Raw genomic sequence first — 72,089 nt, forward strand, 5'->3', positions numbered from 1 at the left:
ATTTCTTGTGGCCAGTGTGTCATGCTCTTCAGTTCACCCTCTCTCCCCACCTCCCTCCCCCGAGTATCCACAATGTTGCTCTCAAACGCTCCCATTTTCTCTAACTGCTTCTCTATCACCTATCCTACCCCTCTGTCTAAGACTGGAATGAAAAAGTTCAAGAAGGATCTCCTGGTCTCCAACCCTCTCCTGCCCATTGCTGACACCTATGTCAATTCTTCTTCCAGGCAGACTCACACCGATATCCTCTTTTTCATTCCCTCTCCATCCCTTTGGGTTCCCCTCATGGTCTCTGTACTCTCCCCTTTCTCTCCCTCTCCCATTAATGGTGGCACCCGTTGGGAGGTACTCTTGGAATCCTTCCTTGCCTCCATCGTCTTCATTAATGTCTATCAGAATGGCACTGTCTTGGCCCAGGGCTTTCAGCCCATCCTCGTCCTTCTAGATAGGCATCTCCCATCTCTCACCAAGTTCCTCCTCCCCTTTCCAGCATCTCCTCTTTCTGTCACCCCTCTGGCTCCTCTGCCATCTCCGACGGGTGTACCACACTCCTGTACCCCTCCTTGGAAGACCTTCAAAAGTGGAAACCTGCTCCACTTAGCTGCTTTCAACTCTCGCTCTGCCATCAAACACTCCTCTGACATCTGCCACCTCCTTGAGGATCTCGACCTTGATGTTGTCGCTCTCACTGTGACATGGTTCACGGACAGCCTTGTCACAAGTTTTGACCCTCTCCTACCTGAGGGTTACAAGATCCTCTCTAAACCCAGGCTTAACCGGCCTGGGGGCAGAGTGACCCTCATTGCCCCGACAGGGTCCCTGCTACTATCATACCCACTCAGTCCTATTCCTCTTTCAAATCCCTTGTCTGCAGACTTTGTGTCTCCCCTGGTCTCTCTCTGACTCTGGCCACCATCTTCAGGCCCCCTGTCAAGGTCTCCCACTTGCTCTCTGAATGGGCTGACCTCACCTCTTCTTTCGTGACCACCTCCTCCAAGAGTCTCTTCCTTGGAGACTTCAATATTCACCTCGACTCCCATTATGCGGCCTCTTTGTCCTTCCACAACTTCTGTGACTCTCTTTCCCTCTCCATTCTTCCCTCTGGTCCAACGCACTCTGCAGGACACACCTTGAATGCTCTCATCTCCTCAGACTTCCCCATCTCCAACCCTTTTGTTACTCCTCTCTTCTGGTCGGACCATGCCCTCCTTTCCTCTCACCTGGACCTCCTTGGTCCTCCGGCGAAGGCTTCACCCGCACTGACAGCTTCCTTCTCCTTCATTCGACCGGTGAAACGAGTGTCAGCTGCCACTTTTGCTGACACCTTCACTCCCCCTCCTACCTCTCCACTGACTCTCACTCTGATAAAGCCCTCGTTAACCTTCAACGCTTCATCTCCAAGACTGTGGATATCCTTGCCCCTGCCATGAAGATCCGCTTGAAGCCTGCCTCTAAGTGCAACTCCTGGTATGACTCCGATATGGCCGCTCTGAAACACAAGTGCAAAGTTCTGAGCGGAAGTGGCAGGTTTTGAGACAAACTGGCCTGACGCCTGCTCCAAAAGCAATACAGACTTGCCATCTGCTCTAAGAAATGGGCCCATATCCAAGTCTGCATCTCTGCGGCCACTAACAACATGGCTGAACTTTTCAAAATCTGCAAGGAACTCGTCAACCCTATTGCAGTCTCTACTTCTCCTATGCCCTCCCTGGCACTCTGCACTTCTCTGGCCTCTCATTTCATCTTTGAAACTCAGGACATCCTTTTGTCCCTTTTGTCAAACACCACTACTTCTCATCCTTCTCCCTCCCCCTCTTCTGGGCCTCCCTTGGTCCCCCTCTCACCTTACCTTCTATTCCCCTCTTTTTGTCCCATAACACCTGCTGAGATCTCTAGACAAGTCTGCTGTATGAAAGTCTCTTTCAAACAGGTGATCCCTTGCTCCTCCAGAACTATCAAAGACAAACTTGTCTCCCTTGCTCCAGCCTTGGCCGATTTCTGCAATAATTCCTTTGCCACTGGATCCTTCCCCTCCCTCCTCAAGCACTCCCTTGTGCACCCTCGCCCCAAAAAACCATCTGCCAATCCCTCCTTTCTGACAAACTACCTTCCTATCTCAAGTACCCCCTTCTTAGCTAAACTCTTGGTGAAGCTGGGCATCTTCCAGCTTGTCCACCACACAGAATCTGCTGGTTGCCTCCAAGAACACCAGTCTGGCTTCAGAGCTGCCAGAGGCACAGAAACTGCTCTCCGGAACACCTGTGAAGGTTTGCCCGCTAACCTCGACTCTGGCTCTCCTTCTGTTCTCCTCCTTCTTGACCTCTCCTCTGCCTTTGATACAGTCAACAATGCCACCCTGATTAATCGGCTCTAGGACTTCCTTGGCATCATGGACCTGGCTCTGGACTGGTTGACCTCATTCCTCTCTGACCGACCCTCCCAGGTTCAATTGGGCCCTTTCATCTCCACCATCTCACTCTCCACCTGTGGTGTCCTCGCGCCCTGGCTCTTCAATTTCTACCGGGCCCCTCCTAGCACATCTGATCTCCACCTTCTCTCCTAATTTTCAGTGTTACGCTGATGACACGCAGCTTTCTTTCAAGCTTTCCTCCTCTACCTCCTCTTCTTCCTCTCTCATTCCTGACTGCCTGTCTGCTATACAGGCATGGTGCACTACTAATGATCTCTGCCTTAATGCCAGTAAGACAGACATCCTTATCATTCGTATCCCTGCTCCTTCCTTCCTGCCCACACTCTGGCCCCCCTCCTTGGGCCTCCTCCCCTCATCCCTGTGTGAAGAAAAACACCTTGGCGTCATCTTCGACTCTTTCCTCTCCTTCTCTTCTCACATCATGGACCTGGCACAAAAGGCCCACTGTCGGCTTCACCTCTTGACAGGCATTCTCCCCTTCCTCACCTTCGCCCAGAAACTCAATTGGCCTCATTACGGGTTTGGCGATAATCCTGCCAGTGCTACCCGCGGGTTGCGGCAGACCCGTAAAAAGTTACTGGCGCCTGACTTCCCCATGCCACTGGTTCATTACGAGTCCGGTGGTCGGGAAGTCAGGTGCCAGTATATTTGTTAATCCCCATTCCCATAGAGTCCAATAGTACTCTATGGGAGTGGAGACACGGAAGCACAGGCACTGTTGCTAACGGTGCAGGTGCTTCCGTGAAGGGTTTGCCTACTGTGACCGATGTGCCCGGCAGGGTCAGACCTGTCTGGCACAGCGGCTCAGGCAGGCAAACACGTAGTTTGCGGTCCGGAAACAAGAGTGCCGGTGAGTTTACCAGCACCCTTGTTTCCAGACTGGCAACAATTAAATGAGCCAAAAATCAAAAAAATGTCTATAGGCGCCCCACTGTGAGAACAAGCATGGCCCATTGGCTTGTTCTATGGGACGGTACCCACTCGATAGTCCGCAGCCACACTTTAGCTCACTGTATCTTTCACAGATGGGAAATATCCATTTGCATATCAGTCTTTGTCCAACCCACATGGAAAGTCCAGCACCGTAATGCTATGGCAATTCCCTTCCGAACAAGAGTACCAACAGCAACCCCATACACGTGTTTCAGCCTTGTTGGGGCTCATCAGTGAGGTGGAGCTGTGCCTCTTTGAGCACAGTGATCAAGGGGTCCACGGTCTTGCTGCACCTCGGAACACTTGTGTACAGGCGCATTACAAATTAACAATAAATACATTTTTAAAAATATAAACAGGGGTATCCAAAATGCCTGGTAAAAAAAGGGCCCTGAATAATAATAGGGAAGCTCTTTTGGAGTATTCAGTCAAAAGACAGAGTGTAGACAAATGGATCTTTGTAAGCATGTTTTCTAATTGGTCCAATAATATAAAAAAGATTACTAAAACAAATTGGAATGTCTTTGCAACACAAGAGAAGAAATTGGATCGCCCTTTGTATGCTTTCAAAGGTAGTAGGAATTTAAAAGAACTTCTAAGTAGGAACGACATATCCTTACCTAGAGAGAAACAGAGACCACTTACGGAAATACGGGGAATGCCCAAAGCAGTGCGACACTCTCCCTCATAGAAGCTGGCAAGTGGTCTTGAGGCAATTGCCTTCTAACTAAGTGTGTTTTTGTAGGTGCGAGAGTCCAATAACTGAGACTGACGATTGGTGCCACAAGAGTGGAATAGCTCGGCGTCCTAGAGCGGAGGCACCAGATTAAGTAAGTGGACAGAACTTTCTGAATGACTAACCCTTTTAAACGGAATTACCCAATTTGTTTGTTTACTTTTGTTCATTAGGTCTTTTTGACCTAACTATAGGTGTACCTGTTTCCCTTTTGACCGAATTACCTGTACACGTGGAGCGGGGATTGCATGGTTGTCCCCCGCTCCTAATGTTCAGGTATCTGTGGCCTTGGGGTTTGCAGGGGTGTCCCTGCATCCTTAACAATGGAGGCGGGGGACAAAAATTGCTCGGGCCCTCGTCTTCAATGAACAGTCAAAACGGGGCCCCAAGCAGTTTTACTGCGGGCACTCTGCCCGCGAACAAACTGTTTGCGGGCAGATAACATACATCCTTTTAAACAGATGGGATAAATAGGTTGGCTACATGGCAATAGGGTCCATGGACATGTGAAATTAAAGACACATGGGCCCTCATTACTAGGTTGCCGATAGGCCGCTGGTGCTACCGGCAAACTCAGCTTACCGTTTCTTCCACATGATATCCCGGTAATACTGGGATATTGTAGGCGGCGGAGGAACGGTAAGTTACCATTCCTGTCATAGGACTCCACAGGAATGGGAACACTGAAGCACCGTTAGTAGTGGCGCTGGTGCTTCAGTGAAAAATCTGCTGGTGGGGGCCTGAACTTCCTGCAGGTTAGGCCTGCTGGTAGTTCACAGCCCCTGCCGGCAGAGTAGGAGTGACCCGGTCCAGAAAAGGTGTTAGTACCCGGCATTTTTTACTGGCATTTATTTTTGGACTGGGTCACTCATAATGAGAGCCATGGTCAGGAATCAAGCCAAATTGTGCTGAGATGATAAACAGCAGTTGATAAGTGACTAGTAAGTGGCATACAAGATCTTTTTGTGTAGGTGTTGGTGGCACTTGCACGTGGTTGGGGTATTAGGAAGCATAAAGTACCCAGGGATTGTAGGTTTATCCAGCTTTTGTTAAACACTCATTAAACTAAATCTGTGAATAGGCTGTGAATAATTACGTATGCAAAAGGAAGCAAGTGTAAATACTGTGTGTGTTGTGACATGTTGAAGCATGAAAATGTGTTCTGAAAATCTGCATATATGTATTAATTGCAGACTGGAACAAGAGGAAATATTGAATCCCCTTGGAAGATTGGAGGAAGTGCCCACCCGAGAGGGATAGGACATTGAAAAATATGCATTAAGACTGTTATTATTGCGAAATTAGCATTTGAGCACTTCAGGTTGATGCTCTCAGCATCTAGGCCATATTATGAAATTGACCTACAGGTATAACTGCAAGTAGGCAATGTCTAAATAGCCCCTGAAGAAGTTCATGCAATTAGACTGTGGTTTCACGTTGAACGAAACATGTTGGGCAAGCCCGAAAGATAGTGCTAACTTTAAAAACCCACAATTAGGGGTGTTTCACGCTGTGTGAAATTCGTTTGACTAAAATTATTTGTACCCTAGCATTGAATGTTTTTATTATGTTGCACTTTAGGCGAGTATGAATTAGGCGAGCATGGCGATACTGGGCACTGTGTGTTCTATATATATTTATTTTTATTGAAGGTAGTAAAAAGTGATGTGCTAGGGACATTGCCTTATGAATGAGATGCAAACTTAGGATGTTCTATATGTCAAATATGTAAACAGATTTAATCAGAATTTCACAAATTGGTATTGTGGAGTGGGGAGACGAGTGGTCTTCTGTGGTCAGTGGTGTGAGTCTCTTTGCAGTGTCTATCCACAAGAGGAGGAGCTTGCCAGCAGTGTTTCTGTGCAGACAGCATTTAAAGAACATTGTTGCGTGGAGCGCGGCGTGGAGTGGGGAGACAAATGGTCTTCTGTGGTCCTCGCTGGCACACAGAGCACAGAGGAGACCATTAAAAAAGTTGAAAGTATTAAGTAAGAGCTGGACTCTTTCTTCTACTTCCTTCCCTAAAAGCATAATGTACGCCCTATGTAGTCTTGCAAAACTCTTCAGTCAAACTATCCCCAAGCAAATGCTAGAAATGGCTCTTGAACGTCCTCTGCCAGTCTCTAAGTTGGACAGATTAATCTTGTCCCTCACTCTACAAACTTACCTCTCAATATCCTGACCCATGCCACTCAGTCCCCTTCGGACCCAAAATGGTCTAATGATTCAGTCCATTCTTCAAAAATCATAATCGAGGAAATCTCCTTGATATAACAACCTGGAGTCAAGAATGGCATGGAATTACTCCTTTCACTCAAAGAGGTTCTTTCCCCCCCTCTTTTTACACTGATGAAGAGAAAAATGATATGGATGACTCAATCACATTTTACAAGACAACCCCGTTTCCCAGATCAAAGATCAGCCAGCCTGCCGTGTCTATTGACACAAGTACAGTTTCTAACACTACAGCGCAATCTGCACTACTCTCTTTGAACCAAGTTATTTCAATTTTCTCTGCCCTCTACGAGGACATAAAACAGAAGTCAGGATGCATACACTGGCATCGACCTCAATACAGAATAAGCTGGATCTTCTAAATAATAAAGTGGGTCAGACGGTTTTCTCTCAGACCACTTCTTTGGGGGGGAAATCAAATCTAACACAAGCCATCCTGATGCTCCAAAGTGATGTACCTCAGTCGGTCGCAACTAGTGACCTCTATGCGACCAACACATCAAGAGATCACCAGTCAGGAGCCAAGCATGGAAGGCCAGCTGGAGACAAATAGGGTTACGGAGTTATAGGTATGTAAACTGGCCCCATCCCACCTAAACCAGTTGGCAAAAGGCGACACATAAACTGAACAACTGCAGTCATATGAATGTAAAAAGAAATCAAGAATTTGAAAAGTAAAGCTGACTCCAGACTATTCATACAAAGTTTTTTTTTTTAACTCTTTTTTATTAGTGGTAACAAAGAGGCCAACAGCACCATTGTACAGTACACTTCAAAGATACAACTAGAATAAATGTGGTCAATGCAGTTTCACATAAGAATATTATGGTGACAAATCATCATCAGTAGTCATATTGCACAGGTAGAGTCTGAACGGGCCCCATATGTCTTTGGGTCTGCACATTGAAGGATGGGTCAAAACAAATTGCTCCTCCGATTCATTAACATGTGTCAATTCTTGTAAAAATTGTTTCATGCTGGGCAGCAAGGCGCTTTTCCACTTTAATAAAATACATTTTCTGGCAACCGCACATGAAATGTTGAATAGTCTTCTGATTTTTTCTGAGTTCTTGCCTATGTCCCCAAAAATATATTTCTGGGGGGTTAGATCCAGAGGAACCTAAGTTATGCCTTCCAATACTTCTGCTTCTTCCCTCCAGAACCCCTTAATTACCGGACATTCCCAGTCCATGTGAAAGGAACCCGCCTGAGGGGCATTACATTTAGGGCAGGCAGCCGAAGAACCCAGTGTGAAGTTAGCAATCCTGGCCGGCGTGTAATGTAATCTGTTAAGAATTTTAAATTGGATCAACCTCAGGCCAGAATTAAACGAGATTTTGTTTTAGTTAGTGAACAATATCTGGCCCATTGCTTCGCCTCGATGGGAACTTGTAAGTCTGCCTCCCATCGTTCCTTTATCTGATTCATTGTGGGGTATGGGCCTGAACCTCAGCGTATAGCCTAGAAATTCCCAGGCCATTTTTGGCTGTTACCAGTTGTACACATGGATGTGGTGAAGGTTAATCCGGGAACAAAGGCCACTTTTTCTGAAATGCAGTTCTCATGCGGTAATATTGCAATGTTTTTAGTAGACCATCACCCAGCACCCTCAACAGCAATTCTAGGTCTGAAAAAATGCCATTGACAAACATATCGCCGAGCTTCATTTCACAGTTAGGGTTCCAAGACTCCTGTATACTCGTGTCATGTGTGGGAGGAATCCCCGGAAAGTTCCAAAGAGGTATCTTGGGGTTGTAGGAGGCCTCCAGTCCAAGCCTTTTGAATATAGCCTCCCATGCCCTGACTGTGCAGCTAACTGGATTATATTCACATGCGTCTTTGTAGCGTGGGTCAAAAATGACTGATTGTATGTTGGTGGGATGTGTAGTGTATTTTTCTATCCATGCATGGGGCGTGCTGTCCTCATCATTATACCAATATTTAGCGAACTGAGCCTGGGCCACATAGTAGTAAAGTTCGAAATCTGGGGCTGCTATACCTCCCGAGGAATATGGTTCTGTCATTTTTTCCCAGCTTATCCTCGCAGTCTTACCGTTGCAAAGAATTGTTATCGCCATGGATCTGAGTTTGGTGAAGAAGGCTCTGCCAGGCCATATAGGGATGTTGACAAATAAATAAAGAAGTTTAAGGAGGATAACCATTTTAAGAATAGCAACTCAGCCGGGCAAGGAGATCAGGAGACGCCCCCACAGTTGAAGCTTGGCAGTTAAAGTTTGCAGGGCACTTTCGTGGTTATCCGAATATAATGAAAGTTTATCACTGGAGACAAGAATTCCCAGGTATCTGATACGGTCGTCAGACCATTTAAGTCCATCTGTAACTGTGGGGCACTGGGTGGCCGGTGTGAGCGGAAATATCTCCGATTTGGCTCTGTTTATCGTATACCCAGAATACGCTGCAGAGTCCTAAACCTCAGCCATAATTGGTGTTATATTAAGTTCTGGTTCTTTAACATATAACAGAGTGTCATCTGCATAAAGCGATATTAGTTGGGTAGATCCCTTCATTTTGATCCCTCTATCCAAATGTCTGAGGCGGACGGCAGCTGCCATTGGCTCAATGGTTAATGCGAACAGCAAGGGCGAAAACGGGCATCCCTGTCTGGTTCCCCTCCCCAACAGGAACATCTGGGAAATGACTCTGTTATTCAGGACACGAGCCCCAGGGTCTGTGTACAGTAGTTTCACATATTTTATGAAGTTGGGCCCCACCCCGAAGGCTTCCAGCACTGCCAGGAGATAGACCCATGAGACAGAATCAAACTTTTTTTCAGCATCAAGGGATATGGCCACCGCGCTCTTAGCGGGATCTATCTGTGCGATTATACCAAAGAGTCGTCGGAGGTTCAGGGCAGTAGATCGGGTAGGAATAAACCCTTTCTGATCAGGATGTACTAAAGTAGGGATTGTTGGCAGAAGCCGATTCACGAGGACCTTTGCAAGTATTTTAGCATCAGTGTTGATAAGTGACAGGAGCCTATAGGACGAAACGTCCTGCGGCGGTTGCCTAGGCTTATGGAGTACGGTTATGATAGCTTCTCACATAGTTGGGGGAAGCCTGCCGCACTCCAGGGCCTCCTCCCACACCTGCAACAGTATCGGAACGAGTTCCTTGTGGAACTCTTTGTAGAATACGGAACCCAACCCGTCCGACCCCGGTGCCCTGCCCAAAACCAATGCTTTGACTGCTTCTGCGATCTCTTCCGCAGTCACCGGTCGGTCCAACGCCAGGCGTTCTTCGTCAGAGAGTTGAGGAAGGGAGAGGGCTTCAAGGTATATCTCAATTTCTGCGAGTGTTTTCTTATCCTTATTGGAGTATAACTCCTTGTAAAACTCCATAAATTCCCCGTTAATGTCTTTATCTCTGAGCAGTACCCTCCCCTGAGCTTTGCATATACTTGTGATCTGTGTAGGTTGCTTATCGTGCTTGAGTAGGTTTGCAAGCATTCTGCCTGCCCTATTCCCCTCCCCGTACCTACGCGCACGTATAGGGGCCGCCACATATCGGACCTCCCTTATGGCGAGCTTATCAAACTCTTGGAGGTGTGTGTGTATGTTGGCCAATACTACTTTGTCTTGTGTGTTGGTGTATGTTTGTTCCAGAACGTCTAGTTTGCTTTCAATAGTGGACAATTCGGTTCGCACAGCCTTCAGCATACCCGTAGATTTGGACATCACAACCCCCCTTATCCAGACCTTAAAGGATTCCCACACCATTGAGCATTTGTCCACTGATCCCACATTATTAGAAAAAAATTCTGCGATCTCAACATGAAGTTCCTCCACTGTCCCCGGGTCTCCCAACATTCCACCCGGCATCCTCCATCTCCTAGCAGGACACAGGGCCTTTCGGAACACTAGTTCCAGCAGCACTGGGCAATGGTCTGATAATGTTCGGGGAAAGATTTCACACCTCTCCACCCCAGCCATCAAAGACATGGAGACAAACCAATAATCAATCCTAGACTCTGAGTGGTGCACCGAGGAACAGAACGTATATCTCCTGCTATCAGGATGAATTTCACGCCATGCATCAGCCAGCAACAGTTGCGACAAAACATGTCTCAGATCCAGCACTGCCCTGCTAGGGGTTCTAACCACCTTCGAGGATCTATCAAGAGTCTCATCCAGAGCCAGATTGAAATCCCCCCCCATAGCACATTCGGGATATCAAGCGACAAAATCATCTGGCATACATCCATGTAAAAGGCAGGGTCATCGATATTGGGCCCGTATGTGCTGACCAGAAGTATCTATTGAGTAGCCACCTCCCCCCAGACCAAGACATATCTACCCTGAGGATCAACCTTGTGACCACCCACCCTGAACCCAAGGCCTGGATGAATGAGGGTGATCACCCGTCTGGATTGGGATGAATAATCAGTTTAAAACCTCAAGGGACCCCACCTAGGCAACATATGGGCATTACTTATCCCCACCGAAGGGGTTTCCTGTAGCATCAGGATCTGGGGGGCATGCCTGGCAAAATAGTTGGAAACCTTCTTGACCTTAACCTGGTTATTTAGACCGCGAACATTCCACGTCAGGAGTTTAACCTTAAGTCCATTACCTGGGCTCTGAACCAAAGCATTAGCCATTGTCAAACTAAACGGATTTACAGTAATCGTACAATATACTCGGTACCAGCCTCAATGCCACCACACTTTTACTTTTCAACCACCAAAACATCTCCAACTTCTTTGTGCCTGAACATGGCTACGCAGAGTGGCACCAACCCCCAACAAGCTGCCACCATAAGTCACTGCTGGAGCTGAATTCTCCAAACCCCTCGCCCCATCCCACCCCCAACTTGACGATGTGTCCAACAAAACTTATGGAATATTCCGCGGGTAGCCATGTTGCTCCACATGGTCGCCGATCAGGTCCGGCAACTGCACTAACCAAATTGCCTGGTATATCTTGATCAAACACTCATCATGACTAGAGCCTTCGAAGGAGTTGACAGTCGAGTGTTCCTTAATCTGCAGGTCTGTGTCTGTTATTTTGGGCCGGTCTACCCCCTCTGGGATGAAGAGGTATGGACGTTTCAATATATTGCGTGGCCTCGGCCAGAGACTCAAAGGCCCTCATTACGACCCAGGCGTTGGACCATGGTGCTAATAGCACCATGGTCCATTCCGGTAACTTACCGACTCCGCCATGGCGGAATGGGGAATTACCGCCCTATTCCGAGGTTGGCGGGGCGGTAATTCCCCATGCCGCCATGGCCCTTCCCCATTCCCATTTTTGCCCCATAGGGCTCAATGGGACTGGGGAACGCGCTAATTACGGCACCGTAAATTACGGTGCCGTAATTAGCTCCTAGGTCCCTTTGCGGGTTGGTTTTTTAATGCCTGCTAAAAGCAGGCGTTAAAGTGCCACCTGCAAAGGGACCTCGTAATCAGGCGTTAAGGGTTTAACGGCGCCGCCACCTTTTATGGCGCCGTTAACCCCTTAACGCCTGGGTTGTAATGAGGGCCATAGAAATGGGCCCTCCCTGCATGCTGGATCCTCATCCTCGCCGGGAACATCAGAGCGTATGGGGTCTGGCGTTCTCTTAGGAGCCTCTTGACTGGCTCATAGGATTTTCTGCTTGCCTGTACCCCCGAGGAGAAATCAGGGTAGATGTGGATGCGACTTTCCTCATATTGAAGGGTGCCCATCTCTCTTGCCTTACGTAGGATAGTGTCCCAGTCCCTGTAATTGAGGAGTCGTGCGGTTATGGTGCGTGGTGGTGCACCCGGTTTAGGTGCTCGAGCCAAAGTGCACTGAGCGCGTTCCACCAGAAAATGTTCAGAGAATGCCTCCGGTCCGAACAAGGTTTTAAGCAGTGCCTTGAGCTGTTTCTCCATTTGGCTTTTGCCAAAAGATCCCGCCACGCCCACCACACAGATACTATTTCTCCTAGAACAAGACTCTAAGTCCTCACATTTGCTCTGTAGTTTCACCATGTTTTCTTTGATTTGAACAATGTCACGGCTGTGATGCGAGATAGTGTCTTCATTAGTGCTTATCCTGCTTTCGGTCTCCGTGATGCGCAAACTTTCTTTCTCCATTCTCGCTTTTAAGGAGCCGATAGTGGACACTATGTCGTCCAGTTTCGTGTTAACTGCGCGGAAACCATTCAGCACTATTGCGGTTAAGTTGTCTAAATTCTCACTAGGCTCAGAAGTGGGGGTCTCGTTAGCATCTTTCTGGGCGGCAGCCGGCGCAGCCAGACTCTGAAACACCTGTGTACGAGCGCGATATAAATAAAATATAATTTCATTTCATTTAATTTACCCAACACCGCTCCGGCTACTCTCGTCTCCGGATCTCCTTGCGGTCCAGTATCACAGGCCCGCCGTGAACCTCGTCACCAGTTTTAATGCGGGCTCCACGGGTTTGTTTTTTTTTTTCAGGATTTCAGCGGCCGCGGGTCCCCACACATTGGGGCCGGACTGGAATGCAGGTCAGGTCATCCGATCGAACCACCCATGTTGCGGATAGCCCCGCGAATTACCAGCAAGGCGTCGGGCCTGGGCTGCAGTTTAGGCTCCTCCCATCAGGGGCCTCAGCACCACAGCCACGCCGCAGCACTCGCGTGAATCGTCCTGGAGCTCGTAGCAGGATACGTTTGGCCGCGTGCATCGGCTGATCTGCCAGGGGTTGTATCTTCGGCGCTCTTAAGTCCCGACCCACAGGAGTTCGGCCGGCTGACCACGGATAGCTGGACTGCCTTCCCAGAACAGATAGACCACACAGGCAGTGTTATAACGGATGTTATGGCGCAGGATATCTCAGTGGAGCGGGAGCTCTGGAATCAGGTGGCCATTTCTGTCGTGCGCAACAGCGCCCCCCATACAAAGCTTTTTTGGGAAATCTTACTATTCCAGAAATGTTGGCCAGAAAGGAAACGTCTCTCCCAAAGGGCATTGAGGAGGTGGCTCTTCCCAAACATACTATGATTGTGGACAATTTCACTGAGAAGTATTAAGTGTCTCCTGCCGTCCTTATAGACTCTGTCATCGGTGGCACATTAATAAGTGTTCCGGATAAGCATCCACAAGTTGTGGCCTTGAAACCACAACTAGTAATGGACTCAGCGGTTCCATCTCAAATTAAGTTCACGGAATCAGCAGATCCCCCTCAAGACAAGTCAATGCAAACAATACGCCTACCTCATTTCAAGATACAGAATGCTTGCTTACAGCATGACTCATTTACAGCTTCTACTGAGAAATTCCTGGCCTCCACTTCCAATAAAGTGGAGGACCCAGTACAGAAGTTAACAACAACTGGCACCCAGTATGATTATGCAGTGATGGATGCGGGCCTGCAACTCCTAACTGCAGGTCCAATTCTGGTAGATGCCTTGTGTCGAGCTTTGGAGCAAGCTGGGACAGTCACTTTTTCAGACTGGGCAGAACAAACCCACGTTTTGAGTAAGTCGGGTTTTGATGGAAGAATTGAAAGCAGGTCTATAATATCCCAATGGGAAGATCTACAATATAATGCCTCCACATCAGTCTTGAGGGAGATATGCAAAGGTAACATTGCACCGGCCTACTCAGATTACAGCGGCCTGAAATTGGTTAAGACTATCCACCAATCAACTGGTTTGGTTGTGGGGCTGCCAGAGAGATCCTTACCCAGACCTTACATTACCTCTAATGTAAGAAATTATGTTGGCTCACCAGTAAACCTGGCTGACAGTGCTAGCAATACTTACCCACATAATGAGGTCTCTCAGATCAGGCTGACAGCCACCAATTTGCACAAGGAACTAACATTGAAAACCCTCTCTTCTGCTCTGGATACCAACACATTTGACTATCTCTATGATAAACTCTGCCCGGTGGGAAACAGACCCTTGGAAGACTCTAATATTGCTGAGCATTCCAGAACAAGGTCTGTATTAAGAGGGGCTAAGGGCTCATATAACGGTCATACTACACACACTGAGAAAGTCAAATAAGTTCAAGTTTATATTTACCACAGAGAGACTCAAGTGCTGCTAATCAATTTCATCAGAAATCACGCCCTTTTGAAAAGCCAGCCCCCAATCGTCCTCAGTGTGATGTGGATTATAAGCCTCGCTCTACTTTAAGGGGGGCAAAGGGGCCATATATGAATTGTACCATCAAAACGGTTACAGAAGAAAGTACATTTAGAAATTAAAACTAAGAGTTGAAAAGTCATAATGACCAGCGGTCCTCCCCTACTTATCCAGACTATGACATGTAGATTGAATGTCTTTACTCGAAAGTAGGGAGAATGCCACTACTGAATAGGTGAGGGGTGTGAAGAGAGAGTCACTGGAATGGCCCTCATGTTCCATATTCACATGACTGCCAGAAGGACGAGAAATGACAGATGCCAGTCACTGTTTTGCCAACCCCATGGTGGACTGGTGCATTCCACGTATGTGAGCAGATATTCTATTAGACAACCATTCAAACCCTATCTTGCGGACAGAGGTGCCCCATCACTGGACCAGATTGACTAATGAGACTAATGATAAATATCCAGCCATGATTACATCATTAGTGGCACCACAACATTGTAACATGGGCCAGGAAGTAAACTCGCATTCCTGCGCAAAGTTACACATACACACACGACAAACATGCATACACAATTCTGTAGATAGAGGAGAGATACATGTACATACTGTCAGAAGCCTTTTCATTTTCACTAGCCAAATGTAGAAATGCAAGAAAGCAAAATGTCACACAGAGCAAGATTGTAATCGCTTCAATGCAACTCACTATATGGAACTTCAGAGACGTATAAGGAACGTGGAAGAGCCGAGTACTACTTACCCCTCAGGAGAATAATGAAATATATATGTAGGAAAACCATAGAATGACTGTAGTGAATTCACATGAAGCCACAGGCCTCAGAATAAGGAACAAAGAGATGCGGACTCTGCAGCACGAAGCACAGGGCCAGTGCTCGCAGACAAGGGCGGGTGGAATGCTCCTGCCTCCCAGGGCAGGGAGCCACCTGCAAAATAACAGAATAAATCCTCACTAATTGCAGTCTGAGTAGCTCAGTTTTGCGGTCCTCACCCACATGATTCAGCCAAGCCGAACAATAGCCATTTACTCATGGTGGGAAAAGAAGCGGTTCCCAGCGAATACAGATAGAATTGTTACATGTACTCTCCCAGGCTAGGTGCCTATACCAGTGCCAACAAATGGGACACACAGTTTTTCTCATAACCTTGCAAAGGTACACTGAGCGCTGTGAACAGAGCATGGTCCCAGGCCTGAGGAGACCCGCTCCAGGGAATCAGGGCACACAAATCCTGAGGTGGTGTGTAATGGGACGAGAACCAATCCTGTGACCCTGCAACAATGTAATAAATCAATTTTGGGGAAGTCTCAGGGATACCCACCTGACACGGAAGGACCAGTTAGACCACTCATATAGGTGATAGCACCCAAGCTACACAATAGAAAGTACTCTTAGCTTTTGTGGAAGGGGTAGGAACTGTGATGTCATCTGGGGATAAAAGCTCATGAGACGGGCTCAAGAGCTGTGATGGCTAGAGATTTTGTTGTTTCCTGTATGATCCCTGTCTGCTTTGGAAAATAAAAGACAGTACTGCTTTGTCCCATGGCTGGGTCCTCTGTCATTCCCAGCAGAGGGTTTGGTAGGCCCCAGGTAGTTTGCTAAACTGTAATTGGTGGTGCAAACCCCTGTTACTCTGGGCTACTTTACAAGTGCTTCAAATATTCTCAGAGATTCCTGTCTTAAATGGAATTTCGTCAAAGGATATTAACAGGGATTTGTTTCTGGACCATGGGAGAATGGATAGGGCGATTGTTTCTTTTAAGTCTAGAGCCCTGTTTGAAATGGTTATGAAGGAAGCTAATACCCTAGGTCAAACTGGTTTTGGTGCAACACTGTATGAAGTCTCTGAACCATTGCCTACTAAACTGGCCGTGAATCATTCCAAATTCCCAAGTACCGTTAGGAGAGACCAGACAGTATGGGTTGGATCACAAATCGCTAGTAAAATATATTGTGGTATAAACCAGGTGACTAATGAGTCTTCAGTCTTTGATTGGTCTTGGCTGGCATCTACACTTAACAAGCCACATGACGCAAGAGTGGCGACAACTAGGCTATAGTGAATGTCTCACTGAAATCTTTGTCTTGGAACTCTAGAGGGCACACTCAGCTGTTTAACAGCTTGGAATTGGTGTCAACACTGAGAATCTGTGATACTGTCGGTCTACAAGAAACAAGTATAATTAATCAGCCCGCCTTTGATTGGTTTAGTGTCTGTTCTCAATCTGCCAAAAAACACAAGTTGGGTAGACCGACGGGTGGTTTGATTGTCCTCCTAAAAAATTATTATAATTCTTTTGATATAGTGTCCACAGACCTCATGGAAGGTATTTTAACTGTCGAGTTCTCCTTTGGGAATGTTCCCACTGCTCAAAAATTCCTACTCTGTAATATATACTGCCAATCTGGAGTAGTGGATTTAGAGTTTTTTTTAATGCCCTGACTGAACATGTTCCAATGTGGAGGGGGATTCATACAACTGGTAGTATTCTGATAAGGGTGACTTAAACTCTGACGGTTTAAGTGTGTGGAAGTTCTTGTCACACTCAAATTTGGGTAATGCTCACCACTCCAAAAGAAATAGTAACAGGCGACTAACTATCGCCAATGGAGTAAAATGGGTAACATCTATGGGGAATATTGGTCTTACTAAGTTAAATGGAGCCATTGCCTGAGATTTGGAGATGGGGGGTATAACATGGCACAATTTGTTCTCCTCTACACTAGATTATGCATTTGTCGATAGGATACTATTTACGAAATGTGAATCACATTAACATTCTTAAGCACACTTGAAGTGACGACTTTATGCTTGGGAGTACATTTAAAATTGAACACCAGCGATCTTCAGAGAAATATCCTGTAACTGTTTGCTTGAATTCTGCTGCTAATAGAATTATTTGGATTGATCGAAATACACAACCGTAAATAGCGAGTTTGTTCCTCCTCAACATTCGAATGGAAGGTAGACACGGTTACCGATGATAACTTTGACATGTTCTTTGGTGAGGTTGTTAAACAAACCATTAAAGATAACAGTGGTATGGTATCATAGAATGGGGGAATAGATAAGAAACATCACAAGTACAATCATGCCTTGGCCCTGCAGAAAAGGGAGATGAGGTCCTCCACAAGGCACATAAAAATAGTGACAGCGTCTATAAGGGCAAACTTGTCAACATTGGTAAACTTAAACAGCAAATTAAAAACTGGATAAAAAAAATCATAAAGCTACTCTTTTACAGGTAGATGCTGAAGAAATGATGAACCGTTTAGTATCAAGCAAAGTGAAATCTTTCTGGTAACTGATTAGTGCACTGAGCAGAGAACATGCAGAAAAAAGAATTAATGCAGTCTCAGAAGCACAATGGGTTTCCCACATTTCAGACTTGTATTTGGTAGATCCTGTTTCAGGTATGAAGTGCATGAGTCCACTGGATGATCAGACTCCTCGGTGGGATGGTGCATTGAACTTTGAAACTGAAAATATATATCAGGCTATTATGCAGGTAAGTAACTCACGTGCACCTGGAACTAACGGTCTGTCAAGCAGCTTATTTAAAGGGAATCCCAAAAATATGGTTGGTCATTATGAAGTTTGTATTTGATACAATTCTCTAAACAACAGAACTTCCAGTCACATGGCGTACATCATATATTATTTGCATCTTTAAAAAAAGGGGTCAGATCTGATCCGAAAAAATAACTAAAGTTTTATGCCTGTCAAATAAAAAACCATCTAGGTCATCAGTTTATAAAGGGCAGCTAGATAGTAATTTACTTGAAATTGTCAACGAATATAGATATCTGGGTGTCAGCATTAACAACGATTTGAATGATGACTCATATGTCAACGAGCTAAAGAGAAAAACATCCACTTGTGCTTCGCAAGCGATTCGCATACAAGCAAAATATGGGAAGTTTTCCTACCAACCTGCAATCACCTTTTATATGCAGAAAGTGTCTGCGATAATCTTGTATGGGAGTGAAACCAAACCAATAAGGAATCTACTATTTAGGACCAAACTCGAGGGAATTTATTGGAAAAAAGTCCTAAATTTGCCCAAGATTCTACCAATGTGTCTTTTAAGACATGATCTAGGTTTTCCGTCCTTACACATTATGGCCAATTGGAAACTACTTGCCTTATATCGTGAGTATATATTCACACCTGATCTTAATACTGACCTACTAATATCAAAACTTGCAAAGTACATGTTTGAATCTTCTCATGCATACCCTCGATCATGGCGCAATCATGTAAGCTCCCTGATGGTTACAGCAAGCATCTCTCAAATTCTCTTGAAACAAAATCCCATACGAGCAAAATTAAAGCTATGTTGGTCTGATTGGAGTAGTACCATGGCTGGTTGTAAACCATATAAAAACGTTCGGAGTAATCTCTTTCAAGTAAACAAATTTAAGATGACTGAAATGTATTTACAAAAATTTCCACACCAAAGCTTAAGAAATACATTCCTACGATTTTGCCTAAACTTTTGTCTTACTAGAGATATACGTGCCTCTAGAAAGCAGTTAACCAGACAAGAGCATTTCTGTAGATTCTGTGCTAATAAATCAATTCAGGAGACTCTACAACATGTTATGTGTGAGTTCCCCTCTTTGCTAAATCAATGAATTCTTCTATTCCAGACACATTTTCAAAGTCAGACAATTCTCACTTCAGAGGAACTCTGGAAGAGACTATTCCATGCAAAATCTGTTCGTTTGCAAATTTCAATTGTGAAATATATATTTTTACTTGATCTCGATTCTCAGTTATCTCAACAAAAAGTAAACCAGGCTTTACAGTGTATACAAACTCTGAAATGTTATGCATGACTCATAACAGGCACTCTAAATCTTGTGCCACTTGGATGAGTATATGCCTAAAGGCTATGATTAATTGTATAACCTGATTTACAAGAATCAAGAGTTTTGACTCATAGTGTAATGAATTGGTATATTGGTAGACTACTTGATTATAAGATTGCAATATTCGCCCGTTTTAAAACTTATGTTGTAATTATGAAACAGTTTCTGATTTTGAACTTTTGAAATTGATTTATCTTCTCATTTGATTTACCTTTTTTCCTTATTTATTTTTTATCCTTTTTAAGCTTGATATGAATTGAATGATATATTTTGTAGTACTTCTACCTTACTTTCATTTTTCTCTTTATCTGTTTTTCTTTTTCTTTTAAACATTGTATAATGAAATCTCTAAATAAGAAATCTATTGAAAAGTTGTATATCAACTATATCAATAAAAAAAGATTTTTTTTTCCCATTACCATACTTCATGCTGATAGTAAGATCTTTGAATCCCTGGCAATAAAACAGCTTGAAGCATGGGCATTGGGCACAGATAGACTTTGCAAAAATAAAACAGGATTCCGTAGATCACATGGAACCTCTTTGAATGCATTTATTATTGGGTATTTTCAGACTTGTCAGTTCAGGATCCTACGAATGCATACACTTAGCAGCAATTGACTTATCATCAGAATTCAACTTGGTCAGTTGTAACAAACTTTGGCAAAAGTTACACTCTTGGGGAATCCCAGGTGTATTGTTAAATGTTCTCATATGGCTGCATTCCGATAGTAATGTTCAAATTTTTTGAGCCGAGAAGGGGTACTCTCTTGGAAAATTCAAGCTGCACCCGGTTTAAGGCAGGGGTGCATTTTTGCCCCCTGCCTTTTTAATTTGTAGGTTTCGGATATAGGTGAGTGTCTGGAAGCAGCATCTTTTGTGTGTCTGAAACTTGGTGGGCTGGTAATTAGTTGGCTGACTTAACCGGATGATTTTATTTTAGCTGGCTGCACAGGAGTTGGTTTACAGAGGCTATTGGACGCGTTTGCTAGATATTCTGATAGAAACAACCTATAAATACATTTCTGCAAATCTAAGATCCTTACATTCACAAATGGGAATAATAAGATAGTTAAGAAGTGGGTATTGAAGGATAAACCCCTGGAGAGAATGAATTCCCTAATTTATTTGGGGTTCCCGGTTACGAGCCAAGAGAATAAACTTCTTAAAAAGAACACCCTCAGTCAAAAGGCAGAAAACCTCCTTATACGAATGATTTACAGTAAAACAAGGTATTGTACATGTTCCTGCCTCCCTTTTATTAGGTATTATATTGGGAAGGTGGTTCCGAAAACTTCTATATGGAGAGGAACTACAGGGAGAATGGTTTCTCGACTATTTGGACCAATGGGAGGGTTACATATGGCGAAGAGTATTGGGAATCCAAAATGCAATCTCGATGGTAGCTATTAGGTCGGAGCTAGGAATTGGATCTTTGAGATTTAAGGGCATTTGGCGGGTACTTACATTTTTTCAAAGATTTCTAAGTCCACCAGAAAATACTTTTTGTCAGTATATAGGAGAGAGGATGAAGAAAGATACTTGCGAAATTTGAGGAACGCTGTGATGTGATCGTAAATGCATGTGGGCTCACTCAATCTACTCTAATTGAAAACACAGATTATGTCAAAAGAACTTTGAATAATAATGATTGGTGTAATACCACACATTTATTACATAGGCTACCCAGTCTAAAACATCTTGCCAAGGTACATAAGTGCTTAGGCATGGTAGCTGGTCCTTTAAAGATTTTCTCCTGTCCCAGAGTGAGAAAGTATTGCCATCGATTCAGATGGAACTTGCATTATACAAAAGCCACTGTGTATAGATGGAGGAAAATATTAGATGCTTGCTCTTTTTGTCGTTTCAGTAAAGACAAAGATAATCTAAAAACAACAGAACACCTTGTGGTCCATTGCCCGAGTTTTAGTAGTATGAGATCCATTCATTTAAAAAAAATCATTTGCACAATAAACAGACTTGGGGTGTGACGTGTTTTGGGCCTTGTGCTTGCAGGGGCACCCTTCTTTTATTGCAATTGCAGTTGTTTGCTTTCTTAATTCCTTAGATCTGGCGGGCACAGGTCTTGTTGTATAATGTATTTTTTTCTTCTTTCTTAATGATCATGAATTTTATTATCTAGGAAATTGAAGTTCGAATTTGCAGTGAGTTTTTGTGATATGTTTTAAAACATGTTTCATGAATTTTCTTTACGGTTTTATTGATGCTTGTGTTGTCTGAATGTTTGTTTTAGTTTATTTTCCTTTTTTTAAGGTTGACAAATGTTTTCTTAAACCACTAAACAATAAAACAAAAAAAACAAAAATCGGTATTGCAATGAATACAGACTAATTTGTGTACTGTATTTGCATGGTCCTTTGGGTTTATTGGTGTGTTTAGTTTTTTGAAATTCAGGATCACCCCAGAGGTCCTTAATTTGTCCTTAAGTCTCTGTTTAACCTTTGAGTTCATTACAGTGTAACAGACAGCACCAGAGCTGCACTTGTCACATTTGTTAAGAAGTCAGCACCCATCCTACGTTTCAGGGAAATAGATTTCTTGTTGTTCCAAGTACATTGGTAAGCGTTATAAAAACAAACATTAACCTGTTGTTTTGACATATGTTGTTGATTTGCATTTCCATACATCATTTAAGCAATTAATCAGGCATTTTCTTGCTGATTACTGTATATACCGGGAGTGGGCATTTCCTCATACATGGGCTACAAAGCTACTTGCTTTGTTGCTTTACAACGTGGAGCAGTTGAGTTAATAGGTACATGGTGCATGAAACTATGCATCAACTACACACCGGATGCACTCTGCCATTTATAAAGGCAGCAGACAACACACAACATGCACAGGGTCATCCTACATAAACAACATATTGGCGGATCAAACATTTCACCTACTTTGGAACTGGGCCTAATTGCCTACCTAGTGTGCGACGAGGGTTTGTGTATACGGGGGTTGGCTCATGCTCGGACATACCCGGATGAAACGCCTCATCATGCTTACACGCCATTCTCTGGTCACCTACCCCACTTACCGAGGGCAAACTAATCTCAACCTTAACACTAACGTACTTGCAGTGCATTTGAACTGAATAACAGTTGGACGAAGGAGCTGCAGTAGTTCCCTTTTCCATGCATGGGGTTAGCTGGCCATGTTCATGTTCCTGATTCTGCAAAAGCTTAATGAAGGAGATCAACCAGTCCACCTTTTCTTTTAGAGATGAGCTTAACCCTTTGATCATTTTCAATTGAGGTCTGTTGCAGAACTCTGTTGAGGTCGCAGACTACTGCTGAACACTTTTACAGGCGTCCTCTTTCATGTGCTTGAGTGCCTTCAGGATTACTGCAAGGTCATTGCTGCTTTCAGTGACGGCTGTTGTGAGACACTAGTGAATGGCTCATCACCTCCCTACCTGTGTGTGCATGGGTGCCTGCCTTCTTTCTTTGAATCGGTGGTCTGGCGTGGTGTCTCACTCGCTTGTTTAAACCCCCCGTCAGACTACACAGAGCTTGTGGTAGCCAGAAGCCGTTTATGCCGAGTTCCTTGCAGTGCTGCACTCGCTGCAGTAGGGCTTGGTTTTTCAGATGCCACCATCACCTCCCTATACACATTGAACACCTGATTGCCAACTTTTAGGGACGGGCTTCATGAATGATTGTGTGAACTGTCACCAGTGCCTGCTTCATTGATGATGCCATCATGGCTTAGCATGTCCTCATATTTCTTCTGGGTATTCCCCCACTGTGTGTGTTTTTCCTGGCCACTGGAACCATTTTCACGCACTTCTTTGCTCTCTTATCTTTGTTCAATGTTCTTTCCTTCCTTAGGTGCCCTTTTCTGCAAGAGACCGCAAAAGATATGAAATGTGTATACTCTATAGATGAGTATGCACCAGAACCCCATGCCCCTCCCCCAAAGCCACACATCTGTCACAATGTTGCCACTTGAACATTTGCAGGAGCCCTCAATGGATTAGCCGGGGCTTACAACTCATTGGGCCTCATTACGAGGTTGGAGGTAGCCATGGCGCCATTAGCACCATGGCTTCCTCCGAAATCGTACCGACTCCGTTCTGGTGGATGGAGCAATTACGGAGCATAGGGTGTATCTGGGTCCTACTGGATTAATATCCTGATTTGAAGCAACTGCTCTAGCTGTGGCCCGAGCATATTCAGAGGTCACAGTTGCCCATTTGATAGCTGCAGTGTCAACCAAGCCCCTGCTGTCAACCAAGCCCCAGCACGCAGGGGCTGCAGTTAAGATATGCTTTCCTGTACCAAAACTAACACGATCATAAGTAGCCCACGATGGTGGCAGATTAAACTCTAAAATAAAGCTATGCCTGAGTTAAGGCATAGTGCATAACACTACTTATAATCATTGCACCCACATTCAATTTGATATCGCACATTTGTCAGATTCTGTGAGCCAGCTCCAGCTATGGAAGGTGAGGTATATTCTGGCCAGACAGACTGAGCCTGTCAAATGACAGAACAGCAACCTGAATGGCCATGCCTCTTCTTTGATTTCTTTGTGAGGGTTTGTGACACCCTCCACCACAGAGATCCGCCTATCCTAGAAACATATTCTTTTTAAGAACATTGTGATTTACTTGCCTTACGCCCCTGATTCATTACTCAGAGTGCTGCATTTTACTATCTTTGATTATTCTCTGTTCTTTTCTCAGGGGTGGGTTTTGTGTTGTGTTTTTCTTTTTAGTTATTTTGCAGATGATGTGTTTAATTAAAGTATATCTATATTTTTAGGACCTTGACTGGTCATGAACTTTATTTTGGACAGTTATGCTTTGCTGTTTGGGTTGCTACTGAATCACATTCACACGCCTCTTAAGAGGACAACCATCTCTCGGCCCACGTTGCCACGAAAGGTGACGGGGGTACATCTCTGAACTGTGCCTATTTTATCTTTATGATTGTGTTGTCTCTTGGTTTATAGAAGTGTGGGGGTGGCGGGGGCATTTTTGTCAGAATCCCCTTGGCCGTCACTCAGTTCAGACAAAATCCCTTCCTCCTCACCTGTGTCTTCTGAGCTGCTATGGGGGATTCTTGCCTTTCTTCTTGTGTGTATTCCTTCTTTTTTTGAAGAGATATAGTCTTCCCCGAGTCGAAGCCACTATGCCGTCTAGATGTAGAAGACCGGCAAGGGATCCCTTCCCGGGCAAGCCAGGGCAGAGGAAAAAGCCAGACGGCGGAAAAAACCTCTGTAGTACAATGGTCCTTGAATTAGCAGTACATAGTCCAATCACCGGGTCTTGGTATAGAAGGTTGGATGTAAAGTAGAAGGTTTCACAAGCACAGCCGCAACAGAAAGAAGAACTCTGAAGGTTGATGAAATTGGAGCTGCAGGGAAACCCCACTGAGACGTGACAATAGGAAACAAGTCAGCCGCACAAATGCCTGGAGAGCGAAGATGGCAACAGCAGCAGGGCAGAGCAAAGTAACTGCAGCAGAGAGATTGAATGGGCCTCGTAAGACCGATAAAGCAGTGTCAAGAGGAGAAAACTTAGGCAGGCTCCAGAGGAGAACAGCCAGCGCAGGACAGAGGGGCGCAAAGAGAAAGAAAGGCGATGCAGGGAGGGGGGCAGAAGCTGAAAAGCAGGAAAGGCGGAGATCAAACAGGAACGGCGAGCGCCGAAAAGAAGGCAGTGCGCAAATGCTGCCAAAAGAGAGAAACAGAGTTACGGAGCAGTTACGAACAGGAAAGGATATAATGGCGTGAGACGCCAGAAACATGGAGAACAAATTGAGGACAGAAGCATAAAGCAAGCACAGAGCGAAGTGGAGAACACAATTGTTAACCCAAGAAGCCAAAGCGCAGGCAGGGTTGCAACGCAAAGAGCCGGCTCAAGCAAAGCTGCTAAGTAGGATGGGAAGGCGGCCATGACACTAGACCGCTGAAGCAAAGTGGGCCAGAACATGATGGCACATTCAATGGCGGCGTTAGTGCAACGGAGTCTACAAGCGCCAGGTGGGCAGGTGCGTGGCAATTTTAGACCCCACTCATCCTTGTACTTCTGCAGGGTGCAAACCAATTTATCACACAAGCTTCTGCAATTCCTTCTTCTACAGTTTGGCTCCTGAATTCTCCAGCAAGCGATCCCTGCCCCTTTCCTTTGTCACAACTCTGAATGATCCATTGTACAATATTGTTAACAGTGTGCTGGTTGCTGTTTCAAGAGGCAGTCCCTATTCGGTTCCTGTTGGACATGCACAGTGGCTGTCTTGTGAGCATTGGTTTCCTTGTTCGTGCCTTGGAGTTCAGACAAAGAGGTCTACTTCCACTGCTCCTTTCCATGAGTATTTAGAGTTACGCACTATAATAGCAACTTGCTCAGATGTCTAGAGCTTCCCCTGGAATTTTGGGAATTACTGCCCCCAGTCTGTGTACACCATTGGTATGAACCAAACATTCTCCTAGTTGTATTTTGTGCCTATTTCTGTTGACTTCCCCCATTGCTGGTCAATACTTACAGCCTATCCTATTTTGTGTGCAGGACTCTCCTAGATGCTCAGTAAATACATGCCATGCCACAGTAAGAAATTCCCTAGACTGGCTGAACAAGAATGGCAGTCTAGCCACATAATAACACTTCACATGCTTGATCTATCATAGATGCCCAGTACAAAAAATGTCATGCCATAGTAAGAAATGGCTAGACTGGCTGCACCAAAATGCCAGTTTAGCACCAGAATAACATTGATAATACTTGCTTTATCATAGATGTCCAGTACAAAGTGTCATGCCACGGTAACAAATGGCTAGACTGGCTGCCACATAATGTCAGTGTAGCCACGTAATAACACTTATCCTGATTTCTTTTTTGTAGACGCCTAGTATACCTCTCCCCCGTCCAAATCAGCAGCCTGTACCAGCACAAACCAAATACAAGCACACATACATTCACTTGCTCACTCAAACACACATTCACACACATGCCCATACAGCATACACTTTCCCATTCACACATGCACCCGTACAGCATACACTTGCTCATTCACATGCACACACAACCACCTAAACATCATACACTCGCTCATTCACATATGCATACAAAAATACATAACAACATACTGTGGTGAACCAGAAGAAGGACTCAGACAAATGGAGTTTATTTTTAAGACGTTTTATTCAAAATAAAAAGGTAAAAATACCCAACTAGCCCTATCGCTATGAGGGAGGTTCCCTACCTAACAAAACAAAAGTTAAGTTGAGCTTTAAAATCCAAAATAAAGTTCTTCAGTCCAAATCCTGTCCATTAACTGGCACTACCACTATGGAAAAAAACATTTAACTAAAAGGGAATTTGGAGGCTTGGTTCAATAGCCTCAACAGGGCGTCGGCTTGACCCCATTTGTACTTGAAGTGCTTGGGTTTCAAAAGTTACTTTTTCAGAGTACAGGATATTCTTCCCAGTCTTTGTAAGAAGCTAGGGTTTTTTTTCTCTCGGTATCAAAGAAACTCTCTCTTGTAAACATTTCCATTCTTCTGAGATTTATTGAAAACAACCAAAATAGAATTCTGTACTTTCTGTTACCTGCTCAGTCTAAGTTCAAATTGTGCGGATGTCTTTCCTAATCCCTCCTTTCATAGCATGTTTGCACCCACATGTTTCTTGGGCTCCCACAACCTTGATAGCTTCCCCAGCTGTTATTCACACCATTCTTATTTTTCTTGATCCCCATTTTATAGGGAATTTGCACATTCAGGTTTCTCAAGCTCCCATAACCTTGATAGCTTTCATAGCTCTTGTTCAAAATGTTTGTATTTTCCTCGGTCCCCTCTTCATAGGGTATTTGCACATTCAGGTTTCTCAGGCTCCTGTAACATCGATAGCTTTCACATCTGTTTTTCACAATGTTTGTACCTTTTATCGGTAGGCTCTCAGTCATGTTTTTCAGGCTTCCGTAACCTCGCCAGCTTTCCCTGTGGCTACCCGTCTCTGTAGCTATGGTCTGACATATGGGGACCTCGGTGTCTCGGGTCCCTCCCCCCAAGGATCTGGTCTCGGTGTCCGTTACTGGCCTCCCGGCCCACCACAACTCGTACCACCAAATGAGATGTGGGTATCCCTGACTCGGTTCCTTTTACAACCTCAGTCAGGTGTAATGCCAACCTCCAGATGCACAGCTAGAACTTTGCTCACACTCCTTGTTGCCACAGGCTCTGTGGCCTGGCGTGACTCCACCCCTCCAGGACATCCACGATGCAGAGGCTTGCCTTCTCCATAGGAGTTTCCTCTCTTATACAAATCACATGAACAAACAGAACGTTGCCCTTCTTCGCTGACTGTGGCGTTCAGGCAGTGTTCAGCATTGCCTGTTGCCAATACATACAAAAAAGGATCTTTATGACTATAGTAGTTTTAGAAGATAGTAAAGTCTTTTTCACACCCATATATGTGGACACGATGGTTTGGACTGGTAATTCCGCTGGGGAATGGGAGTCCTTGTCCCCCAAGAGGGGAGTCACTGCCCAGCCCCCTAGGGAGGACTTTGCATAGTGAGCTCACCTGCCTAGCCTCAAAGTGGGTGGCTCCACGCTGGGGAGATGGGAGGAATTGTACATCACAATACACATTCATACATACAACAATCTGCTCTTACCTTCAGCGTTGGTGCGGGTTCTGCTGCTCGTCGTGATGCAGCCTCCCATCACATGATGCCTCCCCTCCCTTGATGCAGCCTCCCATGACAAAGGCCCTCTGGCTCCTGCGCACAAGAACAGGAAGCACAGTACACTTCCTGGTCCCTGCAAATACGCGATGAAGCTGGAGCACTCCGTCAGCAATTGGCCAGGCCATCTGAGTGTGCGATGAGACACAGGAGTACGCGCCACAGCCTTCATGTCTAATGGACCATGCAAGGCTGGGGGAAGCAAAAACACACCCGTCCTTGCTTGGGTGATTGGACATGTGACCTGGAAAACAGAAGTGTCAAATATATTGTAGGTTTGCCTTTGACAGTTTAAGTCAGTAGCAGCCCCTCAGTTGCAGCAAGTAGCTGAGGGAGCACTGAGTGTTTTCACTGGGCTGACTTGGCTCTTGCACAATTGGCGACGGTTCTAGCGGGTTGCTGCCCCATCGCCCACTATGGATTAGCCACCCATATGTACATGTACCTTCACTTTCATTCGTTTCTCTTCCCATCAACAGTTTGTTCCCTGTTTATTCTTCCCACTCGGTTTCTTTGCCTTAACTTCACTCCTATTTTCATTGGTGTGTTTTATTTTCATTCTATTCCACACTTTCAATTGTTTTCATTTACTTCCTCTGTCCCACCAGACATTTCCTATCACTTCTGTACCTACCTCACTTCCATTGTACATTTCCAGTACTCCCCTCTCTCCAACATACACATTTACAACTATTTCCCTTTCTGAATGCCGTATCCCCCTCCTGTGACTTCATGTCGAGGATTATGGTCCTCATACTCAACCACTAACATATCACAACAGGAGGAGTAGGGAATTTTCTCTGCCAGGTATGTTTTTCATTGTTGTATTGGTGTGGGTAAGGGGTGAAGGTAACCTGATATGTATTGTTTGTTTTATCTAGTTCTCCCATGCCTCCCCACTCCTGCATTGCTGGTCCATGTGGACAGGACAGGGGGTCAGAAATTACTGCATTGGGGGCTTTACACAACATACACTTTTAGATGGGTGACTTTCAACTACAGGGGGTATTTGCACCGTAGAGATCTGGGAGATGTCATAAATAATTCAAGCGTTGCTCCAGTTGTCTATCGCTTGTAACTCGGAACACCTTTGTGGAATATATCCCCATCGTTGAGAGCTACCCTTCTCTAGAATAGACTATATCCATTCTTTTCACAGTATGCATTTTGTGCATTCTCCCTCTGTGTATATAACTGCACTCATCCTTGATTTTCTTAACGCTCTTTGCCCTTCTCTCTGTCAGTTTCCTCCTTCTGTTCCCTTCCACCACCTCTTCACGCTGACTTTCATTTCTTGTTTGTTGCCATTTCTTTATTTCTTGATCTATCTGACCTTTTAACAGCAATAATATACGTGTATATTTACGGCACATCTTTCTCTGGTATACAGTCTTTCTCAAGCAGCTGTAATTTTACATGCACCCACCATTCACCATGAAGCGACTATAATCCAACTTTTAAGTCTCTTCTGATAACAGGACAGATGACTGATGACTGATTTCCAGAAACGTGTCCAAACAGCACCCAAAAGACTTGGACTTCTCACAGTTCCCTCCCAACAGAGAGTTTCTGGTTTTCTTAAGCAAAATGCAAGTTTAGATAGGATAAGGGTAACCAGAAGATAACTGATTTGAGGAGAGACGAATGTGTTCTTTGCAGAGCAGACTTGAAGTTATATTTTCTTTGAGCGGTAGGTGGCAGTAGATATCAATGTTTGAGCTAACCAGCGCTATTGGAGGGAAAGAAAGCGGCAGCTTGTCCAGATCTGCAGGCATAGCACGGAGAAGTGTGCGGCTGGCAAAAATGACAGACAGAAGCGGGCCACGGCAGAGGCGCAAAGGACCGATTGTCACAGACAGGACGGGGAGCGGATGGTTTCGGTAATCATATCATCAGTAGTGCTCTGTTCCTGCCACTGAGTCTTAATAAACAAACAGAGGATTGTGGAACCAACTCCTATCAGGTTGAACTTTTTTTACGAGAACACACGCTTCCTATTATGCATCGACTCCTCTAGTAGTTACGCGTAAAGAAGAAAACCACTTTTTGTAGATAAATAAAATAATGAGTGTGATGATGAATTGCCATTGTGATGTCTGTCTGCTGTGCAGCATGCAGACCCGACATCCATGTGTAGGCCTTGATGGGCCAGCGATGGCGCGCAGCGCGCTAGGTTCACGTGCAAGGAAGACACGACCACTCTGTTGGGTGCATAAACCCGGACTGGCGTTCTAACGTCAGTTCTGGTGATTCCTTTATTTCTCCTGTGTCACGTGACCCCGAACTAACTGGGCACGTGACACCACATTCCTCCCCAACTTGGAGGTGTTTACACAACTGTTCAACACAAACAATCATAACTGGGTATTACATATTCAGATGTTTCTGAGTTCATCTTGGCGGGGTTTTCTGTAGGTAGACTCCGTCCACTACGTATCCTTGGGGACGGGATGATGGTCTGGGCTTTTATCTCAAAAGGTACCGGGTGCTACTTCTCTCTGGTGTGGCCACTCTTGGGCTCACGAGTTCAGTCAGGTCTTCTTGCGGGTGTGGTGTCTCGGAGGTTGTTGGTGAGGCACATGCCCTGGGTGATGTTTGGTCCTGGGGCGTGTGAGGTGTTATCACCTCGCTTCTTGGGCACACTGGGTGCTCTTCCCATAGTTCAGCTGGTACTCTCCTGAAGTGTGACACGTTTCTTGTCACGGTTTCACTTCCTCGGGTGGCGGTGACCATGCTGTGGTTTGTCGCGCTGACCGTCCATGGTTGAAGCTCAAAGTTGAGGGACATTTTCTTGGGTGTTGCTCGGTTTTTGACGATCACAGTATCACCCGGTGTTAGCTCTCGGTGGCAGGCTCGCCTGGCAATGCTTTCTTGTTCGTTCCGCCTCAGTCGCGTGGCGTCTATGGCTGGGATATCAGGTTCGGGAGCAACCCACTGAGGGTGTATGGGGAGCTTTGCCTGTATGGGTACTCCGAGCATGAGGGCAGCAGGGCTGATGCCTGTGGATGAGTGTGGGGTTTGCCTGTGTGTTCTTAGGAATCGATATACGGCCTTCAGCCATGGATGTCCTTTTTCTTTGGCGATGAGAATAACTTTATTGAGCGACCCCATGAATCTTTCTGCGTCGCCATTCGCTTGGGGCCACCGTGGGGTGATTCGCTGGTGTTTAACGTTTATTTCTTTGACGAAGTCACGCAATTCTTGGCTGGCAAACGATGGACCGTTATCGCTCTTCACTTTTCTTGGGATTCCATGTGTCGTGAAAATCTTTTCCAGTGTGAGGATCGTGGTCTCTGCGTTAGTGGACACTACGTGTTCTACTTCAGGATACCTGCTGAACTCTTCGATCACCACAAGTAGGTATCCTTCGCCAGCAATTGTACAGTGATCCATGCTAACTGCGTCCCACCGCTTGCTGTTTCTCGGAGCGCTGCTGATAGGCTCTGGGTTCTCAGGTCTCCTGGAAGCTTGGCAAGCAGCACAGGATTCCACTAGCTCCACTACCCTTTGTTGTATGTTGGGCATCCGCATTCTGGACTTTAGGTATGCCGTTGTCTTGATTATGCCCTGATGTCTGCTGTGCGCTAGCCGGAGGGCTCTCTCCTCCAGTGACGCAGGTAACACGATGCGGTGGCCTTTGCGGAGCACTCCTGCAGGGGCGACGGAGAGTTCGTGTCGTATCCCGAATAGTGCTCGGACCTTGGTCTGAGCTGATGTGGTGCGTCGAGCCATGGACGTGAGGTAGGTCTTCCAGTTTCCTGACTGGACGGCAGCAGTGGTGTGTTGTAGGATAGTGTCGACCTCTGTCTCACATGCTACCTCTTGTAGGGTCAGGGCTCGTGGTCAGGCGCAGGCGACCACGTGGCATACGTGTTCATCGGTTTCCTTTGAGTGGCGTTGCTCTCCCTCAGTGGCAGGTCTCGGGTGACGGGACAAGTAGTCCGCTGGGTTATCTGTCCCTGGACGATAGTCGACTTCTATGTTATAGGGCTGCAGCTGCAGCATCCATTTCTCAATGCGTGCTGGTGGGTGAGGAGCGGAACCTCGGAATATCGGGATCAGGGGCTTGTGATCCGAAAAGACCTTTGCTTTCTTGCCTAGCAGGTATACTTTGAAATGGCGGCATCCCCACAGGATAGCGAGGGCTTCTTTCACTATGTGGGCATAGTTCTGTTCTGGTTTGGTGAGTGCCCGACTGGCGAATGCAATGGGGAACACGTTTCCTTCATTGTCTGTTTCGGTTAGTACCAATCCCAGGCCAACCGGGCTGGCATCCACGAGAAGTTCAGTATGTCTTTCTACGTTGAAGAACGCCATGTTTGTGGATGCTGACAATGTGTCCTTAATTTGTTGTAATGCCTGTTGGTGGGTCGGTGTCCATTCCCACTTCTGGTCCTTCTTGGTCAGTTCTCGGAGTGGGCTTGCGATGTTGGCGAGGTCTGGAATAAACCGCGCACAGTATGTCGCCATCCCCATAAAACTTCTCACCTCTGTGGCAGATTGAGGTGCCTTTGTGTTCTTTATGTCATTTACCTTGCAAGGGTCAGGGGACACGCCTTTGGCACTGAAAATGTATCCAAAGAAACATAGTTCTTCCTTTGCGAACTCACATTTCTCTGCATTTAGCTTTAGGCCTGCTGCTTCCAGTCTGCCCAGGACTGCTGCCAGGCGTTTGTGGTGCTCTCTCTCATTCGACGAGTACACAAGAATATCATCGCTGATGTTTGTGGTGCCTTCTAGGCCAGTGATGACCCTGCGGATTTCGTGTTGGAATACCTGTGCAGCTGATGATATTCCGAAGTTGAGCCGTTTATACCTCATTAGACCAAGGTGAGAGGAGAATGTGGTGATATATCTTGAGTCTCTGGCTAATCTGAGCTGGTGGTAGCCGGATCTTAGGTCAAGTTTGATGAATATTGTTGCTCCTGTGAGATCTACAATGAGCTCATCTATCGTTGGGGTTATGTGGCGTTCCCTTCCAATCGCTGCATTGGGAAGTCTCATGTCTATACAGATACTTACAGCGTTGGGTTGCTTAGGTTTTTGGGCTACCACCATGGGCGATACCCACGGGGTTGGTCCTGATGTTCTTTCAATTATACCTGCTTCTTCGAGCTTGGCCAGTTCTTTCTCCACTGCTCCTCTCAGGTGAAATGGTATCCGTCGGTGCCGTATGGCTTTCGGCTCTATAGTAGGATCTATATGAAGCTTGATGGTTCGGCCTTTGAGACACCCTATGCCTTGGAATAGTTTCTTGTGTTGTTGTAGTAAACCATCGAGTTCGTTGTGTTGGAGGTCAAATGCAAAGTGGATTAGTTTTAGTTTTTCCGCTGTCCTGCAGCTGAACAGTGTCTCACAGCCGGCATCTACAACATAGATGCGCGCCCTGCAATTAGTGTTTTTGTGGGCGAAATCTGACTTGAAAGACCCTTGCACGCGTAGGGGTTTCTTACATCCATATGCATATAGTCGGACCTTCTTCTTGTGAAGCGTGGACTTCGGGCGAAGCTTGCTGAATGCCGTCACTGGCATTACGTTCACCGTTGCACCAGTGTCAATGACTACTTTCAGTGGTTCACCATTGGAGATAACTGTGCACGATGGTTCTCTTCCTTTGTCGTGACCGGTGCGGTTCAACGGCTGATATGAGGTGTACTCGGTGTATCCGTTTGTTTCTTTTCTTCCCTCTCTCTTTTCGCTCAGGGGACACACTGTCATCGCTATCACTCGTGTCTGGGGATCTTTGAGAATGGTCAACGGACCTGGCTTTTCCTTTCCGGTCAGGTTGGTATGTAGACTCTCTCGGTGCAAACTTCTTCTGGCGCTCTTGTGCCGGTCGTGATGCAGTTTCCTTTTCGTTTCGATTTGGCGGGTTCAGGCAGACTGCAGCATAATGATTGAGACAGTTGCATTTCCTGCACGTGGATCCCCATGCTGGGCAGGATTCCCCCTTGTGCCATGGGCCACCACACCATTTGCAAGCTTTGCTTCGCTCTTGTGGCATGTGTGTTTTCTGGCCATATTTCATGCGAGTGTTGTGGTGTTTGGATATGGCTGCAACGTCTTCTGTTGGCTTAGGGTTGTCAAGCGGGAGTCTTTGGATCGCTGCTTCAATCACTGCTACCTGGTTTTCTGTCTGCTTACGAAGGCGCGCCATTTCTAGTATGCGGGACAGGCGCATGTTCCTCTCCGAGAGTATAGCTCTTCTCAGCTTTTCTGAGGATATGCCGTTGATTATTTGGAAGCGGATTGCGAACTCTTCATCCGGGAACTCACAGCCTACTGCCATTTCACGAAGGCGAGCATGAAATTTGTCCACAGTTTCTTTCTCACGCTGCCTGGCCATGCAGAAGTGAAAGCGTTCGTAGTCTGGGTAAAGATCTGGTTTGAACATGTTTGTGAGTACAGCCTTGGCGGCGTCGTAGTTGTTGTGGTCTCCGCGGTCTGGGGTAGCGTTGAACAGGCGCAGGGCGGCAGCCCCTATGTTGAGCAAAAGAAAAGTACGCTTTTTTTTGCTATAGTGATGTCCCTGGCGTCAAGGTGCATTTCAAATTGTTGAAGCCAGATTTCCCATCTGATGGCTGCCCCCGTGGTGAATGGGTCAAATGGCGGCATGAGCGTGGTTAGTGCTGGGTCAGGGTGGTCTGTGGTGAGGCTCTTTCTGACGGATGAGCTCGTGCTGGCCCTCACGGGGCTAGTTTCAGAGCTTGACATGTTGCTGGGAAATTTCTGATGGGATGGCACCTCCAGTGCGGGAGGTTGTAGGGGTGCACTCACCGGTGCTTGCTGCTCCTAGTGTCGACACGGGTTATCCTGGGACCTTGCACGGTGTGTGAGGACAGGTTGCCAGGGCTGCCACAGTTTTTTCAGACAACACGAAAAGTTCAGGCATGCAACTGTCTTTTCCCTTTATTCTATACGCGGCCCTTTAGAATGTTGGAGAACGTTGTCCGATGTTGTTGCAGCTGATGGATGTACCGGTGACGGAGCGCGTATGATGCTCGGCATGCGTTGATGCATCGGCCGACACTCAGCTTCACAGGACGGGGCACCGTTGATGCGCATGTTACACGCGGCTTGTGTTTTGATGGCTGCTGCGTGCTGATGGTGCGCGTATGACACGCGGCCTCCTTATGACGATGATGGTGCGCGTATGACACGCGGCTTTGCTCCTTTGATGGAAGGAGTGTTGGCGTTGCGTGTGGTCCACGCGTCCCGCGACGCAGGTCCGGCCGATACGCGGCCTTGCAAAGTGTTCCGTTCGGCAGCCGCGGGCAGTACGGGCCAGCAGGTGCGCGTTAGACCGCGCGGCTCCGCAGATTCACCGGTCTCCGATGAGAGGAGGCGCGGCCTCATGTGGCTCTCTCCATAGCCTCGTCGCCAGTGTGGTGTCTGTCTGCTGTGCAGCATGCAGACCCGACATCCATGTGTAGGCCTTGATGGGCCAGCGATGGCGCGCAGCGCGCTATGTTCGCGGGCAACAAAGACGCGACCACTCTGTTGGGTGCATAAGCCCGGACTGGCGTTCTAACGTCAGTTCCCGTGATTCCTTTATTTCTCCTGTGTCACGTGACCCCAAACTAACTGGGCACGTGACACCACAGCCATCTGGCAAGGGTTTGAAAGCCCGGGCTATTTGATTATTATCAAATAATAAAATGATGCGAGTAATTCCATCTCTAAAAGAGAGTGCTTCAGGAGTACTGTTTCGCTGTGTGACTATGTGAAGCATGAGAATACAAGTACTTCCTTTCTGTGACTCGTAGCCCAGAGAGTCGCCTATTCGGTTGAGTGTGTACCTTTACCCACCCCTCTGACCCCGGAAGAAGTTAAAAGCACCCGGTGCGCGCCTTTGCACATGCGCATTCAGTGATTGCTTCAGGAGTGCTGTTTCGCTGTGTGACTCTACGTGAAGTCTGAGAATACAACTACTTAATTTCTGTGACTCATGTAAACTGTGGGACTACATGGAAACTCTTGTGCTCTTAAGCGTTAAAGCCTTAGGATTAAGACTGATATTACTTCTTCACTTTTTCATATTTTAGACCCCAGAGAGTCCTATTGGGTTGAGTGTGTACGCTTTACCCGCCCCTCTGACCCAGAAGAAGTTAAAAGCACCCGGTGCACGCATTCAATGAGTGCTGTTTTGCTGTTCCGGTGGTGGCAAATGCAGCCGCGCTCGATCAGACAGATCGTGGTTGCCTGAGATTGATCTTGAAATTATAAAAGTACGCTTTATACTGCGATTAAGATCAAAAACATCAGAAAAGGTACTGAAGGTTAATGTGGATATGGAGAATCCGAATGGGGTAAGAATGAGGTATATGGAATCAAACAAACCAAACCCAACTTCCTCAGGTCAAATGCAGGACACGTCTGTTGTGGGACCAATGGTTGGGGGAAAAAAAGCCTTTGGGAACCATGGGCCTCATTACAAGTATGGTGGTAAGGCAACAACGGCGCATGTATCGCTACCGGCACCGTTGCTACCGTACCGCCATACTAGGAGTTCTGCTCGTGGGTGCCCTTGCAGCCACCAGGTCTGACCTGGTGGTCGTACCAGCGCCCGCGAGCAGAACATGATGGTAGCACTGGTACTGTTATTAACGGTACCGGTGCTACCACCCTCGCCATTCAACATTTAGCCCAGTGGGGTTCAATGGGAATGGGGATGTACTGGACCCGGCACCAGCGAAAGGGCAATTCCCGGGTCCGGCTGGGCCGGAAAAGTCCGGTAATGCCCATTTGCCGGTGCCGGACCCGGATGCGAGTTTGGAGATAGCCTTGCCGGTTCCTCGTAATGAGGCCCAATGTCTCAAAGCTTAAAATATGGGAATTTGAAGCTACCGATCTTAGTCCATTTATAAATAGATCGAGAGTTTTGGAAGTGTTGCATAGTATCCCACAGCTTTCAGTAATTTCTTCTAGGGATATGCTACTTGTTGAGCTACCGGACTCAGCAGCTGATTCAAATTGGTCTATTATACACTTTTCCTCTCCGCTGTTTGTGGAATACGTGTTGCACGCAGCAGTGCTTAAACTTACTAGTTTCTGAATTATTCCCTTACAAACAATTATTGCCGATTTGGAAGCTGATTCTGATTAGAAATTTTAAAATCTATATAATTTAGAAATAGTCAAAATTGATTTGGGAAAAGAGATTATGCAATGGGAATTTAAACTCAAAGCCTTTAAATTAGCGATGGATGTTAAATCAGGAAAGCAATTGTCTTCTTCACCTTGAATGAAGAAGAATGGCACATTGATGCTAAAGAAGGATGCCATTAAGATGTTGTCATGGAATACGCGTGGTTACAGTCCCTTTCTATATTATAAGGGTCTACGTCATCTGCTTGACTGTGATATATTTTGCCGCAAGGAGACATGGCTTTCTCAACCTTGCTATGTGGATGGTTTTGTGCTTGCACAGAAAATGGCAGCATAAAATATGAATCTAATTGTCGCCCGATGGGTGGCTTAATAACAGGTGTAAGAACGTATTTGGATCTTGTTGAATACTTACATCAATGGCAAAATAAAAATGCACTAGCTATTAAAATGGCATAATGTATCAAAGATATAAGATAAACATTGTTGTTGATAAATGTGTATGACCCACTTGGAGGTCAAGCGACAAAGGAGAGCCAAACATATATAAATGTACTATTAACACATTGGGTATGTCAGAATGATGGAAAACCTTTCATAGTTGTGGGTGATTTTAATGAACCCTGCTCCGAGTCCTTTTCACCTAATGGAAAATTCTGGAATTCAAGAGATACGAATATTAAATCTTGGGCATGGTTTTTCCACAGTTGGAATATGCGATTCATTGACTTTGAAAAAGAAATGGAAGATACCAATAAAAAAGAAAGAAGTCTCTACATGGTTTAGAGGCGAGGCCAAGTAGAGAATTGATACATCTTTGTATCTTATTCATTGGCTGAATCTATGGGAGCATATTGTACAGTTTTTTCTAATAATAGTGACCACACCTTATTGAAGGTAAATTTAAAGATACAACAGAGTATCAAGCACAAGCCTTTGCTTGGTGATGTATCAAGTAATGCACAGGACAATAGGTTAAATTGTTCGGCAGGAAACATTAAAGTGTTTAGTCTCTGTGTTTATGAATACTGGGAAATTTGTGTCTGAATTTTTGAAAGCTGTAATTTTAATCTGAGGGAGGGAATCAGATCTATTGTTTATGGTATTCAAGTGGCAATGGAGTTTAAACACAAGGAGCTTAAGGAAAATAACCCATCCTGTCACAAAGGTTTATAACACACATTTTGACATCAATATAGCAGTCAAGAGAAAACAACACTAGGCAGTGGTTAGGAAGATAAAAAAAGAAAATTGAGGAACTTTATGTGAACGGAAGAGAGCGATTGTGAGCCAGACGACAATATTTAAGGACTGGTCTAGATCTTATAAGCAATCCCAATTTAATGCTAACTGGGACATCATCTCTAAGGCATTATTATCAAAAGACAGTAAGAAATGTTGGTATCTGGTGAATGGGAAAGGTTCTAAGAAAGCCAAGGAAATTAATCCGATATCTGAGAAAGAGTGGATTGAGGCTTTAAAAGTGACTGTCAAAATTCAAAGGCTGTGGGCGGAATAGACATAGAGGCTACTGAATCGGACAATGATGGCAAATGGTTCACGTATGATGGTGAGGATATCTCACAAAACATAATGGGCTTAAAATTGGGAGGGCCTGGGCCAGATGGGGTACCCAATATGATCATTAAAGAACAAGCGGAAATGTGCTCTACCATTCTATAATGGCTCTTTAAATATGTTTCAACACAGGGTAAGATCCTGAATTCTTGGAAAAGGGCAATTTTGCTTCCGATTTTGAAAAAGGGCACACGTTCTGAACCAAGAAATTATAGAATGGTAGCATTGTCAGACAGGACAATGTCAATCTCTAAAATGTTCTCCATTTGTCTTCTCAAAAAATTAAACGTTTGGGTGAAAGAGGCTGCAATTTTGTCTCCTTAACAAATGCGATTTAGAAGAGGAATGGTTACATTGTTTAGTATATTTGTTTTACTATGTCTGATACGTAATTGCCTAGAGAAAGCCGGAAGCACATTGTATATATGTTTTATCAATTACACAAAAGCTTTCAGTAGTGTTTCTAGGAATCTGCTGTGGGAGAAAATGTTGACATTTTGATGTAATAGGTCTATATTATATTTGATCTCGCAATTCTATCATGACACGAGTGTCACTGTACAATTGGACCATAAGGGCACTTTAACTCTGGAAATTAGGACAAACTGTGGAGTTTAAAAATGGTGTGTCATGGCCCTTTTGTTATACAATCTTTGTGTGACAGATATGCCCCAGTGCCTTGAGAATTGTAAAAATGTCCCTCCTAATATTAATCACAACCCTTTGGGCTGGTTAGCCAATGCAGATGACACAGTTATTTTAGACACCACTGCTGCGGGTCTGCAGAGAAGAAGATATGCACTTGTGAAATATTCCAAGGATAATCGCCTCATAATTAACGCTGAAAACACTACGATCTTAATTGTGGGTCAAAAAAAGAGAAAAGTCAAGAAATACGCTTGGAGATTGGACGATACACTGATCGATGTAGTTGAGAAGTATGCATATCCGGGTGTCCCAATCCATGTGAAATTGCAGGTTGAAACACTGCGAGATCATGTTGTTTCGAAAACTTTGTTACATGGTCCTTTGTGGCTCATAAAGGTAGTTTCTCCAACCCAGCTATGGTTAAACCCTATACATCAAGAATGGTTCCAGTCATTCTCTACGGACTACATCCGTATCTTGAAAAAGAGGTAACATGGCTATACCAGCCGGAAGGGGAAAATCTGGAGGTCTTTTTTTTAGGGCTGTCTCATTGAAGCTTTCCGCTGTGAATTGGGCTTGTTTTCTCTAATGACCAGATGGAAAATTAATAAAGTGAATTTGTACTTGAAATTATTAAATATGGACAAAGAAGATAAAACAATACTTACCTGCTTTTCATCCATGGCAACATTTATTAAATTTGAAAATGAAGTACTTGCATTTTTTAAGGTGATTTACTTTAAAATAGAGATCCTGATTGAATTGGGAGTTGCTATTAGAGAGTTTGGCCATAAAACATTTAACTGGGATAAATGTAAAACTATTGACCATCTAGCTACAAAAATTAAATGTAAAGAATATGTTAGAAATATTTGGTTTTCAATAAGAGTAAAGCTGTACGAGATTTTATGCTCAGGTTTAGGATGAATCAACTCCCTACCTTTGAGGTGACTGGAGTCTGGAATGAGCGACCACGGGAGGTCAGGTTATACAGACTCTGTGGTAAAAAGGTGGAGTTGAGTAATCACATTTTAACTGAACCTACCAAGATGTTCTTAGCATACATGTCATGATTCCTGCCCCTCATGTCCCCAGCACTCCAAGATGTCAGGCTGGAGCCAGGCCACGATCACCTACATGGCCCTCAAGGGCCTCTCCATCCCTCCAAAGACCCACTTGGAGTCAGACTTGGCGATTGTGGCACCAGACTCACTCACTCCCATAGGATACCATTGGGGATTGGACTTTTAATGCATAGATGGGGACAAGATGGATGCCCCCACATATTTCAGTTCCCAGAACTGCAAGTGCAGTCTAGTCTTTTGGGTGTGGTTCAGCCCAGAGGCACCTGGGATACCCAGAGACTATTTAAGCCACACCCAGGCTGAGAAACATGCTTTGCGTTTTCTGCTCCTGCAGCGTGACACTCACTGTGTTCGGATCGGTCTCCAGTAGGCCTGAATCTTTCTTCTGCGCTCAGCTCCTGCAAGAACAAGAACACCGTTAGGAACAGCCTTACCTTGCAGCGCTTCTGCCCATCAGTCATCGCTCCTTCTGTTCTGCGGGCATCTTCGGCGGTGTCCTTCCCATCCCAGCACGCCGCTTCCTAAGGAAAAGGGAAAAGAATAGAAAAAAGGCATTAGTAAACATTCTGCAAATCTTCGCTTATTTTTAAATACTGTACGAGCTTCAAACGCTTACCTGAATCCAAGCCACTCTGGGGGAACTCTGTCTCCAGAACTTCTCATCCATCTGCAAGAGGGAAAAGACACTCCAGGTTAGCGTGGAAACATCTAGAGGCGCCGCATACCGTGCTTACCCACCGCATTTGTTCATCATAAACGGCATCCACGCTGAAAATGTCACAGCACCTAAAAGACACAGAAAAAGAACTCAGTTCAAAGCAAATATGAAAGGGGTGCATCGCGCATCACGCTCTCACTCACCTTCAGTGCTGCTCATCTCAGCAGCACGCCGCCATCCCCGGACACCGGCCATCATCTAAGGAAGGAAATGAACGAAGTTAGAGAACTATTCAAAAGACTCATTATACTTACCTGTCGGACTCTTACCAGTGAAGTAACTTGGCAGCAACGAGCCCGCATCAATCAACGTGCCCCTGCGCTGAAAGCAGGATGGAGAGCACACTTACCAAGAAAACAAGGTGAGCTGTGGATCAAAGGGAAGGGTTGGACCCCGGGGAAGAAGGGGTTCAAGTACACAGAGAAAATAGGGAGTTTAACTCTACCAATCCTGTGTTTCAGGCCCAGTCGCCAGTCGAATAGCCTCCAGGGAAGGGTTTGAGGTCATAAGAGGTCAGAACAGGGTGAGTGATGTCCCTGTGGATACCAGGTGAGCGTTACAGAACGCAAAGCCTCCCATCAAAATCCACCTGGGCGTCATGGAAATGTCATAAATCGACCAGTTAGCCCACATGTTGGGGCAGCTACGTTCCGAAGTACATGCAGCCAGGCAGGAGACCAACACCCTGAGGAGAGAGCTGATAGTAGCCAAAGAAAGCACTGATGATTTAAACCGGCAACTTCTCCAGTCACAAGCAGGGCATGCACCATTGCCGGGAAGCGCGCCCTCGATGCCAGCACCATCAGCCAATCCCGTTCAGATAACCCTTCCTGGGGCAATTCCCTTGGCCCTGCCCGAACGATTTACGGGAGATCCCAAGAGGTTTGCAACGTTCATGAACCAGTGCCGCCTGCACTTCCTTTGTAGACCAGGGGCCTTTCCGAATGACCAATCACGGGTCGCTTTTGTGCTATCCTACCTGAGTGGTAGCGCCGCGGACTTTTCTGTACCCTTTGTGGTCCAAGACGATCCTTTGCTGCATGACTTCAGGGCTTTTCAGCAGGAGATGGAAAAGCTGTTCGCCCGTTGTACTCATGGGCAGGCATTAGACAACGAACTTCTGTCCCTACGCCAAGGGAATCAAGACCTGTTAACCTACGTAGCCACGTTCAATAGACCCATAGTTGAAGCAGAATGGCCAGTGGAGAAGAGAACCACGTTATTTCATCAGGGGTTGCGGGGGGAGCTCAAGGATGTTCTCGCACAAGTAGTGAACCCCCGAAAGAATGCTCAGAATTCATTGACCTTGTTGTTCAACTGGATCATAGGACCAAAGAGCAGATTGAACCAGACCGGACCCTCGCCCTATGTATGTGCGTTCAAAGGACAATACTGTCCGATCAACGGAAGGTTCAGGAGAACCAATGCAAATCGGGGGGGTCAGATCCCCCTTGACTAAAGCGGAAAGGGATAAAAGAAGACAGCAGCAATTATGTCTGTACTGTGGAAGGTCAGGTCATTTCCTTAAAGAGTGGCCTGTGAAGCCACCGAGGAGGACGGTGGGGGCCACGGACAAGGAAGATACCATCAAGGAATAGGAAAACTCCCCAGCCCGGCAAGTGTAGGGGTCCACTTGTCGAGCGTAGAAAGTGAACTACAGAACTCCCATTTTGCACTATCTGTGGTCTTGATCAATTGAAAAATGAATCGATGTCAGCTATAAAGTTCTACTCAAATGCACCAACCTTGAAAGTTACATTTATTGCGGTGAGTATTCGAAAGAAAAAGAATCTTCAATACATTGCTTCTATTGTGTGGTGCTCTTTATTTTGATTTCCACATGTTACCATCACATGTATATTCAGTCCAAGTGTTTATTCCACACTTTACAATTCAATAAGCAAAAGTAGTTCTCAAATAATAATATTTTTTCTTTCACTTGATTAATTTAATTCCCACTCACTCTCGACACGTGTTTCCCCGTTCCTCATTACAATGGTTCATCAGGAGAGCAAATCCTAGTCTGTTTTACACCTATTTTGTTCCTTCATAAACACTTTTTAGTAGTGTGTTCACTTATCCAAGTTGGTTAAATTTGCAGTCAATTTAAATCCAATAGCTGTGCATTTTTAAATGATAATTTATGATGTCAGCTCTCTGTTGGTAGTTCTTAATAAGTTCTTTGTTTTTGTTTGCGGTCATCTTCAAAATCGTCCTTCCTGGTCCTGGTAATTGGCAGAGTGCTGCAGGATGCTTTCGCCTGTGCTCTTGATCAATCACCAACAACCATCTCGGATGCACGCAGTAAGAGCATACATAGACAGTGGAGCCGTTGGGAATTACATCGACCAGGATCTTGCGGCAAAGATGGGGCTTCCGTTACGTCCTAAATCAACCACCGACACTGTTACCACAGTCGACGGCACGGAAATAGCTTCTGGTCCAGTATCCCAATGCACCGCAGCTTTAACCCTTCTGTGCCAGGATGGACACCAAGAATCTATCGTTTTCAACCTCATTAAGGCACCTCAGTTCCGGTTGATTTTGGGAATGCCATGGTTGGTAGCTCACAATCCTCGAATCGATTGGCGAGCAAAAGAATTGGCCTTTCCCGAGACTTGCGCCCACACATGTTATCGCCAAGAGAAACAACCAATAGACATCAGAACCTCCACGCTTGCGACTGTGGCAATTGGCACCCTACCAAGTGAATACCAGGACTTTCGGATGTCTTTCAGAAAGAACAGGCTAATACCCTGCCACCGCATAGACAATACGATTACGAAATCGACCTGATACCCGGCGCGTAAATCCCTTGTGGACGAATTTACACACTCACGGAAACAGAAAACCAGCACCTGAAGGCCTATCTTGACCAATACCTGGCCAACGGGTTCATTCGTCCCTCGAAGTCTCCAGCAGCCAGTCCTCTATTCTTCGTACCGAAAAAGGAGGGGGACTTGAGAACGTGCATCGACTATCGCGCACTGAACCAGAATACCGTAAAAAATTGCGAACCCCTTGCCACTGATCCCTGAATTGCTTGATCAAGTCAAAGATGCCCAAACCTACACAAAACTAGACCTGAGGGGGGCATATCACCTTGTTCACGTAAAACAGGGGGACGAATGGAAAACCGCTTTTCGCACCAAATACGGCTTGTACGAATATCAAGTAATGCTCTTTGGCCTTTGCAATGCGCCTGCTGCATTTCAATACTTCATGAATGATGTCCTTCGGGAATTGATTGATGTCTGTGCTCTAGTGTACATCGACAATATCCTAATATATATTCCGGATCAAAGCAGGACCATGTTAAACACGTCCGATCCGTATTGGAGAAACTCTATCAACAACAGCTCTACGCCAAGCTCGAAAAGTGCTCATTCCACGTCTCCGAGGTGGAATTCCTGGGCTTTATTCTCAGCCCGAATGGAATCCGAATGGATGTACACAAGGTAGATGCTATCCTGAATTGGCCATCCCCAAATTCATTCAAGGGGGTTCAAAGTATGCTGGGTTTTGCAAACTTCTACCGCCGGTTCATCCCAGGATTTTAACAAATCGTGCATCCCATCACGTCATTACTAAGGAAAAGCAACAACAAGTTCCAGTGGACAGCAGAAGCCGAGGAGGCTTTCCAGGAACTCAAAGCAAGATTCACATCTGCCCCAATCTTACGTCACCCTCGCCCTGATCTCCCATACCTGGTGGAAACGGACGCCTCAAGCATGGCTATGGGAGCCGTCCTCTCACAAAAGGATCCCGAAACGGGCCAGTTATACCCTGTTGCCTTCTGGTCACGTAAATTCACACCCCCTGAACTCAATTAGGCTATCACAGACAAAGAACCCCTGGCCATTAAGTCAGCCTTTAAGGCATGGCGGCACTACCTCTTGGGCGCCAGACACACAATCACCGTAATAACTGACCACCGGAACCTCCAGTACCTAAAAACGGCAAAGGCCCAATCCTCATGACAACTATGTTGGGCTCTTTTTTTTGATGAATATGACTATGTGATTACATTTCGACCAGGGGTGAAAAATGGGAAGGCCGATGCCCTTTCCCGTAGCGAGGTGGAAGAGCAAGGGTATCAGTCCCCTGACCCAATAGCAATCATCCCGAGTGACAAGCTCCTAGGAATCACAGCAACCATAACTCAGAAAGAATTACATGAAGAAATCCAAAACCTGATGTGTCCGGAGCAATTACAAGCGTGGAGTGCACAAGGAGAACATTACATGATAAAAGATCAGTTGTCCTACTTCAGGAATAGTTTATTCTTACCAAACCAAGAACTACGAGAACAAGTCATGTCCGGTTATCATGATTCCTTAATCGAGGGCCGCCCCGGAATCGCTAAAACCCTAGCCAAGGTAAAACGAAATTATTGGTGGCCCACGTGGCGTAAAGACATTATCCAATTCATCCTATCTTGTGGAGTGTATGCTCAAAACAAGTCATCCAAGCAGAAACCGGCTGGGCTATTACAACCATTGGAAATCCCACCAGCACCCTGGCACACTTTGTCGCTCGATTTTATTACTGACTTACCACCCAGTCAAGGGTTTAAAACTATTCTTGTGGTCGTGGACCTATTTTCTAAAATGGCACATTTCATTCCTCTTAAGGGGCTCCCAAATGCTTCCACTCTGGCAAAGGTATTTCTTGAAGGCATCGTATGGCTCCATGGGTTTGCTTCAGTTTTGGTCTGAGAGCAAGGTACTCAATTCGTATCTAACTTCTGGAGAAAATGCTGCTCTATGGCCCAGATCGACATCCGGCTATCCATCAGTCACCATCCCCAAACGGATGGTCAAACTGAGAGGACAAATCAGACGCTTGAGCAGTATCTACGTTGCATGTTACACCAAGCTGAAGGAAGCTGGTTTGACCTATTTTGGATAGCTGAATATGCTTATAATAATTCCCTACACACCAGCACTGGGCAGACACCCTTATACCATGTATGGCAGGCACCCACGTACTTCTGAGTTGGATTGGACGTTCCTACAACCCTGGAAATGCCAGCATTCAAAACCTTGCGCACGACCATTTCTCAAACCTTTAAAAGGGCAGCTGAACACCTACTTCAAGCTAAGAATCGTCAAAAGAAGTTTGCTGATCAACACCGAGCAAAGGCCCCCAACTACCAAGTGGGAGACAAAGTCTGGCTGGTGTCTAAACACGTGTCCATTAAAGGAGCCCGAACTTTCCATCCAAGATACCTGGGTCCATTCACCGTCACCTCCGTGATAAATCCTGTGGCGGTCAGACTAGCTTTGTCATCAAATATGCAAATTCATCCTGTGTTCCACATGTCTCTCCTTAAACCTGTTCAACCTGCGCCTTGAAACACTTGTGTATAGGCGCGTTACAAATGCCATATCATATCCTATCATAACCTGGGACCCGGGTAGCAACGCCATCGCAGCCAGTAGTAGTCGCCGGGGAGCCAGAATTCAAAGTCAAGAACATCCTAGATTCAAAGTACGTCAGATCCAAATTATACTACTTAGTGACTGGAAAGGGTATGGCCCACAAGACAGGACATGGGAGCCTTGTGAGTACATCCATGCACCTCGCTTGCTTAGACGATTTCACCAAAACCATCCAACCAAACCAGGACCAGACAGAAGAGCCACCTTGAGAGGGGCCTTGGGGGGGGAGTGCTGTCATGATTCCTACCCTCATGTCCCCAGCCCTCCAAGATGTCAGGCTGGAGCAAGGCCACGATCACCTACATGGCCCTCAAGGACCTCTCCATCCCCCCAAAGACCCACTTGGAGTCAGACTTGGCGCTTGTGGCACCAGACTCACTCACTCCCATAGGATAACATTGGGGATTGGACTTGTAGTACATTGATGGGGACAGGATGGATGCCCCGACATATTTCGGTTCCCAGAACTGCATGTGTGGTCTAGTCGTTTGGGTGTGGTTCAGCCCAGAGGCACCTGGGATACCCAGAGACTATTTAAGCCACACCCAGGCTGAGAAACATGCTTTGCGTTTTCTGCACCTGCAGCGTGACACTCGGATCAGTCTCCAGTAGGCCTGCATCTTTCTTCTGCGCTCAGCTCCTGCAAGAACAAGAACACCATTAGGAACAGCCTTACCTTGTGGCGCTTCTGCCCATAAGTCATCACTCCTTCTGTTCTGCGGGCATCTTCGGCGGTGTCATTCCCATCCCGGCACGCTGCTTCCTAAGGAAAAGGGAAAAGAACAGAAAAAAGGCATTAGTAAGCATTCTGCAAATCTTCGCTTATTTTTAAATACTGTACGAGCTTCAAACGCTTACCTGAATCCCAGCCATTCTGGGGGAACTCTGTCTCCGGAACTTCTCATCCATCTGAAAGAGGGAAAAGACACTCCAGTTTAGCATGGAAACATCTAGAGGCGCCGCATACCGCGCTTACCCACCGCATTTGTTCTTCATATCCGGCATCCACGCTGAAAACGTTGCGGCACCTAAAAGACACAGAAAAAGAACTCAGTTCAATGCAAATACGAAAGGGGTGCATCATGCATCGCGCTCTCACTCACCTTCAGCGCTACTCATCTCAGCAGCACGCCACCATCCCCGGACGCCAGCCATCTTCTAAGGAAGGAAAGGAACGAAGTTAGAGAACTGTTCAAAAGACTCATTATACTTACCTGTCGGACTCTTGTCAGTGAAGTAACTAGGCAGCAACGAGCCCGCATCAATCAACGCGCCCCTGCGCTGAAGGCAGGACGGAGAGCACACTATCCAAGAAAACAAGGTGAGCTGTGGATCAAAGGGAAGGGTTGGACCCTGGGGAAGAAGGCCTTCAAGCACACAGAGACATTAGGGAGTTAAACTCTACCAATCCCGTGTTTCAGGCCCAGTCTCCAGTCGAATAGCCTCCAGGGAAGGGTTTGAGGTTTAAGAGGTCAGATAAGGCTGAGTGACGTCCCCGTGGATACCAGGTGAGCGTTACAATACAAGAGGGAATACGCGTGCCTGATGAATAACCAAGAAAGTTTGGTAACATATCAATTCTGGAGTGTATTATTCTCAGGGGATTCCTCAAAGGTCTTTACGTCAGATTTTTATTTATGGAAAGTGTTTTTGAAATGCATTAGTGAAAATGAATGCAATTGTCGTGTAGATAGGTATTTGCACAATGAACATGGTAGATGTTTTATTGATGTTAAAATACGAGAAATGTTATCTATTTTGTTTTTAGGGATGTTGACTTTTAGGAAATGATGAAAGCTATGATCTAATCTATGGTTGTATATTAATGTTAATATTTTTTACTTAAGTTGAAATTTGTTGTTTTATAGGTCTTGATGTTTTTTTAAGTGTTTAAGCTTTGTATAAACTAAAATACACAATAAAACAAAAGAAAGGGAAATCTGCTAATCAGAGTGCCCTTTCATAAGCTCCATTCAGTGGTGCATTTAGGCTTTCTGCTGCCGTAGGCCCAAATAAGTGCATGCCCCCCAAAACTTTACTCCTCCTTTGCCAGACTGTGCACCTTCACCAGATTCTGCCCCTTCAACAAGCTCTGTCCGCGCTGTCCAAAATATGAACCTTCACTCCCATTTTGTCCCCCATTTTGGATTCATAACATTATAAGGTCGGTTTTAAGGTTGCAGGGTTTAAAAAGTTATTGCTTCCTCTCTACTAATTAAAGCCTTTCATCTTCTATTGTATGTTAGTTGAAAGAGTGTTTATTAGATCTCTGCTGCCTGGGATTTGGAGAAGGCAGTGTGTCCTACAGTTGAGTACACTAAATTTAATTGTTACAGCTAAATGTCTACTTTCGGTTAGGTCCGAAAACAATCTTTTCGAGGAAGTGATATGAATGAACATAAGCTGTCTGCCAACTGGACACAAGTGAGAGAAGGTTGGAATGAGGAATTTTGGTTTCAATGCCAATATCTGGTTTCTCTAACTGTGAAAACAGAAACAAAATATCGAGACTGAGTACCCCAAAAGGAAATACACCAAACACAGGTTACAAAGGAACATACAAAGTACTTTATTCTCTATCGAATTCAGTTATAGAACAGTGCAAAGTCAGATAGCTATCGGCCCTCAGTACAACACAACGAACTCCAGCGTGGTTCAGTGTGTTCAGTGAGAGACTGTACATTAGAATGCATTCGTTTTTTATACCTTTTGTGAGCGCTATGGCCATTCCCTCTTCGGGTTAATATTCTACTTTATACATCACCAATTCTAGGGTTTGTTGCTGCGTCTCAAATAACCGCATTTAACTGGTTTGTTCTTTATTACATGTAACAATAAGTGTATGCATTAACTGTGTATTCTAAGTTTCGTATTGCAGGTCTTCTTAAACATTAGTACAATATAGTAAAACAGATGTTCTTTGTTCAATACAAAATACATTATCATAATATATACTCGTGGATTGGTTTCATTGCGCGAGTAATCCTTTTACACATGGGTCAACGTAGGACGAGCTCTCAGTTCATGACCTCAACAAGTAGCCTGTAGGCAGATTACACATTAGCGATGTACAGAGGTCAAGACGGCCATATTGTATTTTGCAATGACATCGTCCTCCATTTTAGCTCACAGGGGGACTTTTCCACATAAATCCTAAAATGGCGGTTTGACCTAAAATGGCGGCCTACATGGATTAAAGGTCAGGACCTTGTAACACAGATCCCGCAAGTGACTTTCGAGCATCTTGGGGTAGGCCAATAATAATATATTTATTACAGTAGGAGGCACAATATACTTTTTATTCCGATAAACCCTCCTTTTGGCCTATGCCAAATGCTAAAAACTATTTTGGTTCTCCTTGCGAATAACTCCATGCATCAGTATCCATGTACCCTGAATCACTATCTGAAATATCTATTGCCATTAGGTCTTTTACCAATATATCTTTTAACACATATTCTTTGGAAGTTTTATCTGAGGCATACGCCTCATGTCCTATCTAATCTATCGCTTGTGCACAACATCCCCCTAGCATCGAACACATACCAGGCATACACTGAATACAGCAACAAAGGAACAACAGAACTCCTAAAATAATAAGACCGAAAGTACCTTCCAACCCCAAGATCGCAAGAAGTCCCAGAATCAAGCGCTTAGGTCCCAGTTTCCCTCGGGAACATGCACTTCAGAACCAAGGACGTGCAGATTTTGTATTGCCTTGAAGATAGTTGGGGAGGAATCTGGTACGAAAACACAGCAAGCGGACCCCACTAATTTGCATACTCCACCGCGCTCAGCTAGAATGACATCTAATGCCATTCGATTCTGGAGTGCTACTAATCTTATTGCTTTCTGCTCTAATGTCATATTGTAGAGTAAATCTGTGGTCCGGTTGATGGTTCTCTCCAGGACTCTCGCTAGTTTTCTAATATCTTCTGAATTCGCTGTCTGCCCCCAAAATGGCACAACTGATTTTGCTATATCTCCCAATACTTGTGCCGGGGTATCACCATTCTCATCCCGTCATGGACGAGGCTTCGAAACTTCTTTAGTACTCGCTATGAACACCCCAGGTAACAGGATCCCTAAATAACAGGTTTCTTGCCAATCCTTGGGCAACCATGGAAACGCTATATTACTGCAAACAAAATAGACAGGTTTGCCTACATACAAAGGTCTGTTTTCCCCAGTCAAATTTGCAACGTTGGCACAACCTTTAAAATCTCCCATTGACCGAGTGCCATTGCTCTGTATGCAGAAAGAAACTAAATCGGGGCTATGGTTAACAGTGTAAGAAGGAGGCATGGCATCCTTATTGCCTATCGGAGCCATTTTAAAGGAAATCACAGATTGAAAGGCACGAGGCAGTCTATCAGAAGGCCTAATAGAAGCAACATTCGGTCTACTCCTATTCAAAAAAATAGAGCATCCCAGGGGAGTCAAAACACATTTCTCAAAACTATTCAAATTGGTGCCATCAAAGTTCCCTGAGACGCTATCATTCCATCGGCCAAAGAACAGTGCTCTAAGAGAAGCATAGCAAGTAGTTGTCAACGGTAAAGGATGAATATACCACCATAGCCCCTTGTCCCCGTGTTGCAGTAAATGTGAACAGACCAAGCAATTGGACCTATTAAAAATGGCATGTGTAGCGTTCATAATAAGTAACAAAGTATTATTATGATACTTTTGTCTGTGCTCGGAATCTCTAGGGGACAAAGTATGCGAATGCACAAAAGGTGTATGAACAGTGGGTACATTTACAGTCGGTATCGAAAACTCTAAAGGATAAGCTTCTTCTAAATACCAAAGGCCTACAACAGTGCCTATTATAAAACCAAATATTATTACAAAAACACAGCAGTACGTTTTCGGGGCCCAGGCATTTTGTCCATTGTCCCGGTTGGTCACCCCCTTATTTACAAGTCCAATACGAGCGGCGGCGGTAGCAGGCATTGCAGTCTTCAGATGGAAACCCCAATGTTTGTTGCTGGCGACCCCCCGGTCGCGCGATTTCTGTGTCCTTCCAAAACCATAGCCAACAGAATCCCCTTTCTCAAATTGGGGCAAAAGTAAGCCCTCAATGATTCTTTTCCTTCCTTGAATGCACAGTCGCCCCGTGCCGTATGTCTATTTCCTTGGACGCAAGTGATATCTGGCTGTTCCTGGCACTGATTGATCCGGAAGCAATGTGTCGTCACTTCCCGTTGGAAGCAACGTATCCAGGACAAACGAAGGGGCTGCGTTTGTAACAGCAGCTCCCGGGTGCAAAATCGGTGGAGTGTGTGGAAACAAAATGGCAGCTTCCCCAAGCCTCTTGGGCTTAGAGATATTCTCAGACACACTCTCTGTGCTGTTTACTGCTTTGGGATCATTGGTTGCAGTATCAGTAAGGGGTTCTGCTTCTTCTGTAACGTTTGGCACAGGTTGAGGAAGTTTCTTGATGTGGGACGCGTGGATCCAATTCTTTCGGCCAGCTACCCGCACCGCTGTTTGGGTGACCAACAAGACCTGGAACGGCCCACGCCAGCGGGACGCGAGGCAAGAGTTGCGCTCAAATGACTTAGTGAGCACCTAGCTCCCAGGTCGTATGCCATGGCCCGGGCCTTCGTACCGCACAGGTAAGGCCTCTCGTACCTGGTGGTAAATCAAATACAGGTTTTTAGTCAATTGGCTACAATAATCTGAAAGTAATACATTTTTGATATCTCTCAACTTTCGACATTTTGGCAAATTCCAGATATTGGCAGGTCTCCCCATTACCACCTCAAATGGAGAAAGCCCAGTCTTAGTTTGAGGGGTTGTACGCATCGCTAATAACACAATCGGTAAGGTGTCCGGTAATTTTAGTTTGGTGCCTGCACACGTCTTAGCGAGTTTGTTCTTGATGATGCCGTTGCGTCTTTCTACTAGTCCGGCGCTGTGAGGATGTCTGGCTGAATGGAACTGTTTGTCAATTTGGAGCGCTCTACTTATCTGTCGGATTACAGCGGTGACAAAGTGTGGACCATTGTCCAACCAGATAACTCTCGGGAAACCGAACCGGTGAAAGTACTCTTTTATCATAGTTTTCGCAGTGGTCATAGCTGTGGCATCTTTAACAGGGAAAGCCTCAACCCACTTACTAAAGGCACAAATGACTACCAATACATATTTTAAATTATTGCATCGCTCCATTTAAATGAAATCAAAGTGAATTACTTCAAATGGGACAGAGGATGGCCCAAAACTTCCCCTCGGGTTTGCTGTCCCCTTTCCCATATTATGTTGTAGGCAAATCATACCATTGTGGACATAGTGCTGAGCAATTTTTGAAATTTTGTCGTTTACCCACACTCTTTCTAACATTTTCGTCATCTGTTGAGCACACACATGCATAGGACCGTGTGCCATTACAACCATCATTATCACATACGCATCGGGGAGTAACCATTTCCCATCTACCGTGTGTACCCAACACCCATCGTCATCAAGTTCTCCCAAGCCCTCAGCCCACCTCTTGGCTTCTTCTACTGTGGCATCGGCTTGGATATCCCGTACAGACCCCATGTAACGCTCACCTGAATCCCTCGGAGGCGCAGGTCCGGGGTTGGAGATTTCAGTGTCTTCTAGGGTCACGCGCAGGCCTCTGGTAACACCCTGGATAGACCCTCTTCTCACCGTAATTTTGACCTGGAGGGTGAGGTGTCTGCAAGTAGGAGAACAAGGGGTTAATGAATGTCTGGTTGGCCAATCTGACCTTCCCCTTTCCTGGACTCCCCACGTTACTCGTAGGCTGAATGTGCTCACCTTATATAGGTGAAAGCGGAACTCTCCATCCTGCGTCTGTGCAGGGGTGCTGATGCCAGTTGCTTCACTGGTTAATTGCCCAGCCTCTTGATTGCAGAGGATGAAGTCAGGGAGCAAGGCCGTCGTTAGCTGCACGAACGGTGATTGCTTGAATATGGAGTTTTATTTATATGACCCCTTAAATGTCTCTCGCCATTGCAGGTCCGGTATGTAATTAAGGTAAGCGAGAAGAATGCCGGAGTTCGTGAAGGCACGTAAGTAAAAGAATGTTATGCGAACTTAAATGCACTTCTTAATGTCTCTTTTCCCTTTTTTCAGGTAGCCATAGCTGACGGCGTGGAGATGGACGCCGAGGTACGTGCCGGAGAATGGGCAAGCCGATGACAGCTAGGAGGCACGTGAGTAGTGATGGCGTACCGTGCCCCTAATGATGTCCTTCTTGTTTTAGCAGGTGCGGACAAACAGCGCCTGACGAAGATCGAGGCGTACGTGGCACAGGTAAGCAGAATAATCACGGAGGTTCACTAACCAATGTCCTTTGTTTCCGCAGGATTGCCGGAGTATGAAGAGTGCAGCACGCGGCCTCGGGATGCTCCGATGGACGAGGTAAGTGCTGCGCTGGTTTTGTATTGTCCTAACCTGGTGTCCTTGTTCTCTTTCAGACGCTGCTGAAGACTGAAGACTGATCTGCCGGGAGGTAAGACTGAAGATTTCTTGTTCACAGATGCAGAAGCTGAAGATTCTCTGGAGCTGACACGGTGAGCGTCCTGCTGCTAGTGCAGAATAACGCGAAGCACGTTGCACTGATCGGGTGTGGTTTAAATAGGCCACTGGAGTGCTTAGGTGTCTCCTTCCACAGCCTCGCCCAGACAAGAAAGAAGTTCCAGCTTCCAGCACAGTTTCAGTATCCAGTCCCAGGGAGTGGTGCTGACCACACCCAGAAGGTAAAGTAGTTCCAGCCAGGAATGGATGAGGATATCATCCTGCAGGTAAGTGAGCAGCATGGTCTGCAGCAGGTAGGTCCACCCAAGCACCATTCCTCTCAATATGAGCCCGGCGCTTCCTGTGCCGGGACTGGGTTCCCTTATGAGCCTGGCGCCACTGGCGCCAGGACAAGGTCCAAAAGGCCCCTGTGGGGACCGGCTGGTGCCTGGAATGGAAGTTGTGACCCTGCTTCCAAGGATGTTGGGCTGGGTCTGACTCCTTGGAGGCAGCGGTCATGACACCCCACTCCCTCATCCATCACATTAGCATTTTCAGTCTCCCTAGAAACATATATCTCCGTAAAGAGATCAGTAGCAGTTTGTCTAGCTATTTGATCAGCGAAAGCATTCCCTTTTCCAATGTTATCTACAATCTTGCGATGTGCTGCACATTTTACAACTGCTAACTGGGTAGGGAGCGCAAGTGCTGAGAGTAGTTGTACTATTAGGGTGCCATGTTGGATCTTGGTACCATGTGAGGTTAGGAATCCTCTCTCCGACCAAAGTCTCCCTAAGATGTGAACCACCCCAAAGGCATACTGACTATCAGTATACATATTTACTGCAAGCCCTTCGGAAAGTTCACAAGCTCGGGTTAATGCTATAATCTCTGCGGCCTGCGCAGAATTATGCGTAATTCTCTTAGTTTCCACAACCGTGCTCAAGGTAGTGATTGCATAAGAGGCTGTGGATGTACCATCCGGAAGTTTAAAGCAAGAGCCGTCACAAAACAGCTCTACTTGTGGATTATCCAAAGGGGTATCTTTCAAATCAATCCTGCCCTTTGTTTCTTGCTTGGTCGTATACAAACAATCATGTGAATCTTCATCGCCGCAAGTAATACCTTGCGGGAAAGGTAGGAGTTCAGCCGGATTAAGAACACAACACCTCTTAATTTGAATGTGAGGGGCAAACAAGATCAATTCGTATCTCGTGAACCGTGCGGAAGTGAGGTGTTTTGCGTTTGAGTTCGGTTCAACAGAACATCTACAAAGTGAGGCACCATCAGGGTCAAATCATGGCCTAGGACCATTCCCTCACTCTGCTTTACAGACGCAGCAGCGACAGCGCGTAAACATCTTGGCAAAGCGCATGCACAGTATCAAGGGCGGAGTAATAGTAACCGCACTGCCTATTCTTCCCTCCATGCTCCTGCGTTAATACAGCCAAAGCACATCCATGACGTTCATGCACAAACAATACTAAGGCCTTTTCATAGTTTGGTGTGCCCAAAACTGGTGCAGAGCATAATGCAGTCCTAAGCAAGTCAAACGATTGCTGGTGTTCCGAAGTCCATGGCAACGGCGAAGAAATGCCCTTCTTCGTCAAGGCCAACATCGGTTTTATCACTAGTGAAAAATTTGGGATCCACAACCTACAGTAAGAAGCCATACCTATCAAGGCCCTAACTTCCTTCTGCGTATTTGAGACAGACATACCAGAAATGTGTTTTATTCTTTCAGGTGTCAATCTTCTTCCCTCCTTTGACAGGAGATAACCTAAATAGGCGACCTCCTGACAACTATATTGAAATTTCTTAAGCAAAGCTTTGTGACCATGCTTAGCTAGATGAATAAGTAGCCAGAAGCAAATCGTCAACGTACTGAAGCAAAGTACAAGTAGAGGGTAATTCAAGGGCATCAAGTTGTTCTTTCAAAGCCCTACCATAAATACTAGAACTCTCTGTGTACCCTTGAGGTGCACGAGTAAATGTAAACGAGCGTCCCCCTAAGGTGAAGGCGAACAAATATCTACTATCCTTGTATATAGGCATACTAAAGAACGCATTCTTTAGGTCCACAACACTAAAGTAAGTAGCTGTAGCTGGAATCATGGTTAAGATTGTTGTCACATCAGGCACAATTGGAAATTGCGGTGCCACAACTTTATTAATGGCGTGTAAATCAATTATAAAACGAAACGGAATTACTTTATTGCCTTTCTTGTACACAGGTAAAATCGGACTATTACACAAACTTCCTGAAATTTCTTCAATCACACCACGGTGCACAAAATCGGAAACAATACATTGAAAAGCTCGCTCGCCCTCAACCGAAATCTTATACTGGGGAATGCGTGGCAGCTCAATTCCATGTTTCAAAACTATCTTAACAGGCTTAATCTGCAAAACACCGACATCATTGTCGTCAACAGCCCATAAGGTCTCTGGTACATCAATGAATTCTGGAGGCAAAGGTCTAGTCAGAAATTGCAGGGCGGAAGATTGCTGTGGTGAAATTGTCAAGCATTCTCCATCAGAAGAACAATAAACCACTGCATTTAATTCTTTTAACAAGTTCAATCCCAGCAAGTTTTCCCCGCAATCCGAGGTCAATAGAAAAGGACACTGATCCGTAAAGGGACACAAAGAGATAGCTACTGGTATAGAGACCGGACAAATAACTGGAGTACCGGAAAACCCTACAGAAACATTGGTTTGCCCTGACAGTGGAACGTTTGGAACCCGCGAACGATCAATGGGACACTTCTGCACTCCAGTGTCTATCAAAAACTGATGTTTCCTACTTCCCACTATCATTTCAACGTAGGGACCTTTCTGATTGATGGGAATAGGTGTAGGTTCCAAACCCTGCTTCGGGCAATCCTAACGAAACAGAATATTGTCAAAAGGAAGCTCTTCAGACAAATATGCAGCGGAAGGATGATCGAATATGTTCCTAGTATCCACACTCGGAGTCTGATTGTCCTGCGAAAAAGGTTGTTGAGGGTCCTGTGTGACCTGACCTCTACCAGGGCCCCCTATGCCCGGGCGACCTCTAGATCGCCTACCCATGTTATTATTCAACCTCTGTTGAAGGACGGGGCATTGTGCTTGCCAATGACCCTCTCGTCGACAATAAGCACATTGATTAATGTTCACAGGACCCAAGGGCACATTCCCCTGTGGGTCATACTGACCTCTAACCTGAGAGTTACCTCCTCTGGGGCCTCTAACAATTTGCTGCAATAGCACCTTTGTTTTTAAATCACCCTTCTGTTTTTCAATCCTATCTTTTTCATTGTTGACACGATTCTCATAGTACTGGGCCATATGCAGTACTTCTGATTGCGATTTCGCCTGCCAAGCGCTCTCAGAGGACATAATCTGTGACTGGATGTCAGGCAATATCCACATATGAATTTGTCCACAAATAACCTTTTCCCAGACTCTGTGCCTAAGTCTTGTCCACTGAAATCTGAAAATACCTGTTCGAACCGATTAAAGAACTCGGTAGCACCCTCAGACTTTCCTTGGATACAGGCCATAAGCTTGTCCCAAATAATTATTTTTTCGGGAATTATGGTTTTTAATTTAGCAATGATTCTATCAAGCAAGGTTAATATCACCTGTTATGGCCTTTCGCCAGCTGGCCTTTCCCCATCGAGTCTAGTTAAATTTGCCCATGTATCTCCCAACCCGGGTCCATCGTCACTAGTTCTGACTTGTTTCCATAAATCTATGGGCAGGAGTACTGGAAACATCAAATCAATATCACCTAAGGTGAACACTGAGGATTGCAAAACAGATTCCATATCTTTATAGAACCCTGTCGGATTTTTCCTAATATCAGGAATAGACTGTCTAATGGTGTTCACTTCCTGTCGTGAAAACGGGACGTGAAGAAACTGTGATACATAATGTGCGGGAATGTCCACAGCGACTATACCTCGTGCAGCATCGGCCACAACCTCAACCTTCGGGACAAATGTTGGAGGAACCTCTCTCATAGGCAACTGAGATGTAGGCAACTCCGAACGCTTACTAAGCAACAGAGCCAAGTTGAGCGCTAAAGCAGTCGAAGAAGTGTCAAACCAAAAAGCTTTCTTATAAATATTTGATAACTCTGTGGGACAACTAATCTTCCTCTTTACACATTCATCTTGCAGGTACTCTATCATTACCGGTATCACTTTTCTCTGCATTTCCAATGTATATTGACTATATGTGTCATATACCTCAAATGGAGTTATCGATATGTCTGAAATCCATCTAATCACATCTTTCTTACAAATTCTCGTTTCTTCTGATATCGGTTTACGACACGGAAGGTACCATTTCTGTACATACATACTTTCCTCTTCATCATCCTCATTTCGTATCCTTTCTAACTCCTTTCTATACTCAAATAACCTCTCGACATGCTCATTTACCTTCTCCACAGTATCTCTGGAAAGTGCTAAAGTTTTAGATCCCTCAACTCTTGCGGAACATCCACATTATTTAATCTTCCCCACATTATACATAACTGAATGCCCAAACCTTCAATAAAAAACATTTTTCTCAGGAAAATTATCCATATTAAAAAGTGTGGAAAAAACACTAGCCTGATCATCCTTCTCCATACAATGTTTAGCCCATGCAATTAACTCACGTTTCTTCTCCGGTGGTACAGTACTGCGAGTGACAACCTTCGAGCCTGCACCATGATCGATTACAAGTGGCCCAAGAACACTTGGAAGAGAGAGGATAGGCAAATTCGATGGAGGAGCTATAACTGGTGTGACAGGAAAAGGCAGAGGAGCAGGTGGAGGAACAACAGTTGGAGGAATAGGAACAACAGGTTGAGCAGGAAGAGTAGGAATAACAGCAGGAAAAGGTACAGCAGCGGGAAGAGGAACATACGGAGGTGGCGGAGAGGCACCAGGCCTTCGTTCATTTCATATTTTCTCAAAAAACTCATCAGAATCATGAAGATCTTTGGAAGGATAGATTTTCTGAATACCAAGTGAAATAGCCCTTTCCATATTTTTAGTCGACTCAGCCTGTTTATCCTGATCATATAATAACGCTTTTTCGGCAACCGTCTTATGACGGCGCGCATGTTTCTCTCTACTCTTAAGCTGTTGTAACGCTTCCTTTTTCCTATTCTGTAAAACATCAAATGCTGCAGGTCTAGCCTTTTTCTTTAACAATACTGACTCCAAATATTCAATGCGAGGGATCTCGAAACTACCATTGATTGGCCACTGAAGTTCGGAGGCATGTCTGGTTTGTCTGTGCCAAATATCATTAAATACTATACTTCCAATGCCATGCTTATAGTACATAGTACATGCCGGCGATCCCTCCTGTGGTGCAGGACGGCTAAATTCCAAAGATTGTCTATCACTGCGGAATAATGCCCTAAAGCAGGTAGACAATTTCCCAGGCATATCTCAAATTATTGGTGTTACCTGGTCAATAATTGTGTCTGCAGATACAATGCGCCAAAATTCAAATTGCCAAGGTTAAATTAAGAATCGGGTCATGACTCACCTGGCCAAACCTAAGGAGGACCGATCGGTACTTCTAAGAATCTTACCTAACTAATCTTACCTTGTGTATGGTGATTTCGACAAATCTGCCCGCCTTGATAAGTAGACCCTCGTCAAGATGCTGTCTCAGACCACAGGCTAGTCGTCCAGGGATTGGATCGTGCAGCGCTGCTGAGGTGTCGCGTCTCATCCAGGGGCCCCTTACTTTTTTACACCGTCCGATCCCGGTCCGATAGCAAGTGTCAACCCTCAACAATCCGGCATCAATCTTGAGGGTCCCTATTCGGGCGCCAGCTGTGAAAACAGAAACAAAATATTGAGGCTGAGTACCCCAAAAGGAAATACACCACACCCAGGTTACAAAGGAACATACAAAGTACTTTATTCTCTATCGAATTCAGTTACAGAACAGTGCAAAGTCAGATAGCTATCGGCCCTATGTACAACACAACGAACTCCAGCGTGGTTCAGTGTGTTCAGTGAGAGACTGTACATTAGAATGCATTTGTTTTTTATACCTTTTGTGAGCGCTATGGCCAACCCCTCTTCGGGTTACTATTCTACTTTATACATCACCAATTCTAGGGTTCATTTGTTCTTTATTACATGTAACAATAAGTGTATGCATTAACTGTGTATTCTAAGTTTCATATTGCAGGTCTTCTTAAACATTAATACAATATAGTAAAACAGATGTTCTTTGTTCAATACAAAATACATTATCATAATATATACTCGTCGATTGGTTTCATTGCGCGAGTAATCCTTTTACACATGGGTCAACGTCGGACGAGGTCTCAGTTCATGACCTCAACAAGTAGCCTGTAGGCAGATTACACATTAGCGATGTACAGAGGTCAAGACGGCCATATTGTATTTTTAAATGACGTCGTCCTCCATTTTAGCTCACAGGGTGACTTTTCCACATAAATCCTTAAATGGCAGTTTGACCTAAAATGGCGGCCTACATGGATTAAAGGTCAGGATCTTGTAACATAGATCTTGCAAGTGACTTTCGAGCAGCTTGGCCTAGGCCAATATTAATATACATCCGGTCTCTTAAAGTTTACATATGAAATATAGACAAGTGGTACAGGCACATCTTATAAAAATGTTAAATAAAAATAACTCAACCCTCTTCTCATGGTTAGAGATCTGGTTTTAGCAGGGGGCAAAATGGAAATATGGTAAGTTACCTGCTGCAGCCAATTACGGCAAATCCCTTGGGCTGGAACACCATTAGTGAAATTTGTAAACATTGCCTAGGCATAAACACCTCAGTAGAGTAAAGAAAGTTAGAGAAGGTGCTTGCAATCTTTGACTGTGCATTCTCATAGTGGAGTAATGGATAAGGACGACCCTGAACATTCAAGTGTGGGAAGCAACAGAATTCCTCATAGCTGCAAAACGCAGGCACCTTTTGTGACACATGAAGTGGTACATACTGTTTACATAATTGCTGTTTGTGCAATTATTCAATATAACCAAAACCACCAGGATTAAAATTGAGCGATGATCAGGAGTTCCAGTACCATATTACCTTTGTGGGTGTGGTTTAGGCTATGCATTTAAGGTAATTTAAAATGTTTGTGTTTAAGGTTATTTAAAATGTTTGTTAACTCCGTAGAGTTGGTTGGACTGTACAATACATAGCAACATTTTGAGATGTGTGGGTATAGTTATGGATGTCATGCTGTCGTTTGATGTCTGTTTCACAAAAAAAGTCCTACCTTGCATTTAACATATAATTAATGGAAAGATTACTTATAAGCATCACAGTTATGTATTGTGTGACATACTTTGCCATTAGTTCTCATGGGAGTACTTAGCATGCAGCAGAATGTCATCAAATACACATGATCAACCCACCAGGGATGCCATTTGCCTGATTAGCACTGAGCAGCTTCTGTAAAGATGGCTGGCTGAATGGATCTTTATGGGACATCTTTACAGCTGTGAAACAGTGTGTACCTTTTGCACACAGTTTTTGTTCTCACTCTTCTATGGTTTTGGGTATCCTTTCACAGGTTTCCTGATGCACTTGCACATTCAGATTTACTCCACATTTTAACTTCTCTATGATCTATTTCATGCTTGCACCTTTTCGGTGACCACAGGTTTCTGAAATGTGGTGCAGCGGAGGGAATTTAATGGTTGATTCTGAACATTATTTTAATACCAACTGTATGAACTCTGTGCTTGACTTAAGCATAGGCATGCGTTTAATATTGTAAAATGATGCATCATTTTTAACCTTTACTTTTCTGAAGGGAAAACCCTAATTTTTGCAGCGGTTTAGAAAATGCATGTCGTGTATTTTAATATAAAAGTCATTACACACAGTGTATGTGTGTATTGATAGAAAGATCCCCAAAGATAATGTGAAGTGGTGAAGTGGAATCAATAAAACCAACAAGGTTTTGGCTGTTTTGCATGTTAAAGAGTATTTTGGGTGGATAAGAATGACCAAAGAGCTTTATGTCTGTCATATGTCGGTGAGAGTTGTATGACTGAATCAATAAATCCCTAAAGCATGCTGGGTTTGGTACGCATTTCATAAAAAAAAAAAGTCACACTAACAATAAAGCTTTTGTAAATCATCTCCCTCCTCCCTAATCTCTGGTGTGTTTATCATGTGTTCCAGGCAGGTTTCCCGGGTGAGGCCCAATCTGGGGGCATCCCTGCTAAGTGTGTTCACCTGGATTGTTCCCTATCTCGTAGTAGTATACATAAGCTCCCTGGACAAATGGCATACACTGTGCAGACCTACCCCAGTGCATTTCCCCGCAAGGCCTTGATTCATGGCATTACTACAGTTGGTTTGTGTGCCTGTGTTTTCCCCCTTAGGAGATGCCCTTTCCCCTCTTGCTTACTCCCGTAGATGATAGGTGTGCCCCCCTATCTGGTGCTGAAGTAGCAACTTTACTACAGGAAGGAGACTTCCACCATCTTGAATCTCTCTGCCTCTCTTTCTCTTTCCTGTCCCCTCCACTTTCTCTGGCAAAGCTCTTTGGATGTTACATCAGAAGGAAAAAGACTGCTCATTTCAAGAACAGGGATTCGGCCCCTATAGCAGGCAAGCTTTAGTCCAATCACCTGGAGACTTTTGCCTATAAATAAGGGGTCACCCACCACTTCTTTGAATCATCATAAAACATCCTTGGATCATCACTTGAGAAGATTGTGCTGTACTCTGCTGAGAGAGCAGTCCTTTCCAGAGTCCTCCAGTTTGAGGTGACGCAGGTGTTCCAAGACAGAGATTTCTGTCCACTAACCATCTACAGCAACCATTTGGGAGCATCTGCTTCTGGAACAGGACCTGCCTGTCTGCCAGCCTCAGTGGTACCCAGGTGCTCACCTTGTTGCAGGACCCCTGCAGTGGTGTGCCATCCAGCCCTGAGTTTGGGAGCCAGAGAAAAGGACTCATATTGTCCCTGAGCCCCTGGTTTGGTATTCACAGCAACCTTAGAATTGACATGCTGCTGGAGCAAGACCACCTCTCTGTCAGCCACAGTTGTACCCAGGACCTCAGTGGGTTTAAAGACTGCTGCAGTTGTGTGCCAGGCTTCTCTGTGTTTGGGAACACGATAAAATGGCCCATGTTCACCCGATGGCACCTGACACATTGTTCGCAGGTGTTCGTGCACATCTGGCCTTTGATGTATTTACTTTGGCCCCTATTTTTCAGGGAATTGTCCTGTATGAACCTGGACAAACTTCATTAAATGTGACCAGCGGGTTCCTGAAATCTTTTTGTTGGGTTCACCCTATTCTTCTAGTGTAGAATAGGTTCTTGTTGCGTACCAATGAAATGAGACCTAGCTATAGAATAGCTTTCGTTTTGCCTTGGTTTTATAATTATGGAGAAATAGCCCTGAGCTTCTACCCTCCTATTTAACAAGCCTGCCCACAATCTGGGACAGGAAGCAGGCTGTTTTAATCTGAATATTTTGTTTTATTTAAAATAATAAAACAAAGGAATTAAAAGCCGTCCCCTAACTCAGGATGCTGGGGAAGTCACCCACAATACTTCAAATGAATACAGGCAACTTGTTAACAGAAATGAAAACACAACCTGCCCACTTTTCTCTCACTGTTGCTTTAATTCCAAATATAACATCCAATGTATTTTTCATAATCATACTAACATCCAATCCAGAAAAACACACATGAATGGCAATTCTAGCCAATTGACTCAATTTGCGTCACAATATTGCCACATAAATTGACATTGTTTGATGTAACCTTTATTAGTCGATCAATCTACAATATCAAATTATTCATATGTGAAACCAACCTCTCCCTGAAATCAAATCAAAAGATGAAGCAGGTGTCAGGATACATTTTGAAACAAAACAATTTTCTTAGTTTCTCAGAAACCATGGACAACTGTTGGCACTAGAGAAATATGTTGCTCTAATGTACTTCATACAAACCCCCCCTGTAACCAACCCAAACCCCAACTCCCCCACCCCACACCCTCCTGGCCTCTGGATTCCCAATGACACCTGTGTCACTGTTGGGCCAGACCACTGTATGGAACCCCACACCTGGGTCTTCTAACACCACATTGCCACCTCTGAGCCCCCTTCAGTAAGCCCCCCTCCATTATGACTAACGCAGCTTCCGGAACCCAAGAACATAGCAGAATCAATACAGGGAGAAGAACCAGACTATCGTGTGAGGCTTGAGAGCCCTCACGGCACTTTCAAAGCTGGTGAAACACATGCTCTTCTCCTAACGTTTGGATTGTTCGCTAATTTCCTCTCAAGGACTTCCAAAATACACCCGGCCCCTCAGGATTGTGGGGGGATGCTGGGTTGAGCTTCTTAAATTTTCAGAGCCCCTTGACAGAGTACAGCCCCAAAAAGCTTTTTGGGGCTGTACTCTGTGACCCCACCAGACCTCCGCGGGCGGCCTCCGGGCAGGCCTCTCCAAGCACCTCCTGCGTTACTCTGTTGATGTCGTCTTCTGTGAATAGGTTGTATTTGTATCCCTCAAACTCAAAGGGGAGAGAGAAGGGGAACCCCATCTGTATTGCACTCCCTTCATTTTGAGCCATTTAGTTAGAGGGGTGCACTGTCTTCTACGGGATAAGTGGAAGGCTGACAGGTCCTGGAATATGGTGATTTGTGAGGCTCCCCAGGACACCAGACCCTTCTTTCTCGCCCTGTCCAGAATCTTTGCTTTCTCAGAGTAGTAATGGAATTTAGCCAGCACTGACCATGGGCCGCGTGTTCCCCCTCCTGCTCTGTGTGCTCTGTGTGCTCTATCGATGGTGGGTTCGCTGGTGTTATCGTCATTGAAGACTTTTCTAATGATGTCGTTTATGGCTTTGATTATGTCACCTTGAATTCTAGGATAGCTAGTGTTACATCAAAAAGTAAAGAGCTCTTTAAGCTATTAAAAGAACAAGAACATCCCAAGGGCCCCTACCAAGACTCTATCCTAAAGGACGAGATCTGGTGTACTAACATTCAGGATGCCCTATGTAGCAAATTAAAAAAGATAAGCATTTCCATTGAAGAAACAAAACTGCTCCTGCACATAAAGAATACTGAAGTTTCTCTCTCTTCGTCACCCATTAATGATAATACGCTCCAGACCTTTAACTTTTCACCCATCTCAGAGGTAGAACTGCCAAAAACAATTGCACATCTTAAAACCACCAGTTGCAAGGGTGACCGCTGTTCAGCAGTGTTTATAAAGGAATGTTCCCCTTTACTTATAACGGCCATCACAAAATTTGTGAATTCCTCCTTTGAGCAGAACTGTGTACCTAATAATATCAAAGATGCATGGATCACTCTGCTGTTAAAAAAGCCAAATCTTTGCCCATTGACTTCTTAAGCCATATGCCCCGAGCGGCGGGGGCATTACCGGCTCAGGTAAGGCCCCGGGGCATTACCAGAGTCAGTATGCCCCCGCCGCAAGGGGCATATAGCTATTAGTACCACGGCCGCAAAAACTGCGAACTGCGTGACCGGGGCACTAAAAGCTTTTTTTTGTCCCGAAACGCTGCAGCGTTTGGGGAGAAAAAAAAAAAGACGTCAAAGAAAATGGGCGCCATGGAAAGGGAAAACGGAGTCTGTTTTCCCTTTCCATGGCGGCTATCAGGAGCGGACGCACTGGAAACAGAAGCGTTTCCAGCACGTCTGCTCCCGAAAAAAAGGTAAGTGCGGTTGAGAGGGCGGAAGGGAGGGGAAAGGAAAAAGTTTTTTAAAAAAATAACATACCTGGGTCCCCGGCGGGGGACGATAGAGGCCTCCAGCCGTGTGCCCCGCTCCGAGTCTCCACACGGCAGGAGGCTGACATCGTCCCCCACCGGGGACACAGGATAGAAGGTAAGTAGGAAGGGAGAAAAAAAAAACCAAAGCCTTACCCGAGTCCCCGGCGGGGGGCGAAGGCAGCCTCTCAGCCGTGGGGAGGCTCAGAGCGGGGAAGGCCCCGCTTCGAGCATCCTCATTGGCTGAGGGGTTGCCACACCCCCCGCCAGGGACAAAAGCCGTTGAATCCCGACAGAGGTATTCCCGGCCTGGTAATGACTCAGCGAGGGCCAATCAGAATGGCTCTTTCATTCTGATTGCACCCTCGCCGGGTACTAATAGTAATTATAGACTGATTATCAACACTCCTTTTTTGTTGAAGATACTGGACAGAGTTGCTTACAACCAGATCTCACAGCACCTCAATAACGTCCAGATTTCCACAAATTTCACTCTGGCTTTCAGCAGATCTATGGGACCGAGACTGCTCTGGTATCCTTAAAATCTCAGCTGATTCACATAATGGATGGAGGCCAAACAGCTCTATGGATGATTTTATATCTATCAGCAGCGTTTGACCTGGTGGACCACGCCATTATGTCCACCATGTTAAAGCACTATGCCCATTTCTCAGCCCAAGCCACCCAATGGGTCGATTCATTTTTGAGCGGAAGACAGATGAGAGTAGCAAGTGAGTTTGCAGAAGCCAAACCTACGCCTCTGCTATTCGGAGTCCCACGAAGAGCGTGTGTATCCCCTTGTTTTTATAACATCTACATAATCCCTTTCTTTCACATGTTGGAACAAGAAGGGATCTTCTTTGTCAACTATGCAGATGACACACAATGGACCTCATTACAAGTTTACTGGTCGGGAACTACGGTACCGGTAAGCTTGCCGGTACCGTAGTTCCCAGACCGGCAAACTATGAGTTGTGCTCGCGGGTGCCTTTCTGCCCACCAGGTCTGACCTGGCGGGCAGAGCAGCACCCGTGAGCACAGCATGTCGGATGCACCGGCACTGTTCACAACAGTGCCGGTGCATCCGGCTTCCCCATTCCCATTGAGCCCTATGGGATTCAATGGGAACGGGGAAGAATTTTTCCCAGCACCCAGAAATGGGCAAATACCGGGTCTGGCAAGGCCGTAATGACCCATTAATTGCCCATTTCTAGGCGCCGGAAAAAATAAAATACCGGTGGCAGCCGTGCCTGTATTACAGGCACGGGCACGGCTACCGCCAGCCTCCTAATGAGACCCAATGTGTCATCTCCATTTCAGGATCACATAAGGAAGATGAAATAAACATCAATAAGGTATATCAAGCCATACACAGATGGATGTTCATGAATGGTATGGCCTTGAACTGCTCAAAAACAGAGCTTCTGATTGTCGGCACTAACAACAGGCTGGCTAAGCTTGGCCCAGTATACAATCATTTTAGGATAGATAATTGCATAATTGAGGTCAAGAAGAAAGTAAAGACTTTAGGCATCTGTCTTGATAAAAATATGACCATGAAGTCTCATGTTAACCGCCTTGTTTCAACCTAATCATACTTCATTAAGCTGTTATGACATCTCCGTCCATTTATCTCTTAGAAGAATGCAGAGACCCTTGGTTCTAATTTGGACTATGGCTGTAGCCTTCTAGTAGGCATTTCCGCAATCTGACCTTCCCGCCTCTAGGTCATCCAGAATGGAGCGGCAAGAACGGTGAAAGGTCTTGGCCGCAGGGACCAGATATCAGACGCAAGACAGAGTTTGCATTGGTTGCCTGTGCATGCAGGCAAGAGTGCGCTTCAGGATGATACTTATCACCCATAAATGCCTGAAAGGCCAAATGCCACTCTATTTAATGGAAGCCATTAAAAAAAACAATAATAGATCCTTAAGATCTAATAACATGAACTTCATAAACATTCCTCAATGCAAGTTAGCTAAGACTTGTAATGGAGTGTTTATAAACCTAAAATGGGCCTCATTACAGGTTTGCCGGTCTGGTAGTAACGGCGCTGGTAAGCTTCCAGCGCCGTTACTACCGGACCAGCAAACTGTGAGTTCTGTTCGTGGGTGTCTTTTCACCTGCCAGGTCTGACCTGGTGGGCGTACCGACACCTGCGAGCAGAGCATGTCGGATGCACCAGCACCATTCACGAATGGTGCTCGTGCATCCGACCTCCCCATTCCCATTGAGCCCCATAGGGCTCAATGGGAATGGGGAGTAATTATTACCGGCACCCGGCAATGGGGATGTACTGGGTCCACTGGGGCTCGTATGCCCCGGTACATCCCCGTTGCCAGGTGCCGGTAAAAACGAGTCCGGCGGCAGCAATGCCGGTAATTACCAGCACAGCTACCGCCATAGTCATAATGAGGCCCATTGTCTCCTCTAAAGCCCCTTATTTCCTCAAGCAGGATCGCCATGTCCTTCCTCATTGACGCTCTCTATTGACATTGTCCTGTCTGACAATGTTACCATTCTATAATTTCTTGGTTCAGAACGTGTGCCCTTTTTCAAAATTGGAAGCAAAATTGCCCTTTTCCAAGAATTCAGGATATTACCCTGTGTTGAAACATATTTAAAGAACCATTACAGAATGGTAGAGCACATTTCCGCTTGTTCTTTAATGATCATATTGGGTACCCCAGCCGGCCCAGGCACTCCCAATTTTAAGCCCATTATGTTTTGTAAGATATCCTCACCATCATACGTGAACTATTTGCCAACATAGCCCGATTCAGTATACTCTATGTCTATTCCGCCCACAGCCTTTGAATTTTGAATGTCATTTTTAAATTATAAACCTTTCACAGCCTCAATCCACTCCTCCTCAGATATCGGATTCATTTCCTTGTCTTTCTTAGAACCTTTCCCATTCACCAGATACCAACATTTCTTACTGTCTTTTGATACTAATGCCTCAGAGATGATGTCCCAGTTAGCTGCCTGCCATTCACAGCTGCTCCTCTCTCTCGCCAGGACCACTGGTCCCTCTAGTGTGGTTCACAAGAACGGCTCCTGGCGGGTCTCTCCCTCGAAGGGCAGTCATAGGCCATATCTTGGCTCTCACCTGGCCCAGGAGTACGGGGAAAGGCTCTGGTAAGTCACTGAAGTGAGACACACTCGGGAGAGGGGGGGGTTTCTCTCAAACCCCAACAGGGGCTCTAATCCAAAAACGGCCCTGTGGGTGAGGAGCTGTGCAGAGTAGTTACACCGTCTCTGCACCCCTTGGTGGCCACCCGAATGCAGACATTTAAAGGTCAGGGACAGAGCCTTGTATCTCACTCTCTCCTTAATCGGCAACCAGCGGAGGTCTCTCCTATGGTCAGAGACAAGGTCACATTTGGTGAGACCAAAAACTGTCCTAAATGTGCCATTCTGCGTGGTCTGTAGGCGTTTGAAATTAGCCTTGGAGGTATCAATCCTGAAGCTGTTGCAATAGTCTAGTTGGGAATTAATGAATTTAGTGGCAAGAAGGGAGCAATTAATATTAGGATAAGATATGGACTCATCTGATAGAGAAGTTTAATAACCAATCCACAAGAGAAATGAACGGTGAACACATGCTTTTTCATTGATAGTTCAGTCAAGGGTGACACCCAAGGTCTTCACACTCTTGGAGACAGGAATGATGTTGTCCAGGATAACAAACTGAGAGAGATTTGCATCTATTTTCTTTATACGTGGACCTCAGCCAAATATGATGAGCTCCGTTTTACTGGTATTCAAGGCCAGAGAGTTATAGGCCATCCAGTTTTGGATCTCTTGAAACATATTGTTCACGGTATTGGTGTCAGTGTCATAGACACAAGTCAATGTGAAAAGGACCTGGGAGTGATCAGCGTAATTAGTATACTGGACACCCAGGCTATCTAGAAGATCCACGAATGGTCTAATATAAATGTTGAATAAAATAGGGGACACACATGATCCCTGCAGCACACTGCAGGAAGAGAAGAATGGAGGGGCTTTGAATTCAGAGACTGACACCCTAGATACTCTAGGACCTAGGAATGAAGTAATCCAGTGTACTGCCCTTTCTGAATAGTTAACGATGTTAAAAAGTCTTTCATGTAACAAATCCTGGTCGATCAAATCGAAAGCTGCAAAGAGGGCCACTAACATGAGTAATGCTGGGTGACCTCCCTGCACCATAGCAGAGATATTAGACTTAAGGTTCCTTAGGGCACTCTCATTCCCATGACAAGTCCTAAAACCAGACTGATGAGTACCCAGGAGCTTGTTAGCTTGTACACTTTTTTCCAATTGCAAATATGCAGCTCTATCAAGAACTTTGGTTAGAAAGGGAACGTTTGTAATAGGCTGATAGCTTTTAGCGTTGGTTGGATCCCATGTAGACTTCTTCAACAGAGGAGTAACCCCAGCATTCTTCATAGAAACCGGCACCACACCCTCTAGAAAGGACATGTTAATCACTCTGGTGATCAATGGAGTGGTAATATCTGACGCATCTCGCAAGATGTTAATAGGGCAGAGGTCCCTTACACAAGTAGTAGGCTTGAGGTCCCTAATAATGTCACGAACCTCTGATTCCGAACAACCTTGAAAATCAAATGTGGGGGTCAGGGGCAGTATGAAGATTTAGCGTAGGCACTTATAGTGGATGTTTTTATGATATTAAATAGAGCACAACGTTGGTTGGAGATATTAGCCTGATGACTAGATGTTTTTGTCAAAGATTTCTCTTAAATATTTGAAACCATGTGTCATCTTTAATAGTCGGAGGAAAATGTGAGGTATTATTTTCTAATTCGTTCAGTATTTTGAACTATTCACTGGGAGAAGATTTAGCTTTATCAATACACTGATTATATATGTCTCCCTTAGCTTTAATAATAGCTTTTTAGTAAGCATGAGCAGCAGCTTTATATTTGTCCAAGGTGGAAGTGTTGGAATTCTTGCGCCATTCACGTTCTGTCGCCCTTTTAATTTTTCTGGTTCGAAGAATGTTATCAGTGAACCAAGATTTCTGTGTGGTTTCTAGTTTCACAGTTTTTACCTTTTCCGGGGCCTGAATATCCATCAAACACTTAATAGAACTGGTGATATGATCTACTAAATCTGAGGTATTAACAAATGTTCCCTTGGTGTCAAGTGTAAGAAACTCAGAAAAGACAGACACAAGTGATCACATTGCAAGGGTGTTTAGTAAACTGTATAGGAAGGTTGAACAAATGCCTAATCTAAACCTGAATCTAAGATGGGAGCAAGCTCCGACCATCAAATAATAATAACGCAGTCCTAGTGTTGTCTTGTCAAATAAAAAGGGCCTATACTAAGAAAGACATATTGCCAATCCTCACGCTAAATACAAAGAAGAGTGTGGGATAATGTTCACAAGAGAGAAAGAAGTGTACACAAATAGTAAGTCAGGATGTGCTAGCCAGGGTTCTCCCTTCCCCACGTTTTGAGCATGGGACAAGGTGGGATTCCAGAGCACAGCCCATGCTTCAGCTTTCGCAGCAGGAGCCAACAGTTCCACTCTCAGCTATCAGAGTCTTCAGTTGTTAATCTCTTTTCTACAAAAAGTCTCTTGCCTTAGAGGACTTGATATATCAAAATAAATCAACAAAAAGTTCCCTATCGCATGCACATTGGGTGATGCCTTTTCACCCCAGCGTCACCCTCTTCAGGGCTTAGAGCCTTCTCAATTCAGCCTCCCTCTGTTGGGTTCACTACGGCTTCTCAAAACAATCTCTTCTGTCACATTCACATATCTTGATGTCTTTTCAAACAGTTCCCTGTGGGCATTCCTCTGCCGGGGTTCTCCCTTGTCAACACACTGTACACTGGGACTTCAGAGTTTGCCCCCTTTTCATCGGCATCCCTCCTTTGGGTTAACTCTTGACAACTTTTGCAAATCACACAGTGCAGGATTCACTTACCTGAAGCTTAACCTTAATTTGTCAGTCAAAGACTTTTGACGGTACAAAGGATTTTGCTAGAGCCCTGTATGACCACTTTGACCCTCTTCTCACGCCTTTCCCAAGGCCTTCTGGTAACAGTAGTTTCAACAATAGGGTAATCGGCCAGAGTGTCCTGAGGGAGCACCCACGTGGTGCCTGACTCCTCTGTAGCTAGTTTTCCCCTCTCACATTAACAGTTCTTTGTACTTTCTTCAATTAGCCGCTTGCTACTTTTGTAGAACACAGTTCTATTAGTTATCGGCTCTCCCCTCGACTCACCAGCTGT

This window comes from Ambystoma mexicanum, chromosome 8, assembly GCF_040938575.1.
Source record: "Ambystoma mexicanum isolate Mex_15411 chromosome 8, UKY_AmexF1_1, whole genome shotgun sequence".
Classification (NCBI taxonomy): domain Eukaryota; kingdom Metazoa; phylum Chordata; class Amphibia; order Caudata; family Ambystomatidae; genus Ambystoma; species Ambystoma mexicanum.